Source organism: Amia ocellicauda, chromosome 15 (assembly GCF_036373705.1).
Source record: "Amia ocellicauda isolate fAmiCal2 chromosome 15, fAmiCal2.hap1, whole genome shotgun sequence".
In the NCBI taxonomy this organism is placed as follows: domain Eukaryota; kingdom Metazoa; phylum Chordata; class Actinopteri; order Amiiformes; family Amiidae; genus Amia; species Amia ocellicauda.
Window position 1 is genome coordinate 11,583,299 of NC_089864.1, and position 72,089 is coordinate 11,655,387.

Genomic DNA, 72,089 nt, shown 5'->3' on the forward strand with positions numbered 1-72,089 from the left:
GTACAGTCTTGAGCCCGTGTGACAAGATTCAGTCCAATTGTTAGCCAGGTGAGTCATACAAGCGCTTTTATTTATTTTTTCATAATGACAAACACATGCATACATGAATTATTTACACAGGGTGTGCCCCCTTTTATTCACAGCGGCAAGACTAGAGGTGCTTCAGACAGCATCAGAAGGAAGCCTGAAGCTTTAGAAATGACAGTCACATTCAGTAAAAGCTGCAGAGTTAATCCCCAGCAGCCTAATCATATGAGCATCATTGTTCTGTACTGATCATATTCAAAAATAATGAGATAGACTGTTCTGGGAGAGATTCATCTCCAAATACAAAATGTAATGGTAGGTTTTCTCAGCAAGACATACAAGTGGTTTTAACCAACTACTAAACTCTACAATGTACAGCTCACGCTCTGGATGCACACAGGGTTGTCATTTAACCAAATGCTTAGGAGGGAGAAAGTACATGATGTACTTTTACATGGAAGTCTTCCTGGGGAGGACATCTACACCTGACAACCCAGTATGTATTCTAGACGGGGCATATTTACACAGATACTGTATGTCACACTACAATTTTCACACAGTCTTGAGTGTTCATTCGCCTGTGATAAATCGATGGACATTCCCCATTCCCCCTGTCACTTATATAATCACAGGCCATCTGTGTTTAGGTTATGCTGACTTTCTTTTTTGTGGCATTTTGATACATTGGACCACTGAAGGAATCGTCTTCAGAACTGCAGTCTCTCATGAGTGTTGTCAGAGATAATGGCTGTGTAATTATACTCCACAGAGAGGAGACATTGAGACCAGTCAACAGAGAACAAGATCATTCCTATGCACTATATCACAAGGGAGCTTCAGTGAAAAGTTGATCAGAAAATAGTGGCTTCAATGGGATAAACACACTTTTCTTTCATGTCAAAGCAATGAGTGAATTCCAAACAAGAGGCTATATGTGAGGTTTTCATAAAGAACAATATAGAAATGCTAAACTATTTATCATTTATAAGTAGTAGAAACAAATTTGGTGTATTTTACTTTTCTACAAGTGACTGATCAGATTAAGTACTCAAATATTCATAGTGAACAATTTAACCAAAATTCCTTAACGTACACTTCTTACCTTTTGCCATTCCATTTTTTTAGTGGTTATTCTAGTCTGTAGCTCAGATCAAGGTTATTTTAATTAACCAATGAACTGAGATTGATTTTGAATATGCTGCAAATCTTCCTAATAAGTTTAAATAATTTATCCAGGAGAAACGTGGCATACAGTATGTACTTTATAACCTTTGAGAGATTGTGAAAACAGTAGTTTATTGATGTGAGGTTTAACCACATTACAGCTATATCCAGTGGTGCAAGTAGATTTTAATTCTTACTGGTATGCCAGTTTCCACCACCTGCTCAGAATTGACCCTTCTGTGTCTTTGGGGTTTATTTGGAACATTTAATTACACTGGGTGCACATTTGACTTCTGCTTTATTTTTTATAAAGGGTTGTTGCATAGTCATTTTTTTGGCCCTTTGCTAAACACTACCAATGTCTTTCCTGCAAAATAAAATAATGAAATTAAAATTATATACATTGTAACACTGTGGGGGGTTGGCACAGAGCTGAGCTCTAGTGATAGGTAGGGTGTAGAGAAACAGGGGATATGGTACAAAATAAGGGCAATTTACAGTGTAGGAGTGAAAACCAAACCACTGACCCTAGCTCCTGATGGAGACCACCTCACTGCTTTCAGGGCCCCCCTATAGTAACACACTAATACTAACATCCAAACAAAGACAGCAAACGGTCCAAATACCATGTTGCCATATTCCTTGTGCAGCACACACTTCTGGGATCTGCTCCCTGGCCCTGTTAACACAGTTTCTCTCCTTTCTTGCTCTCCTAAGTAAGCAACTCCTACTCCCCACCACTAAAGGTGTGCCTGCTTCCTGCTTTTATACAGGCACTGGACAATAATGTGAGTCCTGCAGGTCATGTGCTCCCACACACTGAGTCACCCTCCCGGGGCTTCTGGGAGGTGTAGTGCCAGCTCCTACCACTGTGCCACAACATACACCGATCAGCCATAACATTATGACCACCTGCCTAATATTGTGTAGGTCCCCCTTTTGCCGCCAAAACAGCATTGGCCCGTCGAGGCATGGACTCCACTAGACCTCTGAAGGTGTGCTGTGGTATCTGGCACCAAGACGTTAGCAGCAGATCCTTTAAGTCCTGTAAGTTGCGAGGTGGGGCCTCCATGGATCAGACTTGTGTGTCCAGTACATCCCACAGATGCTCGATTGGATTGAGATCTGGGGAATTTGGAGGCCAAGTCAACACCTTGAACTCGTGATTCATCAAACCAGGCCACCTTCTTCCATTGCTCCGTGGTCCAGTTCTGATGCTCACGTGCCCATTGTAGGCGCTTTCGGCAGTGGACAGGGGTCAGCATGGGCACCCTGACTGGTCTGCGGCTACGCAGCCCCATACGTAACAAACTGCGATGCACTGTGTGTTCTGACACCTTTCTATCAGAACCAGCATTCACTTTTTCAGCAGTTTGAGACACAGTAGCTCGTCTGTTGGATCGGACCACACGGGCCAGCCTTCGCTCCCCACGTGCATCAGTGAGTCTTGGCCGCCCATGACCCTGTCGCCGGTTCACCGCTTTTCCTTCCTTGGACCACTTTTGATAGATACTGACCACTGCAGACCGGGAACACCCCACAAGAGCTGCAGTTTTGGAGATGCTCTGACCCAGTCGTCTAGTCATCACAATCTGGCCCTTGTCAAAGTCGCTCAGATCCTTACGCTTGCCCATTTTTCCTGCTTCTAACACATCAACTTTGAGGACAAAATGTTCACTTGTTGCCTAATATATCCCACCGACAGGTGCCATGATAACGAGATTATCAGTGTTATTCACTTCACCTGTCAGTGGTCATAATGTTATGGCTGATCGGTATATATACCCAGTCACTAAACACAAACGTTACAGAAACTGCGGATGACTGCCGGACAGATCAAAGATCGACAAAGGAAGCTCTTTAATGGATCCCAAGAGATGAAAAAAGACCCAGAAGACTACCACATAAAAGATGGGAAGATTAAATCATAAACTGCAGACGTGACATGGAAAAAATAATCTATAGATCAAAACAAATCATACACACAAGCATAATTAATAATATAAAACAGAAACACATTTTTTATTTTTTATTGTGCATGTAACATAGTATTGAAATTGTTTCTCTTATACAAAAAAAGTTTTCTTTGTTCCAGCATATATACAAATTAGTTTTAGTTGTACCACAGGGAAGGAGAATAAAACTGGAACTTAACATTCACTCTGACCTTTTATAACAGCAGCAATCAGACTATAACATGCTTGTTCATTCTGAACCTTTGAAGAAATGTATTTTGTCTGACAGAACGACAAACTAAGACAAAGCAATATTGCATTTTAACATAGTCATGAACTGTAGAGAATAAAACAACATTTTTGTTTGAAAAAGGCACAACGTTGATATTGAAATACAGCATTACAAGTCTTCACTGTCTACAGTGCCATCGATACAGAACCTGCATCAGGCGTGTGCATGGGGTGGGCGACGGCTCCTGCCCCTTTGCCCTGCCACTCACAAAGTGCCCTCCTGTAGTGCCCCACAGTCAACAATTCGCCCCGGTCGAGACCCTGCCCTTTTACTGTTCACTGCATGGTACCGACCTAAAACTGGAGGCTTAAGGCATATGTTGGTTTTGAAACAGATAAACCAAATACACAATGTCACATAAATATTTATATTGCCTCTGTGTTTTTCCCATTGTTGTAGGGAAAACCTATTACCTTTGAGAAAATAGTTTCCGTTTACTGTCCCAAAAAAGCAGTAAAACAGAAACATTCTATTCACAGTATTGTGGGAATTGTAGTTATTTTGATCTTCAGTTAAAATTATAATTCTATTAATGTTTTTCTGATGATGCGAGGTTTACATGGAAACACAAAGAACATGAATGATCTTTGTCTTCCATGCTGTGATACGATTTGCAAAAGTTCTACATGGGCAGGATGTCAATATATTTTTCCACACAGGCTATGTAGTATCTGAAAAGTATTTTGTGTAGTTTATGCCTGGTCATAGGTTACTAGTATATAAACATCTGATGTGTCCATAGTAGACTTAGTAGGCAATCTGGATGCATAACAAGAACTAAAAAACTGCTGTTAAACAAGACTACCAACATTAGTCCAATTGACAAATGAAATATTCAGTACAAGTACCTCATACTGTGTGTAACAGCTGAAATTTGTATTTTTAATGTTTTTGCTGCTAATATGAAATTAAAGTAACTAAGAGCTTTAAAAAGGAACAAAAAAAAAAAAGAAACAATTCCGATGAACAACAAACTGTTGGTTTGTGGCACAATCCCTTATAACCTCCACAAATTCATACAAAATGTGTACCATACAACAGATTATTTACAGTACATATACAATCGTCAAAAAAGACCATGTATGTAATCTAAAACATGCACAAAATATTAAGCTATTTCATTTGAAATATCCACTTGTTTCCCGTAGATGGAGATCTACAAAAGATCTATAAATATTGGCTTCCAAGATTTCACATAAACTTGTGTTCAGTTTAGTTTGAACATGCTCTAAACTAGAGGTGGATTTCCATTTTAAAGGTAAACTACAAGTATGTTGACATTGATTTACACAAGGCAATAATGGTAGACCATCAATATTATGGTACAATCATTAAAGAAATTTAGTTGATATATTTATGGTACCAGTTTCTAATTTTTAAATTATGTTTTCCCTTTTGTATTAACATTTTTGAAGCCTTTGAATTATTTTCTCTGTCCATAAAGATGGGATTATCAGAGTCTGTTTATGCGCAAACATGATACAAAATGAGGTAAAATTAAGGTACATTTTAACATAGAAAATATTTACAAGTAAAACTGGATTATATTAGAACAGTTAAATACAGAATATGCAAGAAGAAACAGTTATTTGAATTGCTAGGTCACAATTTTTGTGAGTGATAATTTTATTAAATAAAATTACCTTCAATTAGGGGATTAATTATTATTATTACTTTTGCTGTTTTATTTGATTGCTCTTTATTTAATTATACTAAAATGCTTTCTATGTATGGTATCAAATTTACAATAATATGTCTTAAAGAAAACATAAGAGTTTAAGGGCCAGATAAAATCTACAATTTGACCCACCCGCTAAAAGAAAACTACAGAACTATACTCAGTTGCGGCTTCATTTTTAGTAAGATGCCACTTTCTTCTAATCAGAAATGTAACCGCTATGATGTACAGGTTTGTAGTTTGCTAATAGCAGGTGGGTTAAAGTCTAAGCCCTAAGTCTGGAAACTGGTTGGATTGGACAGGAAATGATTCTTAGTTTAGGCACTGATACCTTAAATGTTACAAAACAAAATATATGTTTTCTTGTATCTTTTAAACTGTAAATTGAGCATACATACAGAAAGTTAATGTTAGCTTTGATGAATAGTTTACATTGTTAAAGTGAACACATCCATGAATAGTTACGTTTTAACAGTACATTGTATTCTACATAAATTTTGTATCTTACAAATGGTGTTATATGTATTGTTGGCACTTTACACTGCAACCCCTGTTCAATTTCTCGAGAGGTTACTGATCCTGACTATAGACACTTCTTGGCATTCACATTCCAATATTGTACAGAATAACAGCTTACAAAAGCATGGACACTACTGTCTGCCTACTTAAAACAAGACCTTAGCAACCCTTAGGGAATTATATAAACATGAATGAATAATAAAACACAAAAGAAAACTTTAAACAGAAGTATTAAAAACACAAACTCACAGTGTCCTGTACTGAAACATAGATGTGGGAGGTCATTGACAATTTGTTTGTTTCCTTCTTTAGAATGAATTAAATACTCAGTCAATACTTGTTCACTGACTTTGGTGAAATTAATGAATTCCACTCATCTGTACTAAACAGAAAAAAACACACATACAACTAATGTGGGGGAAGAGTGTATGTGTGTGTATACATAAATATAAATACATTTATATATAGACACATTAGGGAGCTAAAAGTGCTATTTCTTCCATGCTGAAAATTCCCCTCATGGCGAGTGTGTGAACATTATGGCCTTTGAACACATGATGGCCACTGCCACAGACATCCAAAACAGCTCAATATAAGCACCTGTAACTCAGCTACTCAGTTGTAATACAAAGATTCATCAGGCCACTGTTGGCTATGACCTGCAAATATCCAGGCCACAAAAAGGCTGTACACACACGGCGATGGCAGAGAAAGGCACATGCGCAACAAACTTTCTCCAATCTTCTCCAGTAAATGACAGTCAGATACACTTGATATCTTTGAATGAGTTTCTTGGCGTCCGTATTCAGCACCTGCACCATCACTGCTCTTGCAATGATCATTATTGATCAACAAAGTAACTAGCAAAACATTACACAGCAAACTCATATGAACGAGTCCATAATCTTAAAAACATAAATAGAAACACTCCCTTATTCAAATGTACAGGTATTGTTTTTTAAACAACCCTTGTAATACTCTAATACTCAGTCTTTGGATTCTTGCTTTTAACGTCGGCGTGGAATGGCATCTCCTCACAGGAACACGCACTTTCAAGTAGGTGTGTTCTCTCAGGAGAATGACACCCGAGCTTCCAGTCTTCAGTGTGTACGCCTCGGCCCGAGCACCACTAGTGGCCACCAGAGCCAGGTGGGTTGTGAATCCAGTCCATAACAATGAGTGACATACTTCCAATCATGAATATAACCCCAACGATGAGGAACACGGTCGCCTAAAGGTGGAAGAAAGGACAGTGAGTTATATTCTCCTGGATAAAAAAGTAACGAGAGATGCTAAGATGAGTTCAGGCAGTGATGGCCAATCCAGTCTCTAAATCATCACTTGTTGAATAGCTTGAACAAATACTAATTTTGACTAATTATAAGGCCATCCTCATATATACCTACCCCGATTTTCTGTGGTGACCGGTAAGGAATGGATTTCACTAGTCTAAGGTAGAACGCAGCTGGAAGAATGAAGATAAGCATGGTGGCAGCAGATGATCCTGAAATTATATGAAAAAAAAAATATGTAGAAATGTGATTTTTCAAAAATACACTTTGAAGATTTTCTGATCACCTTAAAACGATAGGTTGTGAATTATCATTCATGTTCCACCCGCAGAACACAGGAACAGTTGACGCCTGCTGATTAGACCAGCTAACGCAGGGCAACATTAGCTCTACTGTGCTGACAAATGAACTATGTACACAGCGCAACACAAGAGCCTGCTCACGTGCTCACCACTGAGGACAGCAGCAGCAGTCTCCTGCTCTATGGCACACAGTCTACCACGAGCTGTCGTGGGCTGCCGGGGACCAGGGCAGTGAGCCTGGGGGGGTGCCTGCCTGCCAGTGACACAGGGGGGGCTATATGTCTTTTTAGCATAAAAGCATGAATGTTCTTTTTTAGGATATTGTATGTATTGGGGATGTTTAAAGAGATAAAAATGCCTGTGTTGAAGCTTACCAATGAAACCAAAGATGTCTCTGATGGTCGGTACAAATATGACCAGCAGATTGTTGAAGACAAGCAAGGCGGCTGCAATAAGCATGTGTCGAATCCAGCTGAACTCCCTCCCAGCAAATAACAGAGTTGTAATTGAAGATCTTATCTGCAATGATAAAAATGATTATTCGTAAAAAACAAAGACTAAAAGCAATGCAAAAAGGCAGTGAACACTCCCACCGTTTTGGTTTGCAGTGACACTTATTTTTGTATGTAATGATCATCTTGGTTTGAGCACTTCACAAGAATAGACAATATTCCACTAAAGCCAATAGTCATGAATGATTTGTACTCAGGTCGGGTATTTACAACTCAGAGGATTTAATTTAGATTTGATTTTTAAGTAAGTTTAAAGTCTACAGCACTCTCCCAAGCCTCCATCTCATTCAGACTGAACTATAGTTACCTTGTGGGTTTTGCTCAGTATTTAAACTTGCCTGGAGCCCGTTATACTGAATATAACTCTGAACCTGAATTGAGTTGTTCAAATTATGGTAATTTCCATAATCACCACAGTTAAAGCATGGGGTCAGTTACTTCCTACACAGTTGGCTGTTTGGCTCTTAGATTTATGACGGGATCACCGAGATAAATACTTTTTTTTTCAGGTAAGGGCAGGTTTCACTGCAGTATACATCTAAAAGGGAAGGATAATCTGCAGTGACAATGTAATACTGAAAATTATAGTTAGCGCAACATAATAGTTAAAACAATCTTGTAAAACTTCAAGTACATTTAACAGTTTATAATAACAATGAGCGACATCACTCTCCTCTGTTTGCCTACATTTTTACTGCAGTATAGTACATGCAAACATAATCCACTATTGCCTTGAGAGTTTAAGTAGGTGAAAGTTCATAGGCTTGAATCATAGTTCACCACTAGGCAAGCTTTGGTGTACCGATTGGCTAGGAAAATATGGGTGGAGTCGAAAAGTCGTTAAGTGTTAACAAAGCACTGGTGAGCAACTTAAAGGGAAGTTTGCATCAGCCAAGAAGTGTGGTTTCTATAACGCCTTCTCCCCTCAAAACGAACCAATGGCAATTTAAAACATCATAATTTATGGCAAACAATTGATTCATAATAATAATAATAATAATAATAATAATAATAATAATAATAATAATACTTTTATTTTAATAAGATTTGGAAAACACAACAGAAACAACCAAAAAAACCTGCTGAATGCTTACAGACAGTGTTTTATAGTGCAAAATATGTACACATTTGAAACACTTGCACCATGGTAGGGAAGTGGAAAGTAATGGATTCAAATATTTGGCCATAAACATGTCAAGGTTCATTGTGTAGTTCTTATTTATATACTTAAATAGAAAGAAAATATGATTGACCATTGGATTAACAGTGGAGACCTATGACTACAATAGTGTGTGTGTGTGTGTTTGAGAGATACACAATTGTAGTACTGTGCTGAGCTAACATGATGTCTTGTTTAAAAAGAGAGAACACTTTCAAGTACTCTGTCAATTGAAGTGTTTTATTTTGGACTGCAAAATCATCCTTCAATGCCATATCTCACATGCCCCTCCAGAAAATCTCACTTCTGGTTCACATTTTTCCCATATTGTACAGACTGCAATTCCAAACTATTTAGCATACAAGAGAGAGATCCAATATAACCTTTGAAAGAGTGAAAAGCATGCTGGTTTTGTTCTAGTCACCGCTGCACTCTTGTCTTCTTGATCTCAAACAAACGACGGCTCTGGAGGAAAGCCACAGAGAGCGAAAATGGGCAAGCTGTTGATACACCTGTTCTATATTGAATCATTGCGGAGTCTTAAGCATTATACCATCTGCAATCAACGCATCTGATGAGTCAGACGGTTGCAGACAGGGTTTCAGCAAGTTTAGGAAATTTAATAAAGCATATTAGTTTGGCTTGAATCCTGATTTCTATGAGTTTGGCTTCCTTGGAAGTTGTGGTGGCTAAAGTAAATGGCTGCTTATTTCATAGAACATTGAACAGCAACATCTAAACTTTTCTTCCTGTATATTACTTTCAGGTGATTCATTATTAAAAGGAAGGTGTTAACTGTAGGCCTTGAATTATTTGAATGAAATCAACTAGGTCTGGTAATGACTGACCTATAGTAAATAAAAACACCACTATCCAATACTCTGTAGGAATCACTATGGGCAGATATTGCTTCCTATCCCTATTCATTCTCATTGCATTGTAGCAGACGAAGGAAGCTGGAGACGAGTCAAGTTTTTAAAACCCCATTACACTGAGCCTATAATATGTTTCAAAACACAACCACAGTCAAGGACAAGTGTGGAATGGAAACACAACAGACTTTATCTAACTTCTTGAGGTCTTCACTATCTTTGAACTATAGACAGAACACATCTAGATGCACCAGAGGGATATTATTTTAGAACAACAGAATCAGTGTCACTTTAGAAGTAGCACATCCCAGCTATGGTTTGAAGAAATGTGATGAGTGATCATGTGTAATTAAGGTGCATGTGTGATTCACTTGTTTTTACTTTGACTAGAGTTTGGCAGTTTTTCCGCTTCTAGCAGCCTTTTCGTCTATTTATTTTGTATCTGCATTCTTATATGAGAAAGGAACAGCGTCTTTATTTGTTCAGAGTGACAGCTGGGAAAGTGCAATAACACTCCCATATTCTGCACAATAAATGATGACTGATCTCAGACTGGCTACACAGCATCACTACTGGGGGATGTGCTCCGCCTGCTGGCCATTGTGAAACATGTCCCTTAATCGTAGAAAGGAGAGAACTGAAACTGAAATTTTGACCTTCCGTGGCATAAATGAATATTTTTGAAACCACAACAGCTCCACCTCTTGATTATTTTATGTCCAGATCCTTAGCCACTGACTTTAAAATTCTAGATATAAAATCAATAATTAATGCTGGGTCAATATTCTGTTAGAATAGATAAACAAAAGTCACAAGCTAGCGTTGTCCACAGCTGTCTACAGCTTTCTCTTGTCAGTCTTTTGCAGGTTTCCAAATATAGATCAGACCCAAATATGGCAAACAGGTACAGTCTAAAACACAGGATGTCCAGTGTTAGACAAAAAGATTGTGTATATTTCAAACACATGTTTTTATGAGTGTCTGCTGCTCTTTAAATAAAGAGAGCTGAACATACAGTACAGCAAAGGCACATAAATCATGTTCATGACATATCTAATATTATGCAAGGCCATGGAGTCTTTCAAATATTCCTTACTATAGCAAATCAATAAATATTAATTTAAACAGCGCCACAATTCCTGGTCACGGAGTTAATTTAGTAACCTAGTTCTCTGAGTGAAATTGCTGGAGCTCAACAGAGACAACAGACTAAGTAACACGATCCCATTATCTCTGTCCCACATTTTAACTTTCTATAATTCACATCACTCAGTCAGCAGGCTTTCACATAACTCTGCAAACGGCATTGCTCAAGGGGTGATTAAAGATATCTAAATATTTCCTATGAGGTGCTCACGTCATTTGCACGTTTGAAGTGCAGTTGCCTCAGTATTGGCCGTTTGTTTGCTGTGTCAACTGAGGGCGCCTGTGAAAGAGAGAGCCCTGCTGCCACTCAACTGCTCAGCTGATGAAAGCTCATGTATTTAAACGTCTGTCCTGAAGCCATGGCCTCACTAGCGTTCCATAAAATAATTTTAATAGAGCATGACTTATGTTTGGGTCATTTATGCATGCCAGTTTTTGTTTTTAAATACAATCTATAAAAATAGCCACAAGCATAGCCTATGCAAGCATGACACCTGTAAAGATTATTCAAGATTAATCTAAGCTTGACGGTCTTTTGCAAAGCTGCACATCAATATGTGCAGTCTTTTTTCTGTATTCTGACACCGATAGCACCTAAAAATGTGTAGCAAGCACGACTGAAATGCCACACGACCTATTAAATGCGTGAGTGGTTCGTGTACAGGTTAAAGTAGATTCTATCTTTTAATGATGCGTCTTTGTGGGGCTTGAGTGTGACGGTCTCTGGTGAAGTAAACAACCCAGTATCTGTGTTGAGATGCAGTCATTACTTACTGGAAAGAGCACAATAGGGACGGTGAGAGTGACAGCTGTCAGGACCGCCAAGCGCACCATTAGAAGCAGGGTGTCAAACTTGTACACTTTGGTGAATGTGTGAAGTAACTCGGCCTCGACATTATCTATAAGAAAAGGATAATCGATCAACAATGCATACATGTTTAATCTTTAAAACGAAGGCATACATTTCTAAGCTGTAGTAACAACTGTAGTCTTAATCCATGTCATAGAGAATAGTGCAAGGTCAATAAACACACAGAGTCATATCAGGGCCATAGCCATAGCTAACTTTTTACTGGAAGTTGATGAAGACGGAGGCTTACCGTAGAATGTGAGGTAACCAAACAGAGCTGACAACATGTACATTATCAGCATGGCGGCAATGGACAAGTTGGAAACATTCTGCATCTTTTTCCGAGAACGGCTGAGGAATATGAGAGACAGAGAGAGAGAGAGAGAGAGAGGGAGAGAGAGAGAGAGGGAGAGAGAGAGAGGGAGAGAACCAGCTGTCAGTAAATATACTGTGTATGGGGCCGTTATGCTTCTTTCTTTCATAGGAAATGCTATTACTTATCAACTGTTTAGTAATAAGTGCCCATTTTACATGAATAGCACAGTAGTCTTGGCTTCAACAGTGTGCCCAAAAAACAAACAGAACAACATTTGGAAGGTGCTTCTTAAGATCTTTGTATAATAAAACTGCATACTACATTTCTGTGAGGGGGTGTAATTAAACATGTTCCCATGGTACCTTAATAAATTGGTTTATCATTCAAATCATTACTACAGTGCTTATATAAACATTGATGATGCTGAGATATTGAAATCCATTCTACCCTTCATCTGGCTGATGCTTCTTTCAGCAAAATCTTTGTTTAACGTCTCTTGCAATTTTCAAGCTGTATACAAACATCCATGACATTTTATATTCTTAGAAAGATCATTTCCACTTTTCACTTATGTAATTTAGATATTTGATTGAGAAAAGACAAAACAGTGTGCCCAAATTAACCAGTTTGTGAAACATTGTATATGATTAGCAATACTTTGCTGTAATATGTAATTATGAGATATAGTATGAAATTAAAAATATTGCTGCTCATGTTGCAATGACTAAGACATAAATGAGACTAAAGAAAAGCTGGTTCTCACTCTTTCAGTTCGCTGTAGATCGGCAGGACCTCTGGGTGACACACAAATGCAAACGCCAAGATAGGTACTGTGTAAGCAGTCTGGTGAAAAAAACAAACAAAGCCAACATAATCTCAGAAATCAGGCACGCATCTAGGACCAGAGCAGCTAAGAATACATGTCCTTGGTGGTCAACATACCTGGGAATTGAACACAAAGTATTTTGGTTTGCACGTGTCATCATCGTGAGGTTGGTAGTGTACGCCATTGGTGTGGATCGCGCCATCGGAAAGCTGATCCCCGTGTGCAATGCCGTCCCCAAGGGAGAACTCTTTCACAGGACCGACTGTCTCATTGTGTAGCACCAAGGGGGACATAGGCACAGAGCCATTAAAGGATTGGTTAACAAAATGGTGGTCCAGCAGAGGCAGGGGGCAAGGAATCTGAGATTTTTTGTAGATCAACTAGAAAAAAAGGTTAAAAAAAAACACACATTAATATCTTGTTTACGATATTTGGTATGATTATGAAATCATATTACTTGCCACAATCATGGAAATGTTATCATTATTTGTCAGAGAGCTGCAAACCTTTGCTGCTAATCGACTGTACAATAAACTGAACAACTTACAACTGCCAGAAAGAACACCATACAGGTCAACGACAGGCCGCTGGTATAACCAAGGTAACCTGTTCAAGAGACATACAGATCCATTTAAAATACAATGAGATTGAACATTACTTAAGTAATGTGATTAGGTATAAGATAATTAAGTGAACATACCAAGGTTTTTGAGTAGAGAAAGAGGGAGGATGATTCCCAGTGAAACAAACACCACGAGGTAGTTTCCATCTAGGTACCATTCACTAGCAGGAGAGAACAAGATCCATGCAAATGTCACTTTCAGAATATCTGAGAAATGTATGTCTATACATATTAATAGATAATAGATAACAGAGATAGTTTTGAAAGTATCAATACGTTTAACAGATTTCCTGAACATTAGAAAACTGATCTAAAAACGTGCCTTGCTTCAGAAGGTCCTACTCTGAAAATTATATTCATTACAAGGCAACCTGAAATGCCTTTTAATCAACAATTTTGCCTTTCAGGTCTCAGTGAAGATTTCTGCCCCTTGATTACTCTAAGAAGTGACTGATTTAAACATGAAAGTATAGGTGACTGCTGGCAAATGCTGCAAGTAATTAAATCCAGGGTTATTTGTTTTAATTATTCAAAATTTCCACTAATTTCCCTGTATTTATAGTCTTAGAAGCCTGTATACAAAGTGAGTACACAGCTGGGCATAAATGTAACACATACCTCATCTGTTAAAGGTACCTGTGTGCATTTACACTGAGTATTTCTCTACCTACACTAGTCCCTTAGATCTTAATCTCCCAGGTGTGTCTACTGACAAATTTCCCTTTCCATAGAAGGAGACTTTAAGAAATATTTAATGTGTGTAATTCTAGTATATTAAGGACACACTTGATCCAGTAAATGTGACAAGAACAAACAGAGATAATTTTCCTCCAGCAGCTTGTATATATATAATATAATATTCCTTATTTTTTCAAAATTAAAAAAGAATGATTGCCATTCAGTCCTAGAAATGTGTTTGTTCTTCCTTGTACAAATATTGTTTTGCCCTTCTGCTTCACACACGATCATTTAGTCATTAGTAATGTATTAAAAAATAAAACCGTATAAACAGTATAAAAAAGAACTTTGTTGGAGTATTACACAACAATCAAAAGTGCAAGCAGTGTTCTTTCACAGGCATGATGTCATGTCTTTTGAACAGCTCAGTAAATCGCACCCTGCAGATATTTATGATTCTTAAAAAAAGAAATGTGCTGTAACACCTCTAGCAAACACTATAATAATAACCCTTCACTTTTCACCCCCTGGCACTCTGCACAACAAGCCTGTCACAAATTAAACTATCCTGCTCTTGTATGTAAACTGTCTACATTGTTTGAGTTCCTATATGTTGGAGTAAAGGTATAATAGCAGTTTTGTCAATAAATGTTTCAAAATGTATCAGTACAACTGTACGACTTTGCTTTTCTGAGCCTAATGAAGGGACAGTGATTTTCCCCTTTATAGACTCCAATAGACCAATCTGTTGTTTTTAATTTACCATAGGAACCACCGCATACTGTATGAACCTGCAGGATAGATGATTAATCTAAACATGCCTCTTTTCATACATTTTCTCTCTTTTGAGAAAGGCTTGACTACTAACATGTCTCTCTTTCAGCAAGTAGAGGCATGTATTATGGCCCCAGTCTGCTGAAAAGAAACAATTTAAAAACTTCTTTAGGGATTTGCAAAAAGACTTACCCAGAATTTTCCTCGAGTCCCATAAATGCCCGAATGACTTCAGGGAGTTCATATTTCACAATGAAGAGGTAACTCGACATAGCTGTGAAGCAGAAATATTACACTTATCTAATAAACAGAAGCATTTGAATCAATTAATTGTAAAACGTTTCTTCACCTAACTATATTAGGTTTGTGTCTCATACAATATCTGGTAACTTGAGGGACACAAACAACATCTGTTTTCATACCATAGCTCCTGCATTTTTAAAGTAAAATTTAAAAGAAAACTTGGATGACCAGAGGGCAACTGCAAAGGAATCTATCTGGGATGTGAAATGTGACACTTGTTTTAAAAATGAATTACAAAGCAGGTTTGCAAACATTTTTAAATGCTACCTGTGTCTGCTATTGTGAAGGTTTACCACATTGCACAGTATTTTATTGCATTTTTACGATGGTTTCTCTTTCCTTATACTATGCATTTGCCCTTCCTTATCAGCTTTTGCCATGCTATAGTACTGTAAGGTTTGACTAAGAAGTTTAATCTAAGAAATTTCAATTGTTTCAATGCAGGCGAATTCGATAAATTTATCAATAAATATCAACTTGTGAAAACAAAGTGAAAGAGAGTTATTATCTTTAACGGGGTCCCTTACCTCCTATATTCTGCATTGTTATAGATATAAATGCAGCCATTTTTCCTGGCCACCCAAATGCCTTTTCGCCGAGTTTCTCATATATTAAAGAGCCTGTAGAAATGAAGGCAGAAGAGTGTAAATTAATTTCAACACAATATATCCAAATTTGTAAAATAATTAAAAGGTTAGTGCGCTTCTCTAATGAAGATAGGAAACATACCCCCTTCCTTTGACGTCAGCAATAAAAGATGAACAGAGTACAATGATAATATGGCTACTGCTAACAGAAGGATCCTACAATAAGGGACAAAGGGATTATATTAAAAACAAATCACAAAACGATTGATACAAATATATATGGGCTGCTTTACAACACTAAGTAAGTAAGGAGCACATTTCATTTTTATGAGTATATGTGAATAATCTCAACATTTAGCTTACTGGGAAAAGTTAGCACAGTTTGGTGTGAAAATATGAAACGTTACATGGTGAAAAACCCCAAGACAAAACAGAAATGTTCATTCCTTTTGAATACCTGTTCTTGTTAATCTTGGATTTGTTGTAACTGATACTTTTAGGTTCAGTTAAGTTTTGTTAAGTAACCTACAATTTCCTTTTCTGTCAGAAACCTAATCTGCATTTAAGACACACGGCTCAACGGGAAGCAATTTGCAAGTCTATTCTTAGTATAGGACAGCTTTTCATATGCATCGTTAAACTGAAAATTGAGTGTTAAAGCTCTTATGAATAAATATCAAATTTAATATTACGACATAGGAAAACTTTACTAGAATGCTTTACAAACCTTTATAAATAAAACGCATCTTTAACATCTTATTCTTATTACATTTTTTACCTTGGAAAATTGCATTAAGGACAAATCACATCAACAAACGTGAACATGGTTCGAAAACATTAATGGTAAGTGTAAGACCAGTACAGTTCTCTGTAGTGTTTCTTGTTTTGTTTGGTTTGGCCTCTGAACAGCTGACGCCAGGGAAAGTTTGGATAATGGGAGTCTGGTGTTATGCCTTGATTATAAAAAGGCCATTCTGACCAGTGAAATTATATCTGGATGATGTTGCCAGAACTGGTAATTCTTGTTTAAAAGTTTAATAATTTAATTTCTAATTTCAGATTAAAATCCACCAATACCACTTTAGCTAAACTGAAATACAGAAATGTCTTTGCCAGACAGATCGCTGACATAACCACACCTGTTTCTAACCTCACTGACAAAGGATGCTTGTTTCTGATTTAAGTCTCAACTATTCAGCTGCCATTTAGAGGTAATATTTCTTATCTTCTTAATGAAACTGTGTTAAATAATCGTAGTGTATCACAGCAATTAACAGAGAACCTACAGACAACTCTGAAAGTCACTGCAATTAGAGAAAAAAACATGGAAGAAACCGCACAAGGTAAAAACACTCATATATATATATATATATATATATATACGTAAACTCTCATCTAAAACCCACTATAAAGTCTTTGAGCAGTTGTACCTCAGTTTACTAACAACTACAGACTTTTAAAAATTATATAAAGATGCATCTGTAGCAGAACATGACATGACCATATATATCCTGACATGTTTTTGAACTAGTGTACAGATCCTCAAAGCCTAAAACCAAGTGACAGACAATCAATCATAGTGGGTAACAGTATTACCTGAAAGAACGTCAAAGGCTACGTGACACTTCCCATGGGCAAGGACAGGACTTTAGTTCGGGGGGTCGAGTTCAGGGGGTCAGAGGGAATGAGTTTTCTGCATACCCCTAGGAATGCACCAACTAATGGGTGTTTTGGGAACATGGGGCCTGTCCAGTAATAAAATATCCAGTTTAGCTTGTAAGTGGCATATTTTCCCTTCTATCTCAATGTTTACCCATAGTGACCTACTCGTTCATATCACAACCTGAAGTTTATATGTCAAGCATAGATAAGCCGGGGCTCAACAACGTTAGCATTTGCAGCACAGTACTAGCCCTCACTGCGGACGGCAACTCTGTCAGCTGCTCCTTTCGGTCAGGGAAGTGTCTGTCGTGCCGGATGACACAGAATCACCCCCGGACGGTTCCAGTGGATCATTCAGCGCTACTAAACCACCTCAAGTATGCCATGGGTCTAAGCAGCAAGTGCTAATCTCTTACATTTTTAGAAGCACTGGCTGTACATAACTCTGCTGCATGCTCCATAAATTTCAAGTATAGCCCGCAGCCTCCTGTGATATACCGTTACAACATCCTCCTCAGCAGGCACACGGAGAAGCTGGTTGGCTACAGCTGAGTGGAAATGTACCAGACTCCATCTCCATGCTGCAGGGTTATTCCTGGCTGGTTTTAACACGTGATACACCGTATTTATCTCCCAATGGTGTACTTCCATTTACTCAGTGAAGCTTTATGTCTTTTTTGTACTTCTACACGCATGGAGTTTTCCTCTCTCCAGATAGAAACAAACTTCTGTGGGAAACAATCAAGGGCCCGAGATATATGTACTGCCTAGATAGCACTAGAAATAAATTATGCCACCAATATTGGTGCACAATGTCCAAGCACAATGTCTTTTATGCATTTTGAGACTCTACTCTTACTCACAAACCTCTTTAGATATGGATACACCTATCATAAAACGTGAAGGGAACTTACAGAAACAGAACAATCCCAGTGTTGGCCATGGCATACGAAAGCCCAAGGATGCCACTTCCCATGATGGCGTTGCTCAGGTTAAATACTGACATCCCGACAGAGGTGGTCCCTGGATGCTGTGAGTAAGAAGCAAAAGACAGAGGTTCATTGGGGTGTCCATCCCACAACCGGGTGTGTGTCACTGCATGGGAAATATAAACTCAGGTATCCTTACATATTCCTCATGATATTCTTCGAACTTCTTCTTCTTCAGCATGCCGTTAGTAAGGAACTTCTGACTCTCTGTATCGTCTTCATCACAAAATTGACTACAAAAGGAAAGGGGCGAAAAAGTGCAACTGATAAGTTTAAATGTAACCAACTACATTTCAAGACTGAGCAAACAAATAAAGGGATACATATATTAATACATTTTGATTTTCTACAATTCTTTATGGGAACCTCTTCTGTATTAAGAAATCTGCTTGTTTGTTTTGTTTTGCTGTCCAATACCCACAGACCAATGACAACTAATTTAGAGTTCATTCACTCCTCATTTTCTGGTCAGTGAAGCAACAAAGGACGTGTAATTAAAAGCATTACATCATCTTTACAGTGATATTTGACAGTTTATTAGCCAAAATTATTTGCAAGTTCCTCCATTTTACCAGGAACAAAACAGAATGCATGTATACTCATCATACCTAGGGTTTCTAAAAATGAAACAGAAAAGAAGTTGCGTAAGGCGTAAAGTTTACTTTATTTTGTGACTATTTAAAATGGCAAGAAGAGTAAGACTACCTTATTTTGTAAAATATGACACAGTAGGTAATTTACTGTCAATACAAAATAATGCGTACCTACGAGTCCGAGTGACTAACCTGCTTATCGTCACCTTCTCTGAATCAATGGGTTCATTGTAGCGGTCATCAAGGCTGTCCCCGCTGTCGTCGTCGGGCTCGGTGCTGACTCTCTTGAGTTCCATTCGGTCCATGTCAACAACAACAACGTGGGATGGATACGGTGTGTCTGGAACTACAGACAACTGCTGTTCCCCTGCGTTGTTGTTTTTCAGGTCTTAGTTTCAATCTCTGGACACAATGTTCTGTAAACAAAGCACAGCAAATATTGTCAGGGGCTTTTCCCAGCACAGAAACAAATGGGCAGATTCTGATTGACCAACGATGCTAACTAAAAGGAAGTCGTAACCATCAGGACTCAGCCCTGCATAAAACTAGATACAATAGACTATTGTGAAGATAATGTGTCAGCTTTCTCCAAACAATGGCTGTCAGTTCTTCAGCACTACAAAGATTTCCCTTGGAGTCAGGCTCAAACAGCGTTTCATTAGTTTTGTTTGGCTGCAATGAAAGAGATTCATGACAACACTTTGTATCTGTAATTGTTTATTTCTTCCAATTTATGTAACTTAACAGTGAGAGGAGTGGATGCCCTTTTCAGCTCATGTAGAGCGTTTTTCATCATACAGAAACAATAACATAAGGTCATAAAACAGAGTAATAAAACACAAACAATTTATTACAAAGTAAAATTATAACATTTAAAAAATAACACGATAACACGACTGTTTTTTCTTTTGCCTTTGTCTTTGGCGACAGCTTACATAATTACTAAAGTAAAATTATTCATGATTTTATAGTCTTTAAACACAATACTGAACACTACTTTCCAACTATGATAGACAAAAGAAAAAAGTACAACTTTAGCTGACAGGACCTGTTTGTATCCATTGGCCGGACTGTAATTATATAGTGGATTATAACCATCATTAACCAATCAGAACACAGACATTTTCCAGTCCATGTAGTCAGTAATTCTGCTGATGCAGTGCATAGAGACCAGTGAAGTATGTCATTGCACTGTGTTGCCAGATGCACAGTAACTGACAGCCACTTTCCCAATCTACAGTCACACAAGAACCTTACGTATCGCTTGCCAAAGGGCTGAGTATTGTTAAAAATAGCCTCACTGAATTAACACCTTAAAACAACATTTTAAACATGATTATAATCAGACAGAGCTAGACTGCCAGCTTGAACAGGGGTTATACCAGGGACAGGTGATAGGGAATCACACACGTTTATTTATCAACACTAATTTCCAACATCTTTTACCTGAAGTTGGCTTTTACAGCTGACACTATCAGCATGATTTGAAACAGGGGTGAGATAAGGAGCTGGCAGCAGAGAGATTTCTAAAGCCTGATGTCTGTAACCAGAACATTTAATTTACATGTTTCATAGAAAGCATCTGAAAAGAGATTATTAAGTAACTCAAGTTGGGTTTTAAAAATGACTATGAAAACAGCCCCACCTTTATCTAACTCCTTTTGAAAACCTGTTCATATCCTAACCCTGTGCCCTTCTGTATCTCTAAAATTATTTAAGCCAGTTATTGTTATTAACACAAAAGTAATGCAAACAGTAAGTCATTATCTGATGTGGAGATATGCAAGGCTTACATGTAACAATAACAACAATCACACCTCAATCTTTCAATAGTTGCAAACTGCAGGCAGGTTGGCTGATAATATGTTGAGTGCACGATTCCATGTATTTGTTCCTACTTCGTCTAATCTACTCTGTCAACCCTATATTAGCCTACGAATCACATCAAGACACTTCGCATTACTCCCTAACCTCCTCTCAATGTTGGTCTTGATTTGCAGACTCCCCGTGTTCCCATGTGGAAACTAAGAAGATGCTCTGATACTGGCTTGCTCATCATTCCCGTTAGCGAAGGAAAATTCCTTCCAGTGATGTTTCACCCACAAGTTGACACTTATGTCATACTATCTGTAAGAGAGGCTGCTTCCCTTTCCGTTGTCAACTATAAACTGAAGACAAATGCACCTCCGATTATCCACCAACATGCTACGTTCCTCATAGGCTTCATGATATTTGCCCTCAAGCACTTTTAGCTGATCACTGCTGAGCTCTTGGTTTTTATTAGCTGCTTGAAACTGCATAAGATTCTAGTACAGTACACGGCCGATCGCTTTGAATAAGAGCCACTGTGGCATTGAGAATGATCTGAATGTACAGATAGACAGATAGCCTAACACTTAAAATGGAAATAAATATTATAAACATAAGAAAATTCAGTGCCGATTGACATTCAAACCAGGTAGAACAGCTATATAGGCATTTTTAACACAGCCACGTGACACAGCACTTCTCTTCAGCTACCTAAGATTTACACTGTGAAGCTTATATCATGAATGCTTGCAATCATTATTAAAATATACATGGTGTTGCAAACCAGACAGGAAGGCAGTATACAAGGAGTCCTTGGCCACCTCCAGATCAAATATTCATTGCCTCTGGAAACTAAATGTTTTTATGATTAGGATTTTTTGTATGTTGCGCTAAGGCTGTGCTAAAAAGGGTTCACCTGGATTCCCAGTGAGATGCATAATGCAATTTAATTTAGAATCAAGAAGTTGGTTGTAACCACTGATGCTAATGCTTTTCCACTCAGTACAAAAGAACATATATAAAAGCATGCAATGTTTGCCAATGAGGAAAAAAATACCTTCTATTAGTGGTGCTAAATAAACAGAAGGTATGCCATATTAACTTGCAATATTATGTTTTAATACACTGACACTATCTGGATATATAGATAACAGTAGTAACATGTTGATAACTTCAGACTAGATATAAAATTAAAATTAAAACTTTTCATACCTCACTGAACATTTTACTGTTGTGTGACACTTGAAAATGTGTTGCAGTTTTTCAACTCAGAACATTTTTCAAAAGTGTATAAATTAATACTCAACATTGCTTATCTCTAGCTAAAGTGCTTAATGTCATTCTATTTATTTTATTACACTTAATTACACTACAAATACATTTACTTTAACTGTTTAAATGGAACCACAGTTACATTTTAGATACAGGTTCCATCAAAACACCAGGAATCAACATCAGTTACTGCACTTTTATTGCTGTAGGTTATCAATATTATCAACCTTGCAATCTAAATAATAAAAACAATACAAATACAAAGAGCCGGTTACTTAATATTTAACTGGAACCACAATAAAATGTAAAATTTTGTACAAAAGTTAGCAAAACTGTACCAAATAAATGCCATAACATTCTGAAATGAAATCGTTTGAATGAAATATGCTGTTACCTCGTGAAGGAAGGAGTCTTCACTGACTAGGATCCCAGCGCTCTTGTAATTACTTTCAAATGTGAACTTGGAACTACTGGCACCTCTTGGTTCACAAGGAAGGAATGTGACTTCATTTAGCCCAGGCAGGTGAAGGGACACTTTTTAAAGACAAGAGGGAGGGCGCCATATGGACCAATCACAGATACAACCAAACTCCTAGCCCCTCACTTGCGTCATCAGAGCAGAAAACACATAAACCTCCAAACTTTAGCAAAGATTAACTTCAGGATTGCACTGCTTGTTATTTGCTTTGGGGCTTACATGTGCCAATAACACGTAATTGTGCTTCTTCAGTGCTTTCTTACAATCAGTGCCACTGGCAGATACGATATTTCACAGAAAATTCAATAACAAACATATTTAGTGTTAATCCTCTCATGTGCAAATGCTGGGTGTCTCTGTGGGATCTGCCAAAGTCTCCAATCAGGGGCTACTACTGTATTTGTGACATATTTCGATATGGTAACATAATTATTATAATTCCTAATAACCTATTTGATTAAATAATGTTACATTATCAGCCTTATAGTGTTTAATACAAGTGAGACATATGCAACATAACAATAGTAAAATGTGGTGCTAACTACTACGTGGGAATAAATTAATATTTTCTTCCTATATATATATATATATATATATATTTGTAAGTGAGACTATTCATAAGTCATATAAAGGTAATTGAATAGTTAGAAAAGTATCAAAACAAATAATAATATATTTAAAAAAAAGTGTAAATAGTTTTGTAGATCTGTAAAATATGTCAGTGATACTTAAATAGAAGCAAACAAATTCCCAATTAATAATAACAAGACACAAACTGGCAATGCATAAAAAAGAAAGCATCGGTTTTGTTTTCATAAGTCATATAAGTTAATCAGTGTTTCTTTCCCAACTTATTGTAAAGAAACAAAATCTTAGGGTTTTTAATCTAGATGTCCCCTGAACAAATTTAGTAGCATAATCAAATACATTTGAATTGTTGAGCAACACAGAACACTGCTGATGTGGAAATATTAAGCTTTCTCCCTTCAAAACACAAATCAAGCACCATCGGCTTAAAGTATGAATAAGTGCCTATCAAACAACACTGAGCAGTAAATCAGTTAATCAAATTATAAAAACAATCCAATGAAATCACATAGCACTGACCATGAGAAAAGTGATCGTGTTCTGTCCTTTATCCAGTACAGCACATCCAAATAATTGAGCAGATGCCGGTCTTCAATTTATTCACTGTTCACAAGTGCAAAGGGTTCATCCCATGCACTGCTTATATTTCAGACTTGCTAACATCCTTAGACCAATCATCAGTAGCCCCCCAAGTGTATTACAAATACCCAACCTTTGGACTGTTAGAATCCTCTGTAGTAGTTAGAGTTTGTAGCACACGTTATCGGATGAGATATCTTTCATTAGCCTATCAGATCTAAACACTTATTTTTTAACACAGGAAGTTCACTGTGCATACAGAGTTAATAAGGATGGTTTCATCCTTTTTTTGGTGGGGTGGTCAAACAAATTATAATTTTTTATTTGTAGGAAATAAAGCAAACGATAAAAAAACAAAACACTGCATACATATCTGTACACTTACAAATACGTAACAAGTGATAATCAAAAAACATAAGATCAACAAACATATGAAACAATTCCAAAAAGCTTATTTAAGTCCACAGCTTCTTTGACCATTAAACTGAATGATGTAATACCACTTTTAAAAATATAACCACCAATGTTGATATTGGCCTCCATTTCTCAAATTTCTCTTCACAACTTAGGGATAAAGGAATTTACATCAGTGGGCTGTCAGTGAATCCAGTGAATCCTTTTTCTTATACAGATTTTTTTATAGAAGTAATAGATTATTTACTGATTGTTATTGCCACTTAAACCTTCCTCAGCAAATGTGTACTTCCAGAAGAAGGAAGATTTTTCGTTCTGAAAAACAAATTACTTTTAAAACTCCATTAGCTAAAAGACGTTCTCCCTGCAATACTTTTTCTAAGATGACTACGTGGATATGTTCCTGTGTATTTCCTTTATTATCTTTCACTCCTTCCTAGTTTAAAAAACAAGAATTGAATGTGTAAAATGAATACATTAGTACAAAGTGATTTACTGAGGACAGTATTATAGTTCTTGTCAATCGTGATCTCTGTGGCAAGCAGGCAAACTTCCATGTGTAAAACAAATACATGTATTAGATACTTTTATTTAAAGTTTAAGATTATACTATTTGGGGGCATGTTGTTTTCTAAACTAGATTGCATGGCGTGGTACTACTAACTATAAATAAGTGTTCTTCGTCAAGACCTCAGTAGTGGCCTTACAGTGCATAAATACTATACCTACAGCATGTGCTGTGTTTCCATTTTACGCTAAATTCAACACTAAGTTACTGAGATAACTTGGCATGTTCAGTGACTACGATGTAGAAAGACACGCAAATGATGCCAGTACAGCCGCATGTTATCAGCTGGAAGGAGTGACAGTAAATAATGCGCCTTACATCACTCAAACTTCTTGGGCTAAAAATTAACAGTTGCTTCAGTTGCGAATGTCAGGGCAATGTTTGCTGTTCTGTGATTCTGAGAGTGATTGGGCAATAGGTGCATTTTAGCAAAACAATTAGATGTCAAACACGATGGGTTATATGGCACCGATCTTTATCGGTTTCTTTGCACTGATCTGCTCATCTGTGCAGTAGGGATTGATTCTACAAAGAATCTATTTATTGTACACCTCAATCACTAGCAAAATACTTACTAACAAAAAATTGAAACTGATTTCTGTCAATTCTACTAATATACAAATACACTTACATTAATAAAAGAGAGTTAAATGCAATCAAAAGCCCAGAGGTTTAACTAAGGTACACAAAAACAGCTTGTGTTGTTGGAGTAGCACACAAACTCCAGCTTCACAAAATGCATAGAAAATGTATGTAATCTAACGTGTTTTACATTAAACAATTTGGGACTAAGTGGACTAATTGCAAAACTAGACAGTTTGACCGCAAGAGATGTATGTGCAAATATGTTGTGTTTTCTTTAAAATATAAAAAGCGGAATCCATACTTTTAATTGAATTGATCTGATCTGCTATATTAATTGATCAGAATTCCTGGGTTTGTTCAAATCAAAACATAAACCCACATGCCAAAGGCAACTTTCTAAAATGTCACTTGGTGATGGATTTGCTTGCCAGAGACATTTTTGGTGTGGAATGTGTGAGTGGAGGGTGGGGTTGTTGCTGGCGTTGGTCATTTAATCTGGGCCTAAATCATGTAAACACAGAAAAGAGTCATTAAACAAAAAAATTGCCTCAGTCAAAACTATCATAATGCAGAAAAAACATTTGTAGTTACAAATGTCACCTGATATATAGGACTTTCCAAAACGAAATGGAAAACAATTAAAAACATACAATTAAACAAGCTATACTTTATAAGAAGTTCACTGAAAATAAATATTTCAACCCGCAGTCAAGGAAAAAAAAAGGTCCTGGCCGTGAACTGTACTGCACATCAAAGCAGCCGTCAGTGAATGGAGAAACACCGCACAGATGTTACCTTATTTTTGTGAACCTGGCAATGTCAGGCTGTGAACTTTTACCAACCGTCTTGTGATTATATTGTTTGATGAGTACAAATGTTTAACTGGAGCACATACAGCATATAGTGGAAATGGAAATGACTGAAAAATACATTGGAGAAAATATTAGGCATATTTTTTTAATAGTACAGGATACTTTGCCTTGAGATTGTGGTTTTAAATAGGTAATTGGGGGAGTTTGTATAGTTATATCCAACTTTATGCATGAAATTGTATAATTGTCATATATCGAACTCTGCTGAATTCATTACAGGCCATTTACATAATGGATCAAACAGTGAAGCACTGAAGACATGCATATCTATACCTGATTTATTTAATGAAATAACTCTATGGCATTTTTTTATTGTATACTGGATTGCAGTTCGAGAGAATGCTGCAGTTGTGTGTCACAATATTTCAATCTATCACAATGCAACGTTTGAAAGAGAAAATATGGATAACATAAATATTTTAATTAGTGGAATAGATTGATTGATGGAGGCAAAGCACTTAACTGAATATACAAATGAAATAGTTTGTGTTCCCTTTGAGCTTCCAGACAAGCATTCAATCCCAGCCGCCAGCACCATAAACACGCACATAAAAATGTCTGACCCCTAAAAAGGTATTTGTGACTTTGGCCCAAGATTTGACATGCATGCACCTCTACTTCTTCTTATCAAAGGCACACTTCTTCAACTTTGAAGGGGGAAAACTGAAGAGAACAGAAGTACTCAAGTGTGTGTAGAATATATCACTCCATCAATTAGAATCTAATTCAATAAAGGCTGAGCATAAAAAATGTGAAATAAACTGTGGTGCTCCATACATACTACGATTATAAGTCCCGCCACATGCATATCTTAGAGTAATCTGTGAAATATTTAAACAAGTGCAGTTTGTGCTATGAATACATTGAATATGCCTTGCATGTAGCCCACATTAACACTAAAGATCTCCAAGACCTTTTTATTAGCAGTGCACAAAGCTTGCTGAACAGAGATTTGATACTGCAGTAAAATCTTAGACCAGGATTTTCCCTTTTACCTAAAGATAATTTGCCCAAAGGTAGCATACATTTCAAAGTGAGTTGTGCAGCCAGAAATCTAAGTAATACCTGAAGCTTGAATATAAGATTAATACCAAAGGAAAATAAGTAACTTTGCCTACAGAAGCATATTGTAATATTTGATATAAAAGGTCATCCGTTTTGTCCACCAGCATAGCTGGAAAAAAAACACAATCTTTTAACAAATCTTTTACGTATTATAATTCTTTTTTAACATATGTTTATGATAAGGAAATCCTTGCCAACACAAATTCAGATCACCATGAACATATTAATATCTGTACTTGAATGTCCAAGATACACACTTCAGTTATGCAGTTTCAATCACTAAAGTATTTTAATTGCTCCCCACTGTAATAAAGGATGCAGATGTTTTTCTTTTGTGATTAGGAACAATACAGCATTGTCTTACACTTTCATCTTCAGTGAAAATGACCACACCTTCCTTTCTCAGTGGTGCGCTCCCAATGAACACTAAACATCATCAATTCCGTGGAATGTACTTGAAAATTGCCTGTGACATCTTATGCTTCCTGTCCTTGGAAATGTTCATATTGTTTTTCACTCATAACAATATCGGCAAGGGAATAGTAAAGTATTAATTACTTTGGGGAATCAACAATGACGGTTTTCCATGGAAAGATATGTATCTCTTCTATAGACAGTCTTCATGTTTGAAAAAGAGATATGTTGTTCATAGTTTTTGCATTCAATTTTAAATAAAAAACAATCAATCAAGAAATAATGGAATGATTCCGGGTATTAAAATTCCCATTCTTAATTCACTATACTGCTGTTCTGTAAATTAAGCATAAACAATTTGTATAGATTTATGTTGATGCTACCTTTGAGACTGCAGTCTCAGAAACTAAATAATATATAATTTATTGTATTGATTGACAGAACCCCAGATCCTGCTTTCTCAACAAAATATTAGAGTGGATAATAAAATTAACAGAGTTGTAAGAGCATGAATGCAATTATCTATTCAAATACATCCAGATAAACACTTAAAAAGGCTAATAAGTAATTAAAGAAACACACAAAATATGGAGATTACACTTCAGGCTGTATGTTCTTAATAAATAATACATAAGGTGTACATGACAATGTCACATTTTAACTCTAATTGTCATGCAGCACAGATGATGTCTGCAGGTGTAAAGAAAGACAGCTCCACCCACAGCAGCTGTTTCACTGAGTCAGAAATAGACAGAAATGGGAGATAACTGCAGATGAGGGCTTCTAAAATAAGCCACTTAAAAATAAAAGAAAGTTGGAGATGGCCTACTGCAACTTATTTTTAGAAAGCAGAGGAAGAAAATATTACATCTTCAAATAAATGTGTTCTTTAAGTTTACATTTTGAATTCTACTTTACATTTTGTACTTACAAACGTTTTCACATTTTCAAAAACAAGTTCTAATTAATTGTCAGATTTCTTTGAACACATTTTTAGTGTTTATACATTTATAACACGTCAATGTGTGTCGCATGGCAGACTGTGTAGCGGTGTCTGAGAATAAATAAATGTGATGGCCGCAGTGAGCATTCATGGTTATGTGAACTGGCCGAGCTGTTGTGATGGATGATTCAGACTGTATTTTTCCTGAGTTAGATCCCCCGAAGAAGTAACGAGACACGCACAGCACTGCCGGGCTTTGGGGAAGGGAGGAAGGGAGAGAGGTGCAATAGGGGCCAGCGCTGCACCGTGGGAAGCACTGTCAAGAGAAGGGAGGAGGCAGGAGGAGGAGGAAGAGGAGGTGGACACCCGTTGCCAGGGCCTCAGGGCAGGAAACCTTGTCCAATTCCGCTTGGCAAGCGCTTTGGACAGAGGGGACGGAGGAAAGCCGGTAGTCTAGTAGATTGGAGTAAAGATGTGGGAGAAAGAAAGCAATGGAGAAATGGAGGACGAATGGGTGCAGGCGAGGTGGGCAGGACGTGGGAAGAAACGCCAAGTGGAGGGACAGGAGTGGAGGGACAGTGAGATGGATGGATGTGGTGGATGAGAAAAGCAGGATTTTGAGGGAGCTGTGAACTAGGATCTAGAGTAAAATGAAGGAGCACATTGGGGTGCTACGATAAAGGGAGTGAGTGCAGAGTCTGAGGGTTAGATAGGTGGGCATTAAATAGTTGGGCGCCTGGATCGGGCGAGATGTCCGTGACCGCAGTAGGAACTGTGGCCATTGGGGCGGCAAGGTGTCTGGACGGAAGCTGGAGGTGTGCAACACGGAAGAGAGCTGGAAGTGCACTGATATAGGCAACTGCCGCAAACTAGGTGGGCGTGAGCTCTATGCCAATGCGAAACAACGAATGCAAGGCGTGTGCGTTAGAAGCAGGTATTTATAGCTTGTCGAGTGAAGTGGACAGGATGAAAGAGACGTATGCAGCCACAAGACCGTATAGATTCCCAGCCACAGTTCGCTGGAGGCACACTCTGAATCTGAACATGATATCACGAAGACGTAGGACATGTCCTGCTTAAACCATATGAACCGCTGTGACGTCTGCTGCCTTTTTTAGCACTGCTACTCCTATATGGTCCTGGCGAGACACAGCCAAGCAGGTCATGCAGACCCACTGTATTAATTTAGCCCAGTTACTTCAATAACCGATACAAGAAGATGTCAGGTAGAAGACAGTAAGAAGACTGTGGCTCATTAGAATCAAGAATGACCGACCCTGCTTTACACATTTCATTCAGTACAAGTGGCTTTAGTTTTTTTATGTCTAAGGATTATGAGGATTTTATGAATAACTTTATTACGTTGTTGTCAAGCCTGTTTCAATTATGAACTAGTTTCTATTGTTTCACTTAGTACCACCCCCATAGCAGTGGCTGCTGCATGGTGCAGGGTTATTTTAAAATTGGCCATCCTGTGAAACTTCATCGGTGGGTTCATTTTGAATTGATCGAATTGAGAATACAATGTAACCTTGACTTCAGAAGACACTAAATCAACTTTCAGGAGTTATATGATGTGAAGGTCTTTATGTCATTATGATGTTTTGGAATGTGGCTACCATAAATATTTATTTTAAAGTACTAGCTGGGGCTGGAAATAAACAATCATGCTATCAATCAATCAATCTCTCCTGCAAATTCTTAGAGTAGCAAAACAAAAACACACAGAGCTATGCAAGGAAGGAGGGAAAAAAACACTTTGTTCAACCAGTTTTACAATACCCGACCATCAGAAGGGAAATTTTACTTTGATTCGAGCAACAGAGAAACGTACATTGTAAATGTAAGTAAGTTTTGAGACAAATACACATTATTATGCCTTATTCTTAATATATTCACTATGCTAGATAATTAGATAATCCTAACAAATTACAATTACCTTTAAGCTTTCTATTCAACTGTGACACACTTCTAATTTAATGTCACAGAAAATACTGTGGTGCTCAGTGTTTTGAAGGTTTCACCCACAGCACAATATTATGGTTGATCACAGACATAAAATGTAATTTTTTCCAGTAAACATTGGCATATGACACAAGGTAGAGGTAGAGATGATTCATGTTTCCAGCAAGAGCAACATGGAGGGGTTAGCTCCACAAGCTCACATAGGACCTCCAAATCCTGTTTAACGAGAAACTAAATTACTTTACTGAAATGCCTAATTTTCCTCCCTCCTAACATTTAGTTAAATTACTGAGCACACACCATGTGATTGAGTGGATCTCAGTTTGACTAGTTTCTTAAGAAAAAACTGGACAATTTAATGTGTTATATCATGTGTGTGTGTGTGTGTGTGTGTGTGTGTGTGTGTAATTGGTTCAAATTAGCCAACCCTATTATTGGTATTGTTTTTATTGTTGTTGTTACCGTGGAGCATTTATTAACTTAAAACGTCATTCATTATAGTTTCCAAGTATTTCCACAATGTCCTTCTTCATTTTAACGTTTAAATAGAAATGCCACATTTTAATAGAATTAGAAATAGAAATTTGCACACTACATTGCATATGCTACTACTGTCAATACATGCTTTCTTTTGACAAATGGTATGGTTTTTGTTTGTTTTAATTTGGTGCAGTTTTCATTACACTCCATAAATACCCAACCCACTCAAGCAGATGCTGTAAAAATAATGTATTCAAGAAATATAACCACCATTATAGTAGACCTTTACTTTTCAGATAGGTAAGCATGCCAAAGCATCCCATTAAAATGCTGACAATGACAACAAGTAATACATTTTCTGTCGTGTCTCAAACCATCATAATCCATCATAATTTAGCTAAACCAGCACAACCCCAGCTCGAAATGCAATGACTTAATCCTGAAGGAATCTTCCAGAATATTAAACCCCTCCAGCCAAAGCACAAGGCTGGGCGGAGCTTGTGGTTGGATTCGGCACAGTAGTAGTGCTGATAAAGAGCCTTCATTAATAAAAACACTCAGTGACAACAAACAAACATCAATGAAACATTTCCAAATGTATGACTGCAAGGGGAAGGCACAAACATCTTCACTCACTCACAAACTAAACGTGATAAATGCTGCACCATACAATTAAAACATGCCTTAATCAAATCTGATACTGCAGCATTACAATACAATAGTTTGTTCAGATTTTGTTCATGCACATCTGTCAAATCTTGTTCCGTCTAATCTAAAAAGTATACATTTTTGGAAGTTGTAACTTCCCGCTTTAGTTTTGCATTCCTTTCTTTCTTGTGTAACAACCTCTTCAGTGCAACAGCAGGTTCCTTTTTTTTTTTTTTTTTTAATGCACGCACAAATCTTATTGTAGAGATTTGCACAATTGCACGCATGGAGTTACTTTGCTATACTTATTGTATTTCAGTACAGAATGGCCATCACACAGACGTGTATGTTTAATTTTTTAATAAATACAAATACCCACTCAGTATCAATGGTCGCCACCAAGTAGCGGTTTAAATGCTTTAAGTATAATTACCATTATATCAAATAAATACAACTTTCTCACATTATACTGTACATTATCTCCCCTTGTAATATACACATATATAAACCATAAATAGCTGTTAATCGCAACCCATGTAATATTATTGGCAATGAAACAATCACGTTTTGAACTATTCCTAAACATCAGATGTCATAAACTCCATTTGAGCACAGGGGTACAAGGTAACTCTTAAAGCATAATGCGCTTTAATGTCAGACTTTAGTTAAGAAGCTTATATTTAAACCCACCTTATTACTTTAATTCAACAGGACTCACAGTGGAAGCAGGGCGAATAGGAGGATTTGCGGACAGCAGAAACAGACCCTTCCCATTTAACAGCCCTGAGATAGAGTGGAAATTTCCACCATGTGAAAACCCTCCTCCATAGCGTCGAGTTTCACCCCAAAGCAAGCCGGGGTCTGACGCAGCCAATCGCAGTGGGCGTTTCATTTCCAGCAACGTGGTCGTGTGAATGCAACCGCACAACCACTGCACATGTGCGTTATTTAATGCGTCAACCACTGCACATGTGCGTTATTTAATGCGTCGCTTAAACCTCAGATCGTAGTCCTGGAGTGCAGCAGTAACTGAACTGCTTCACTGGTCATGCATTTATAGCATTATGGCTTTTGAAGTCACGGTGTCCTCATTGATCGTCTGCCTGCTTTGTTGACACTCTGCTAATGCAGCATGGCAGGACTGGTGCCCGGTCTCTGCAAAGTGTGTGCATAGTTAACCAAACGATACTATGTTTATCCTTAAAAATGCGTATGTTGCATTTAACTCCTTTAAACAGAATTGAGGAATATTGGACACGTAACCACAATGTCAAGTGAAGGACAGTGCGTTCTCAAGGACGTATAGAGCCAGCTGGCCCACACAACTATGATCTGTTTAGTAGCTCCAGTGTTAATAAAGCGACGATTAAGATGTTCCCGCCTTTGCTTAGTGACTCAGTAAAGCTGGGTCTTCATTTTAAGTCAACTGGGAATCTGTGGTTTTGTTTTGTAGTTGTCCCCCACCCCCCAATCCGGGTGACAATTATCATTCGGGGGGCTTCTTTGGTAGTATGATCAAATAAAATAAAATGTCTTTTCCCACAGTATTTCCCGAGAAATATTAGTGGGGAAACTGGTTTTGCACGAATCCGGAATCAGACCATGCAAGGAAGTTGCTGTCAAACTAATTCCGCTTGTCGCATTAGAATTGGGAGACCTTTTAATACTGATTGATGGGGCTCTACTACTTATAAGTACAAATACGTCTATCCACCGTGGATAGTGTCCAGGTCCCGGCAAGGTCCCCCACCTGTTCAGGCTTATCTGGTAACGCCATTTTCATTTCTGTTATCGTGCGACGCAGGTAGTCACATGACTCTTTTCACGCCTTTGATTGGTTTAATCATTGAAGCAGAATGTAGAATCTACAACAAAGAAAACGCCCTCTGTTCATGTTTCTAGTAACATATAGACTGCTGTCTCCACATGTCACATTATATAGATATTGCATTTGTATAGAAGTTGAGGGCACGTTATTTTGTTGGTCAGTTTTGATTAAATCAGGCCAAGGTTATGATGTGTCGATTTAGTATTGTAGTGGGACAATTTACATTTATTATTTTCTTTATGCTCTTTATATTATTAATGGTTTCATGTTGTTGATTCAGTTGTGTATATAAAGCAATCATTTGTATGTATTTACCTCTTTCTGGGAGCTACTTTATTTATTAGTTTGTTAAAGCATTTTGGGCTGTTTCCGAAATCTACCAAAGTCACGTTACCCTGTCCCTGCCTTAGGTTTATTGTTTTTTTAATTGTATACCACTACTATCGGAGAGGGCACTTTAACTAACCATTGTCTTCTGTATATTCAGTCAACCATTGTCTTTCGGATACTTAATCAACTATTGTATTATTAGGCATTTGGTAAACTGAACTTGTTCAACTGGATTTTAATGAGATGCAGTCACTTCCAACAAATAAGATTGCAATCTATTGTCCATCTGACAATACAAAAGGCTTCTTCCAACTAACTTCCTTTCCTCACTTTGTGTGAGAGGAGGGCTCCAGATTAACCTGTATTTATGTTTTCTCTAATAAACTTACTTCTTCATTGGTGTATCCTGGGAATTTACAAACCACTACAGTATATGTTGTACATATTCCTAATTTGATGTATTGCTTTGCCATTGTGGTTGTACAGCTGCAAGAACAGTTTGCTGTATTAATATTTTTTCAGTCCAGCTGAAGGAGCTGTTTATTAACATTCCAGACAACCTACTGTTAAACAAGGACCACCAGAAAATGAACACAATGCATTCATCTAAATGAAGCAATGAGTTTTTGGAAGTCAATTTTACACTTCAGCATTAAATACTGTCATCAGCTAATGCCTAACATACAAATCAGTCCCATCTTAAATCAGAAAAACTGTCTGCTTTCAAGGGATACTAACAGCGAATTGAAGAGATATGGATGGTCATTGTTGGCAGTGCTTTCAATGTTTTGGTACACAATTTTTATATGCAAGTTTTTCTGCATAGTTACCATAGTTACACATGTTACACATGTCTTTGGCAGAAGGACAAATTCTGCTCACATTTTGCTTGATATGTGACCTGAAATTTATCTTCAGATGACATCTAAGTACTGGCAGAGATATTTAAGTATTTTGGAAATCAGAGATTTCATGCCAATGCACATATGTTAACATTTCTTACACAGTGGGATATACAGCTCTGGAAAAAATTAAGAGACCACGTAACATTGATTTCTGAACTTGGAGTGGTCTCTTAATTTTTTCCAGAGCTGTATAAGCTTTTAAAGGTGTGTCAAAGACCTCAGCTGACAGGCCTAGACTAATGGAAAGCTTTAGAACAGTTGCTGAGTGATATCTGTCTGGTTTTGAAAAAAAAACACCCAAAAAATATAATACAACAAGCATGAAGTGTTGACGGATTTATTCCACTGTACAGAAGTGTAACTTTGTCCTTGCAATATACCAATACTTATGTATCTATTGAAGAACATTTTTAAATACAGTGAATATTTCTGTCATTACTCTGTTGGCCTTTGCATTTTTTAGAAGGTGAAACAACAGCAGCTTCTAATGAAAATACATCAAGCTCCATCATTTGTAAATTGAAGAGTGTTATCCAAATTACAGCAACACATAGAATTGACTGAATGAAACTCTGTTCACAGCAGCAAAGACCATTAAACATCATACAGAGATTTATATTTTGTTTTTTTCTGTTTTAACTGAGGTGTAACACAAATTGCCATCAGGCAGCTGATAATGAAGAAACAGCAAGGTACTTTAAAAAAAAAAAAAAAAACAAGACTGCACAGTATAATCCTTTTCCCCTTCAGATCAACACAATTAGTGAGCAAAATTGGAGTGGATTATGTGTGTGTGGGGAGGGGGGATTGAGAAAACAAGGGGGCCTCTTTACCAAACTAAGATGTAGAGTTAAGTATTCGTTAATAACTTCTAAATATAACATAATGCAGTTGACACATGTTGACATTTGAGCGTTTATAATCATTACAATTCTAATTCTCTCTTTAACAACTCGGTCCTTCCCTGGCTCCTGCTGTCCAAACTCACTTCACTGTGCATATTACATATATTAATTTGACGGAGAGGAATAATATGCAACAGAGTGAAAATCAAGTGTGCAGAGGACACAAATACAGTACGAATTTAGAATCTGTACATACTTTTATCACTGCATGGCATCAGAAATTGCAATTTAGCATTAAAAAATATTTTATTGCTGAACTTCTTTTACTTTTAATATACGCATCTGATTGACCTTGATTAATGTAAATGTAATGCATACTCAGCTTATTCTTTTCACATTGGCACTTTCTCCAATGCCTTTTATTGAATACTTGCAGGATTCAAATAACTTAATATAATCTTTGCTTTAATTTGAATTTGCAATAAATATATCTACAATCCTCATATATACTACTAACCCAGTAGCTCCATTTATATGTGCTTAAAGTTACATTTTGGGGGAAGGAATGCAGTAATGTTTAATAGAGACAACATTTTTTAGTTGGGTTTGCCTCCATGTCACTGTCCCTAACAAGTAGATTTGAGAATTTGAGCTTAATCCTATATATTTTGGGTTGACACCTCTGTTAAGAGAGTTGCAATGTTGACAGCAAAATGAGATTTTTAAAAATGTACTGTACTGTTATATTTACTGTACCGTGGAGATTAGAGTTTTGCAAAGGCATATTTGTAGTTCTTCTTGAGTTATTAGTCAGTCACTTGTCAGTCAATGTATTGTATACTAAAATGTAATGCACTGTAACTTGTACTTTTTATGTTTGTGACAGAAGTTAACAGGGACGTTAATGGGACTTGTGTGATCTTGATACCAACACCTTTAAAAGTAAAACTATGAAAATACAACCTGGCAGATTTTGTGACGTGAATAACTGAATATACAGTAGTACATATACATAGTAGTATAGGTTGCTTTCAGCTGTTAACCATCTTTAAATTCCTTTTATCCAACACATCTCAGTTTCCTTTGAGCCAGAGGAGAGCAGGTGTGTTTATTTATTTCATATTAACCTTGATTTCCTGCTTATTCGGGCTGTTCAGTGTACAACACTCATCACTGACACACATGGTCAGCCGAGCCGAGTGAAAATCAACTCTTTCTCACTGTGGCGCTGACTTTTCAGATATCAACAATATAGAATTTCCTCTATCTGCCATGTGCAGATCATTTTCTTAATGCGTTTAATTTCTGAGAGTTAAAAATGTACAGGTGTGGACAAATGTTTTAATGTATTTAGAAAATCACAGGGTCATCAAACAAAATCAAACAATGATTTTTATTTTTTCTCTTTCTTTTTAAATCAGCATCAATCTATTTCTGAATTTCTATATCTCTATCTATATTTTGTCTGAATATGAATGTTTTGTCAAATCTGCATAATATTATATATATATATATATATAATATTATACTATGTTCTAACTGTTTAAATTGTCATCACAGAACCTCTTGCAGTAATGTAATTTCAGCGTTTTAAGTTTAACAGTTTTGTCTTTAGTATATACTAACTTTTAAAGGTACATAAAATGAATGTAAATATTATCATGAATACCTTGTTAATAATAGTAATAATAATAATAAACTCTCTCAGGATCATAAATTCAGGCATGTGTTCATTCAAGCCAGTATGAAAATTACAATAAGTAATCAGTAAAGTCATATGAAGTAGATCTTGAGATTTGCTTTGATTATTTGATTGTGCCTTTTAATAGTATAATGCGTTCAAACTAGCACCATTTCATTAAGGTACCCCTGGATTACTTTTTGCATTCATCTAGTGGTGTTGAGGCCCATACAGTATAATTTGGAGATGTAATAATGGAGTAATAATATGTCAAGTTACATTCTACTTTCTGTCAATCATTCAAAATGATCAACACCTGTTTTACTACTTTACTTTGCTTTCCTCTGTTAAGTGGACTGCTGTGGGCACTGAGTTTATTGACACGTGAAAGTTTTTAGTTCAGAAGATTACTGTTGTCCAATACTTTAAATAAAAGAAAATGTATTTTACTTGGAGACTCAGATCTGAGGTGGGAATTTCCTGTGGGAATGAGGGGGGAAATACTGGTACATAGTAAACAGGAAATAGTATATCTGACAGGGACTTAAGCTTTTCTTATTTATTTAATGAATTACAAGTTATTTACTGTGTTGACACTGTTTTTGTTGCTGATATCAAAGCAGACACCATCAGACACAAATGTAATTGTTCCAGTTTTAATTGTGTGTGTGTGGGGGGGGGGCAGGTTGGGGGGGGTTACAGTCTTATTACAGTAACATGTCTGCCCAGGATCTTGTGTAGGAGGTGCAATATTTGAGAGTAAGAGAAAGAAGTCAGATAAATAATTATGGGCCATGTAAAGGTGTAAAGCCATTTGCTGCGAACTAGTGTGGAAAATTACAGCCAGATGAGGCAAGGAGATGTAGTCGAAGGGGTTTTTATTTAGTTGCAAAAATAGGTAAAATAAAGGTATACAGGTATATCAGTCTGAAGAAAAGAAAATTATTTTAAAGAACCATACCAATTTATATAATTTAATTCCCTCACTTGATAAATCATGTTTACATTATGTTTGCTTTAATAATAATGGTGCCAGTGGGCAATACATATTCATTTTTTTTTTATCAAGTGAGATGATAAAGATGAGGTAAATGACACCATAGATTACGTAAATGCCCCTTAAATAAATTTGTCTAGACAACAGCAATGCTCCTGCGTCTTTTGCTTTCCTTTTCTTTTTTTACTTTTTAATAATTAACTGTTCTCACATAAAAAAAACGATTCTGCATTTCACACAGGACATTTTGGTCAAAACAAACAAAACAATGTCCTTGGGAAACAGATGATAAATGTGACCTATCTGTTAACAAACATCCAAAATCTGACTGGAGACTGTGCCGTAAATAATTCACCTTTACCAAATAGATTTTAAACATTAAGGTAATGTCTGCAAATTCACTTCACATTGGTCACATGCACAATACGAAACACTTACCTTTATACACTCACCTAAAGGATTATTAGGAACACCTGTTCAATTTCTCATTAATGCAATTATCTAACCAACCAATCACATGACAGTTGCTTCAATGCATTTAGGGGTGTGGTCCTGGTCAAGACAATCTCCTGAACTCCAAACTGAATGTCTGAATGGGAAAGAAAGGTGATTTAAGCAATTTTGAGCGTGGCATGGTTGTTGGTGCCAGACGGGCCGGTCTGAGTATTTCACAATCTGCTCAGTTACTGGGATTTTCACGCACAACCATTTCTAGGGTTTACAAAGAATGGTGTGAAAAGGGAAAAACATCCAGTATGCGGCAGTCCTGTGGGCGAAAATGCCTTGTTGATGCTAGAGGTCAGAGGAGAATGGGCCGACTGATTCAAGCTGATAGAAGAGCAACTTTGACTGAAATAACCACTCGTTACAACCGAGGTATGCAGCAAAGCATTTGTGAAGCCACAACACATACAACCTTGAGGCGGATGGGCTAAAACAGCAGAAGACCCCACCGGGTACCACTCATCTCCACTACAAATAGGAAAAAGAGGCTACAATTTGCACAAGCTCACCAAAATTGGACAGTTGAAGACTGGAAAAATGTTGCCTGGTCTGATGAGTCTCGATTTCTGTTGAGACATTCAGATGGTAGAGTCAGAATTTGGCGTAAACAGAATGAGAACATGGATCCATCCCTGACCCTCCTGCTCCCTCTCTCTCCTCTTTCTGCTCCATCTCTTCCTTGCCCTCTGCATCTCCCCTGCTGTTCGGGTGCATTGGGGGGGTGCAGGGAGACCCCTCCCTGGGGTCCAAGTGAGACCAATCTGCCCCATAGGCCAGAGAGTTGTGCAGGATGTAGGAGGCCAGGACTGGACACTGCTGGACACTGCCCCCCTCTGCAAAGACAGACAGGGAGGGAGAGGGTTATACAGAGCAACAGAGAGCAGACAGACATGACAGAGAACACGGACAGATAGAGAGACATGTACATACAGATGCATACACACTTGCTCACACACACACATGCCTCAGTCATACATGCTAAAAGTCTTACCTAGTGCAGAGTGGCAGTCCAGGATGTGGAAGTTGTTGTGCATGCAGGCCGCCAGCAGGAGGTGCTGTTGCGTTGGGTGCCACTTTAGCCGCCATACGCCCCCCCCGACCGCCTGCTCCGCCAGCGGCTCCCGCAGGCTCCGCCCATCCCACAGCAGCACAGTCTCGTCATAGCTACATCACCCAGGGGTGGGCATGATAGAAAAATAGAAATTGGGATGGAGGGAAGTAGGTGTAAAAGGGGAGAGAAATCAAACCGGAGGAAAGAGGGGATGGAGGTGGAGAGGAGAGGTTGTGCTCAGGTATGTCAGTGCTCGGGTGTAGCGGTGCTTTACCTGCCCGTGGAAAGGGAATGTCATGTTTTTTTATGTACACACATGCCTTTGTATGTGTACTTAAAAAGACAGACAGTTCAGATTATTGTTGCTTTAGTAAATGAATCTTTGAATGAAATTTTGAATCTCCAAACTGTTTGCCTTTGCATCTACAGATTGTTCATACATTGTGTGTGTGTGTATACAAAACATATTCATGTGCTTGGCACTTGTGCTTTTATCTCAGAGAATTAGGTACAAATATAGATGCTTTGCCTTTTTTATATACACTTCCATTTACATGGCTTAAAAACAGTTATCTTTCAAGTCAGAAGCACTGCCCAAGGGGGAGGGGTTTCTGCGCACTTCTATAGGAACCCGATTGAAAACGTTACTCTATCAAAGCTGTCATTGGCCCCTGCGCTCGTCACTCAGAACAGGTCCCTTCCACTTCCTGTTCTATAAAACGTGATATCAGCGCAGGTTCGTCTTCTTTTGCCATTTCGCCTGGACCTGAGAACCTTGAGCTCTCTGTGTCTGTGTTGCATTAGACCTTAAAAACTTTGTATTTCGGCTGGCTGGCTTCACTAATAGTGTTGTTCACCACCGTTTCGCTACATCTCTGTCTCTATTGTGTGTCTTATTAGTGATATTTATAGCTAATTTCGATCCTGTCCGTCCATGCACTGGAGCTCCGGCTGCGCTTTCGGTTTCAGTTTCGGTTAACAAATAGAGCATTTAAAAATAATAATCGTGTTAATATAGTGCCATATATTATCCGATTCCTTGCAGGGCTTTTTCCTCCACAGCAGGAGTGCTAGCAGCGGCAGTAAAATCCGATGCCTGGCCCGGTAAGAGATCTCGCCCGCGAGAGGTGCTCCTCCACCATCCTGCACCCTCGCTCTCTCAGCTTGCTGTGCTCCACCATCTGTGGGTGCAGCCTCGGTTCTAGGCCCCGCTTCAGCTGGTGGCCTAATACCCTTAACCCCCCACGGAAGAGTGGTGGAGCCCCATCCCCCTCTTCTGAGCCTTCACTAACCCCTATGGACAAGGGCAGCAGACAGGTAATCTGGGAAGAGGCCCGCTTATTACTAAGCCCGCATGCGGGTTTGTCAGAGGCGGAGCTCATGGAGGGGGAACTGGCCTCGCTCCCCCACCACTCCAGGCTGGGTGGGGGAGGCCTATGTCAGAACCCAGGGTGCGGCTGAAGTGGGCCTGATGGACTTCCCCCGAGTGAACTCCACCATTGCCACGCTGGTCTCCTCAACCCCGCTGTCCGCGGATTCACGTGACTTGGCCTGTCCACTGGGACCAGTCTGACACCGAGTGGTGATGATAACAGACATCTCCAAACAAAGTTGGGGAGCAGTCTACGATGTACGTACTGTCTGAGGCAGGTGGACGGAGCCTGCACAGGCCTTCCATATCAATGTTCTGGAGTTACAAGCAGTGCTCCTCGGACTATGTCATTTCCTGTCAGTCCTATGGGACAGACATGTGCTGGTTCGAACAGACAACACAGAGGTGGTTGCTTCAACAGGCAAGGAGGTCTCCGTGCATGCAGACTACTGTACTGTTTAGCATACCGTCTGCTTCTGTGGGCGCAGCCACGGTTCCGCTCCATCAGAGCAGTTCACCTCCCCGGCCTATCCAACATTGTGGCGGACCTCCTTTCTTGGGGAAGCCCCCTGGTTTTGGAGTGGCGCCTCCACACGCTTGTGATACAACAACTGTGGAACCGGTTTGGCAGGGCGGACGTGGATCTCTTTCCCTCGGCAGAGTCCACACTGCCCACTGGTTCTCCGTCCAAGACCACTCAGGAACCCTAGGAATTGACGTGCTAGCCCAAGCGTGGCCGTCTCCTTTACACGTTCCCACCATACCCCCTTCTCCCGGTGGTCCTGAAGAAGGTTAGGAGAGAACGAGTGACAGTTCTGCTGATAGCCCCACGGTGGCCTCGTAGATTCTGGTTTGCAGACCTGATCGCCCTCCTCAACAGAGAGCCTTGGCAACTCTCAGTGAGAATGGACTTGTTGTCCCAGGTGCAGGGCACGCTTTGGCACCCCAATCCGGGCCTCCTCCAGCTCTGGGCCTGGCCCCTGAACGGGAGCGTTTGATTGCCTGGGGTTTGTCAAACGCGGTAGTAGCCTCTATTCAGTCGGTGAGAGCTCCCTCTACGAGGTCGCAGTATGCCTACCACTGGAGGATGTTTAACATCTGTTCCCAAGATGGCGGTCAAGACCCAATTAATTGTCCCATTGGGGTCATATTACAATTTTTATTACAAGATTACATATTACAAGAGCTGTTGGACCAAGGTAAGTCCCAGTCCACGCTCAAAGTGTATCTGGCAGCTATCTACACATGTCATGTCCAGATTGATATCAAGCCCCCTGGGTCTCATTTCCTGTCTGTTTGTGAAGGGAGCTCAACGGCTATGGCCCTGTTCTGAGTGACGAGCGCAGGGGCCAATGGCAGCTTTGATAGAGTGACGTTTCAATCAGGTTCCTACGGAAGTGTGCAGTAACCCCTCACCCTTGGGCAGTGCTTCCTTTTTCAGATAACCGTTCTACAGTTGTGCTTGTCTTACATAACGGCACTAAGTTGGAGAGCGAATTCATTATTTTTCCTTATTATCTTTGTCTGTAAAATAATTGGACAGTGAATAAGTTGTGTAATGACAAGGACCAGAAGTGCCTGTTCATAATTGTATAAAACAATGTGAACTATTATATATAATAACCTTATAGCCTTACGGGCTAGGAAAACAGACACAAGACTGTTAACCCTTCAAGTGAATGTGAAAATGCTGGCCTGTTTCGCTGTATGTATTTTGATTGTAATTTCTTATATTTGTATATAGACAAATACAATGTAAAAGTCTATACACTGCTAATATCGATGACAAATGCATCTTACTACGGTGGCCCTGAAGTGCAAAACACAAATGCAAAAAGCAGAACGCAATTGCAAAAAGAAAAACGCAATTGCAAAAGAAAAACCCAAATGCAAAAAGCAAAACACAAATGCAAAAACAAAAACACAAAAACAAAACGAGAAACACAAATACAAAGATTTGTTTTAATTATGGAATTGCGTCATCTACAGTCCTACCAATAGAAAACGTGCCCCGCCTTCTTTGTTTCTGTGTTTCTCGTTTTGTTTCTGCAATAGGTTTTTGTTTTATCAGGAAAATAAAAACATTTTTTGAGGGTTTATAAGGACTGGGATTGCAAATAAATAAATAAAATGTTCTAATACAGATGATAGATTACTCAAATTAACCAATAAAAGGAAACATAGATTAAGAGATAGGATTATTTGTGAAGTCTTGTATTCAACATTACTTTAAGGACTAACAATAGAGATTAACAATACATGTAAATAGTTATCTCCTGTCTGCTCAACAACATCTGTCCTGTACATTTCTGTGGACATTTCTAACAAATTCAGAACTGTTCCCAGAAATGAATGGGTGATGGCCTGGACCTCCTGGCAACCAGACAGATGTTTACCCAGCTGTGCCATTGTGACCCAAGTCCCTCTTATTTAATTTTGTTCTCTGATAACTACATTGTGCATCTGTTCTGTAATTGTTGTTGTTGCGAGAGGAATGAGACATGCATTCCCCTCACACCATTGCCTGCTGATCCATGAAATCTGTACTGTAACTCAAAACAACTTGCACATATTTCAAGCTCAATCCAGAGATTCACTCATTTATGTAGACAAGGTGTAGACAACCTGCTCTTCTGACACCTGCTTGGATGTGAGTTGCTAGTGAGTCTCCTGCTGCCAGTGCCTTGCAGCTTGATCTGATATAACCTGTGCACAGGATTACAGCCAGCACTTTTTTATCTTTAACAATCATCCCGTGGAGCAGGCCTGTTATGTAACAGCCTGGCGTGTTTTCTGAGGTGATCCCGCAGAACTGGAGGGATTGTGAGGATAGGCACAAAATCAACTTTAATCCATATACATGTGTATGAACCACAAAACCAAGTGCTGTGTTTGTTATTTTAAAAAAGCTATTTAATTTGTTGCTGGATATGCAAAGTACTGTACTATAGACAGCAAATGCAATCACCAGTTGCCTGGTTACTTTATATCTGTGGGTATGAATTATTTACTAAAAAAATAATTTAACCGGAATCTGACTATTTGAACCTGATAGTAATTTAAATAATCCCGTTGCTTAAGGTTTTATTCCAAAAATGTGGATTTACAACCAAGCATCCTGAGTCTTGTTTTAGTATTAGTGCCAGGGAAAATCGCTTCTGTGTCAGAGTTATTCTGAGGGTGCTGTGAAACTAAACAACTGGTGAGTGAAGATAAGATTTGGGTTGTATTTGGATAGCAAGTAACAAAGAAGCACCCACACACAACACAGCACCAACCAGAACACTCCCCCATTTTCTCTTTGTTTAGATTGACAAAAGTATGGCCAACTGGTAATATGTTACATTAAAAATTAACATAAGTGATTAGAATAAAACATGGTATTCTGGAAATCAGATTATTAAGAAACTTTAAAGAATCATCAAAGAAACTTGAATTGAATTAATTTAACTGGAAAAAAACTGACATTTTAAAGTGATTACAGGGAGATTGCATTTTCTATTACAGTGTGTGTGCTTTGAATGAAATACAACCCCCATTAAATGCCCCTGCAGACAGTGTAGTTACATCCCCAGCACAAGTCTAATCTGAGAATGATAACAGATAACAGCTAAACATTCAGCTAAACATGTATTAAGTCTGAGTGCCTCATATGTAGACTTGACAGATATTTGGTTTAAGAGCCAACAGATATCAAACTACACCGCTATATGTATTTATTTATTTTGCAGATTTTAAATAAACTGTGGGGTTTTATTTGAGATTAAAATATGCATGGAATGTTGTTCTGCCCTCGGTTTTCGGCCCTCAAGACGTTTAAGTAAGCACTTCTCTCAACAGCTGGACGGCAAAGAAATACATGTAAAAATGTCCAGAGAGTCAATAAAACATTGCACTGTTGGAAGGACATCCGTTTCGCTTGTTGTGCTCCGGTGAAGAACGGTGTAGAACGGAGTAGACAGTGAAACCTTTTTAGAAATTATACACATGGAAGAAGATGAAGTTTTGGTGACCTTTTATTTTTCTTTTTTTTTATTGATTGTAGTTGGTCTATTGATTCATTACCTATTCATAAACCCTTTATTCAGTATCACAGGTTAATCATTTTGAAATGTGGCTGGCTGACAATTCTGCAGCAGTATTTCTGGAACAAGAAGTGAGTGAAGATACACTTGCTCATGAAATGCTTTTGTAGAAAGATGTTTTGTACCAGTTCTGTTTCAATACAGTTCAGACACCTGTGTTGCTAATACAAGTACTAGAAAGCACTGGAAATCAAACTGGAGTGTAATCTGCAGAAAATATCAATACAGCTGCTTTTAAAAACAGTGGGAGTAACAAAGAAAAGTGTTGTTGAGATGCTGTGGTTTCTGCCAAGTGGATTTCATGACACATAGGCCTGATGGACATATGTTCATGCAGAGTACACATCAGTCTTCAGAGCCAGCTATGTGCATGTGAAGTGGGGAATTAGCAGATGTAATCAAGTCACTCTGTGGGAAGGGATGCCATGTCATAAGTCTTCAGCAGAAAGGAGAAAGACAATTTCAGTAGGGATGTGTTTCAAAGGCTTCATAGGTAGTAGAATGCATATGGAAAGATCATGTATCATACAGGTTTTGCCCACAGGGGATAGACTCTCTTAATTAGAGCACATACCAAACATACATGTCAGGCTGCGTGCCAAGTACCAGTTTCTTCAACAGCTGTCATGACTACTCTGCGGCCCACTTGGAAATCGGTGATTTATTAATTATCACTGAAATAGATACTAATTGAATTGAAATATATGCTTCAAAACAATAAATATATCCAGATCAATACCTTTGATGAATTGATTTGTTATATTTATGTAATATCACAACTAGTATAGATCCCTCTTCTACAAATTGAAAAGATTAGTTGCTCATGTTTCCCATTCTTTCTTTCTTTTAGTTAATGCAATTTCCCCTTTAATTGTTCAACATGTTATATAAGACATTACGTCATTTGTTTGTGTCCAGTTCCTTTTCTGTGCTCTGTTTTAATACCCTTCAGGACACTTGCACTTTAATAGGATGGAGTGCCAAAGGTCACATCCTTTTGTTGACGTTCACATGCACATGAAAAGAGGGCTTTCCACCTCCTGCTGGTGTGAGCAGCTACATTTCATTAGCGTTCAATGTGATTTTAATGACTCATCCAAAATAGGCAATAAAGACTGCAATCTCAGAGAAACTGTACAAGTCATGGACATACAGTGAGGGAAAAAAGTATTTGATCCCCTGCTGATTTTGTACGTTTACCCACTGACAACGAAATGATCAGTCTATAATGTTAATGGTAGGTGTATTTTAACAGTGACAGAAAGAATAACAAAAAAAAAATCCAGAAGAACGCATTTCAAAAAAGTTATGAATTCATTTGCATGTTAATGAGGGAAATAAGTATTTGACCCCTTCGACTTAGTACTTGGTGGCAAAACCCTTGTTGGCAATCACAGAGGTCAGACGTTTCTTGTAGTTGGCCACCAGGTTTGCACACATCTCAGGAAGGATTTTGTCCCACTCCTCTTTGCAGATCCTCTCCAAGTCATTAAGGTTTCGAGGCTGACGTTTGGCAACTCGAACCTTCAGCTCCCTCCACAGATTTTCTATGGGATTAAGGTCTGGAGACTGGCTAGGCCACTCCAGGACCTTAATGTGCTTCTTCTTGACCCACTCCTTTGTTGCCTTGGCTGTGTGTTTTGGGTCATTGTCATGCTGGAATACCCATCCACGACCCATTTTCAATGCCCTGGCTGAGGGAAGGAGGTTCTCACCCAAGATTTGACGGTACATGGCCCCGTCCATCGTCCCTTTGATGCGATGCAGTTGTCCAGTCCCCTTAGCAGAAAAACACCCCCAAAGCATAATGTTTCCACCTCCATGTTTGACGGTGGGGATGGTGTTCTTGGGGTCATTCCTCCTCCTCCAAACACGGCGAGTTGAGTTGATGCCAAAGAGCTTGATTTTGGTCTCATCTGACCACAACACTTCCACCCAGTTCTCCTCTGAATCATTCAGATGTTGGCAAACTTCAGACGGGCCTGTACATGTGCTTTCTTGAGCAGGGGGACCTTGCGGGCGCTGCAGGATTTCAATCCTTCACGGCGTAGTGTGTTACCAATTGTTTTCTTGGTGACTATGGTCCCAGCTGCCTTGAGATCATTAACAAGATCCTCCCGTGTAGTTCTGGGCTGATTCCTCACCATTCTCATGATCATTGAAACTCCACGAGGTGAGATCTTGCTTGGAGCCCCAGACCGAGGGAGACTGACAGTTATTTTGTGTTTCTTCCATTTGCGAATAATCGCACCAACTGTTGTCACCTTCTCACCAAGCTGCTTGGCGATGGTCTTGTAGCCCATTCCAGCCTTGTGTAGGTCTACAATCTTGTCCCTGACATCCTTGGACAGCTCTTTGGTCTTGGCCATTGTGGAGAGTTTGGAATCTGATTGATTGATTCCTTCTGTGGACAGGTGTCTTTTATACAGGTAACGAGCTGAGATTAGGAGCACTCCCTTTAAGAGAGTCTCAGCTCGTTACCTGTATAAAAGACACCTGGGAGCCGGAAATATTGTTGTTTGATAGGGGATCAAATACTTATTTCCCTCATTAACATGCAAATCAATTTATAACTTTTTTGAAATGTGTTTTTCTGGATTTCTTTGTTGTTATTCTGTCTCTCGTTGTTAAAATACACCTACCATTAAAATTATAGACTGATAATTTCTTTGTCAGTGGGCAAATGTACAAAATCAGCAGGGGATCAAATACTTTTTTCCCTCACTGTATAATAACTTTTATTCATAATTCGTGTTCATATATGTGTATTAAACTTTATTTTTTGAACTATGAATACAATACCATCATCACGATCAAGGACAACGATTTCTGGTCATCTTAAATTAAAATGCCTTTTCTGTATCTGTGTATTTGGTATATATTTGGAACACTGCAGACACTGACAGAACACTTCTTGACAAGGACTATAGTCCGTTGCATGCGATCATAAAAAGAGTGTCAGTCTGGATGTAAAATGAAAGAACAACTGAGCTGACAGGGTGATATCCACACCAGCAGAGTGGCTTCAGAGCTATCAGCCTGGTGATGACAGAGGTGTTTCCAGGTATTTTTCCAAGCAAATGTTGTCAATAATCAATCAAGCTAGAAATCCAAGCATGCCAGTAGGATCTTTTGCTAAGATCAAGGAAATTGTCAGATTGAATTAAAATGTAGATGTAATCCTGCCCTCTATCCAAATTACTTTAATCTGTATTAAAATGTAGCAGGAGTATGTGCACACTATCTGTAGAGTCAAACAAATAAAAATGAAATACAATCTCTTATTGTATATTCCCAAGGTAATCTTTTACCTGATCAGATTTTTTACACCCTTGATAGATGTTACAGCTGCAGTCTTTAAAACCCTTTCAATGACATTTCAGTTTTAATACATTTTTTGTATATTAAAGTCTATAAACTGAAACTTAGAAGTCAATAAAATGCATTAAACTAGTTTATTCAGACTCCCTGATCTTACATGACAATCTACTATGCACTATAAATTGATTATGACTGTCTTTCAAGGTCACTTAAAAACATTATCCTAATAGGAAGTACAATACAAGAAATATATTTGATGCCTTCTGACTAGATTATTGACTTTTTCCAGACTGCATTGTCAGTGTGTATGCAAGGAGTCTGATCATCTCATTATTGTACCAAGATGCAAAGAATCTGACCTTCCAGTTATTATGATAGAAAGTCTTTCTCACCACTTTTGATCCTGTTACAATGAAAGACCTTGTTCTAAACATCATGTGATTATAATGGTGCAACTGTGATGAATTTTCATTATGATTTGATCAAGACTGGGCTTTGATAGTTTTCCACAGACAACTGTTAAGATCGTGGTATATATTGATGGTCTCTATAAATACCTTCTGAACAGAATTGGAATTCCAACTGGTTTTGGAAGCTTTTGTCGTGTCTGTCTGTTTCTAACAAATTGCTGTTTTTAAGTAGTGGGAAGTGTCAATTTAGCTAGAACTGATCTAATTATGGGATTTGATGTGTCAAATTCAGGCATTGTAGTTTGATTTTATATTTTAGGGTCTTTTTCATTTCCACTTTTTTTATTTGACCTGTTATCCCCATTTTGTAATTTCTATTTAAATTATTTTCATTATTTTCATGCTAAACACAATTCCAGCAAGAATAGCCTGTTCCTAGCTGCAAATCAATAAAGTTAAAAAATCAGAGTGAACACACATATTTTACTCATTATTTCATCACAGTGAGGTTTCTAATATATTTGATCTCTATACCATTTCAGACATGCTGATTATCTTACCAAATAAATGTAATACAATATATATATATATATATATATATATATATATATATATATATATACACTCACCTAAAGGATTATTAGGAACACCATACTAATACTGTGTTTGACCCCCTTTCGCCTTCAGAACTGCCTTAATTCTACGTGGCATTGATTCAACAAGGTGCTGAAAGCATTCTTTAGAAATGTTGGCCCATATTGATAGGATAGCATCTTGCAGTTGATGGAGATTTGTGGGATGCACATCCAGGGCACGAAGCTCCCGTTCCAGCACATCCCAAAGATGCTCTATTGGGTTGAGATCTGGTGACTGTGGGGGCCAGTTTAGTACAGTGAACTCATTGTCATGTTCAAGAAACCAATTTGAAATGATTCGACCTTTGTGACATGGTGCATTATCCTGCTGGAAGTAGCCATCAGAGGATGGGTACATGGTGGTCATAAAGGGATGGACATGGTCAGAAACAATGCTCAGGTAGGCCGTGGCATTTAAACAATGCCCAATTGGCACTAAGGGGCCTAAAGTGTGCCAAGAAAACATCCCCCACACCATTACACCACCACCACCAGCCTGCACAGTGGTAACAAGGCACGATGGATCCATGTTCTCATTCTGTTTACGCCAAATTCTGACTCTACCATCTGAATGTCTCAACAGAAATCGAGACTCATCAGACCAGGCAACATTTTTCCAGTCTTCAACTGTCCAATTTTGGTGAGCTTGTGCAAATTGTAGCCTCTTTTTCCTATTTTTAGTGGAGATGAGTGGTACCCGGTGGGGTCTTCTGCTGTTGTAGCCCATCCACCTCAAGGTTGTACGTTTTGTGGCTTCACAAATGCTTTGCTGCGTACCTCGGTTGTAACGAGTGGTTATTTCAGTCAAAGTTGCTCTTCTATCAGCTTGAATCAGTCGGCCCATTCTCCTCTGACCTCTAGCATCAACAAGGCATTTTTGCCCACAGGACTGCCGCATACTGGATGTTTTTCCCTTTTCACACCATTCTTTGTAAACCCTAGAAATGGTTGTGCGTGAAAATCCCAGTAACTGAGCAGATTGTGAAATACTCAGACCGGCCCGTCTGGCACCAACAACCATGCCACGCTCAAAATTGCTTAAATCACCTTTCTTTCCCATTCAGACATTCAGTTTGGAGTTCAGGAGATTGTCTTGACCAGGACCACACCCCTAAATGCATTGAAGCAACTGCCATGTGATTGGTTGGTTAGATAATTGCATTAATGAGAAATTGAACAGGTGTTCCTAATAATCCTTTAGGTGAGTATATATATATATATATATATATATATATATATATATATATATATATATATCCATTCAAATTTAAAATAGATATTTGGGAGAAAAAAAAGTGGAAGTGTGATAGGCTTGACAGCTACATGTTGCTTGGTGAACAGTTTATTTTAGTGACCTCTACTGGAGATGATGGGAGTTCATACTGATTTGCTGACAGCATTGGGAAACAGCTACTGCCTTATGAGAAGCACATTTTCACTCCTATATTTCTATATGACAGTTTTCTTAGTGAATATCCTCTTATGCCACTCTGCGAAATCTCTATTTTTTCACTGATTGCTTTGGTTGTCATTCACCAAACTGAGGTCTTAGTTAAGCATGCCAATGTCAATGTCTGAATGCATTAATGAAATATTTTGCGAATTGGCTGCTATTGTTATTTCCTTTACCTTTAAATATATAGATTTGAAGTTGATATACTTTAGTCTGCATGATAATGATTGGAAATAATTCCATACAATACCTGGTTACAAATGTAGGTTTAAGCTATAATTATATTCAGGGTCTGAATAATTATTTGTGGCATTCTCTCAATATTTCTCTAAAGTGGCCACATTTATCTGACACAGCTAACTGTCCTGTAGCTGATTTGCTAATTTCTCTCCAGTGTGGAAACATTTTGTGCTATAAATTTACCACCTTCTACAAGTTGCCTTACATGCAGTATTATAATTCTTGCTTTTAAAATAATATGACTATATGTCACTTTTATGTTTCTACCTGTAGCTGTTTTAATATTCTTCACAATATGATAAAGCATAAAACCACCCAAATACTTTTCAGCTTTTCAGTTGTTAAAAGATTATTTGAGCCAATGAGGTTCTAGAACATTACTTTGACAACAATGTCAGAACTCACTAGGGGGAGCCCCTGTCCAGTAGATACATAGCTTCTTTGTATTTCAGTAAGAATCAGCACACACCTCATTATCTATGTACTAGAAGTATCCATACATATGGGAAATACAGTCCTTAGTGGTATAGCTTGCAAAGTGTCTGTGGAGATTGCCTCTGTTACACTGTTGCGTCTTTCACACAATCCAATCTCTGAAGGCTAATAATAATAATAATAATAATAATAATAATAATAATAAAACAAAACTTGTTAAATTGTAATTATTATATTTCAACCATATTTCATATGCAGTAATTTAATGGTTATTTGTGCATAGTAACAGAAGTTTCCACAGAAATGCTGTCTATGTCTTTAACAGCACGATCATCTAACACAACAGGAATTCAATTAATGTAATTAGCTGTCTTTGAACTGGACTTAGCATTGCTTTTAACATCAGTAATGTGACAATGCAGCATCAACAGATTTACTGTAATCTGTCTGAATCAAGGCAGAGGTTTATCCTTACACTGGGTTCAGCCAAATGTATCATATTTTCATTACTTATTAATTTTGCCCCCATTAGCAGATAAGAACTTCTATTCTCACATTGCTGACAGAGGGAAAATAAGTCACTGGAGAGAGCACTGTACACGATAAAAATAAACCAGTGCCTCTAAATGAGTTTTTAGGCTGCTTGACTGTAGTAGACCCATGGGATATACAGGTGTATTTACAGCTATGAATATATGTAAACTGTAATATATATATACAGAGAGGGAGAGTGAGAGCGAGAGAGAGAGAGAGAGAGAGAGAGAGAGAGAGAGATAGAGAGAGAGAATGATATATAAACCTTTGATGAACTTTTTGTTTATTTATATTTTTATTAAACTTAATTTTAGAACTGTTTGTAAAATGGTAAGGCTACTAATCAAGCATTTGTATTTTATTTAGTTTAACTCTACATTTAAATGTTACAACACAAATCTTATACAACTGCAGATGCTAAGAATTTTCTTTTTTTTCCTTGCAACATTCCCATTCCAAACAAAAATCAAAATATAAAATCTACCTTCTATTCAGATATATTATTATTTATTTCAGGAGCTTGATATTACCACTCATTAGTGTATGATCCCAAGGTAAAGCACAAATGGTTTCACTGCACACAGTTGCATGAAGATGACCCGGTTAAAACTGTGACAGCTGACATCGACATGTCTATTGAAGTCAGAGCTATAACAACAGACATTTCAATCTTGGGAGCAGAAATTAAATTCACAGTAAACAGCTGCTCTCCCGACATGGAATGCTGATATATGATTAAGGTAACAGATCTGCTAGATATGCACTTCAATGTTGTTTTTCTTAGTTTGGTGTCAGCGTGACAATAGCTGTTTTCTTTGGGTTTTGATATATATATATATATATATATATATATATATATATATATATATATATATATATATATCATCACCATGTCATTCCATATGTATATATATATATATATTTCTTTATGGCTGTGAAACCTGGTTACTTGTATGCCAAAAATGATACAGAAACTGCAGACAAAGAAGCATGGAAAGATGCCTGCTTGGAATGACAAGAAGAGATACAGAGGGAAACCAAAATATGATCAAAGATGGACAAAGGAAGCTATTGAATGGATCCCTAGAGATGAAAAAAGAGAATCCAACACATAAATAATAGAAGGGAAGGTGAAATCATAAACTTTGCAGGTGTATAAATGAAATAAACTGTTTCAGCCTTTGCTTCCTTTGTTCCTATGACTATTTAGAAATATACCTAATGGGGCAAGTTCACACCACATATATTGTCAGCAACAGTTTCTATAGTAGATTTACCAGTTTGCATTTTACTTTTTCCCAGAACACATAGTTACTTATCCTGCTAAGATGCTGCTTTTTCTTTTGTTTTCAGTTTCAAAACGGCTTGCTATGTTGCCTGTAGTAGAGTTTCTGACAGAATGAAGACGAATGCCTCAGGCAATGCGTTGCTTTTGGTTTCGCATCACCCTTCCAAGTCTCAGATCCCCTGTGCAGCGGTGATGTCTGTACTGAAGCAAACTGTGCCTCGAAACCTGACACCGATCAGCTCATACTGCAGGGAGAGGGACCGGAGCTCAGTTAATTGGCTTCAAATCACGCCGCTTGTAGCAAGGCAGGATGTAACAATAACTGGCAAAGTGACAACCAGCTTTTCACCATAGTATGCATGCTGGTTTATGTAGGCCAGAATGTGTCTGTTATTAGGAAACTGCCAGACCCTGCTGGCTGAAGTCCTCCTGAGTAATTGGGACCCTTTATTTCCCAAAGTGTAGCAGGTCTGTCACTTTTTATGAGTCACAACTTTTTGTTTCAAAGACAGATTTGCCAACTTCAATTATTAATATAATTAGTTATTTACTACTTTTACATTGAAGGGAACAGCATTAACAAATCAAACAGATGTGGTTTAACTAAAAGAAAAGCTGTTAACCTCTGTCTCTTATTTCCCTGGTAATTTCTCTGATTAAGTATTTAATAGCTTTAGTATAAAATTTTAATCGCTGCAGCCTTTTCACTAATTATACCTTGTCACACCAAAGCTGGGGTTATATACCTAGTGGTGGTTCTTCCTTTGTGGTTAATAATGGCAGCGCGGAGAAGCTTTTGGATTCACTGTAGAGACGGCCATGCCTGCTGTATAAATGAAAATGAATTAATCCCTCAATTCATTAATCTTTCTGCTGCCTTGATTTTCAGAAAGTATTCTTAGTGCTCTTGAGACTGCAGCTGGAGTGGTCCTTACTATTTTACATGCTAATAAGCCATCAGTGTGCATTTGGAAAATCAACTGCCGTGGTTTGCATAAGGTTTGCTTCTGTCTTGATTATGGTACAGGTTACACATTAACTGATGATAGCATACATTCACAGAGAAACCACTGATAGTATGAGTGCAGATGGTCAGACTGTGACAGAACGAGTGAGATGTTGTTGTTATTATTATTATTATTATTATTATTATTTTCTTCCAGCTTCATCCTTCACCGCCATTTTCCACATTTTGAACTTCATCTGCTTCATACAAGAACAGAATGCCAATAAGGCACAGATATCTGAAGGTGAATTAGTTTAAATGACCATTGGGCACAGAGAATTCTCTACAGTACTGGTGCTCCTAGTTAATCTCCACCGTGGTCCACCTCAGCATTAAGATTGACAACAGCATTTCAACAGCTCTCCGTAATGACTTATATTATATTATTCCACTATTCCAGGATCATTAGGGAAAAATAATCTATACCCTCGCTCTCATGATTACAAAACCCATTTATTTTCCAAGCCAGGAGGTGAGGTTAAATGTGTGACTGTACCAGTGTCAAGTATTACTTTTATATGTCGTTATTGATGATAAATAAGTCAATCAACCAGTATTCAAAGATTGAAAGAAACCTCATCATGCATAATGGTGTATTATTGTGTCATAATTATAAGTCTGATGCTAGATGGAGCACCACAGTCAGACAGCTAATCAATTCTTCAAACTCCACATTTTTGTGGCTGTATTATTATTTGTTTTTAATGTCACTAGCATTTTCCACTCAATTGGTAGCAGAATGGTTGTTTTTGCACATTATACAATACATTAAAAAAAAAAAACAACATAATCAGCAATGACTTGATCAATGATGTATTTAAACCCACTTTGCACTTTCAGTGTGTTTACATTAGCACTGTATCCTTCTGGAAAGAATGAAGAGAGAAGTAGTTTATTTTAAGGAGTAGTTCTATGACACCTTGAGTTGGTTCTGGAAGCATTCCAGGGGATTCCCCACTGCGGCTATAAAAGGTTTTGCTGGACTTTTTGTTATTCCATTGCCAATGAAACAATCCTCTGAGGACATGTTGTTCATGTTACAGTTACAGATTAATGAGGGTTTTACATTTTTTATTGATTAGGTAAAGATTTCTAGCAGAAGCGGGAGTAATTCGATGTTGTGAAAAGTTTTTGCACACATCTTTTTAACCCCATCTGTAACAAACAAACAAGCATCTTAAAGTGAAGCGATTTGTACTTGTTTATGTCATTCTGTTGGCAAACCTGTGATACAAAAAATGATGCATTTTTTATACATCAATATTTGTGACTTTAACATCTGTTTAGACTGCACCTGTAATACCACATCCTAATCTCCTGGACAGATCAACACTCTCACTTTTATACACACTTAATTATTAAATGATGCTCCCTCATGCTCCTGATGACTTATGTATTTTAAGAACTTTTCATTGTTTTACTATAACGACTCCTGTTGTTATGCCTACCCCAGCCCTTAGCACATACTAGGGACTGAACTCTATTATGTTTGCATTTGTTAGCTCATTTGTACTAGGATATGCTTATTGTATTTTGCATTGATTGAATTTACTGCACTTTGTAATATTGCCCTGGGTAAGGATGTCTGCTGAGAAAGAAATAATAGTAATAACTGTATACTTATACTGTATATATATATATATATATAGACCAAATATTTGCAAAAGCTTTGCCTTGTTGGGGTTTGTGTGTGTTTTATCTAACAGTTAACAGTAAAAGTATAATTCACCAAAATTTGATTATACCAGTCTGATACAACATAGATGTTCATACTCCTGTTATGAAGTACAAAACTTAATCCACATCTGTTCTAATTAAAGTCTCATACAACGAGTTTTAGGAGAGATAATGGTTCTTACATTACTTTACATTAAATTAAAATAACTGTCGTTCTCTACTTCATTTAGTAAAAATTATTATAATTTATTCACACAATAAGTTCAACTGTCCGGTCATAATGCCACAAAATCGCTCCCAAGAGATATGCTGAGAATGTTATTAGGACGATGAATTACTATGGTAATCTACCAGTGCCGTCCAAACGTGACATGGGGAAGAGCAGTTTTATAACAGAAGCCACAATAAAATGTCACACTGCGTATCTTTCATGATCACTTTCTCTAATATGCCCTTGTTGCAAAAGTTAATCTGTGAGAGTTCTCTGTAGAAAAAGCTTATGCAGTTTCTTCAATATTGCAGTTTACTATTATTGATGCCTCATATGAAAGGCAATGTTATATATATCGCAGTTATGATTTGTCATTATCTATTAATCATTTAAAGAGGTTTGCAAATGTTATAATACCTTATGCATGTAGTGTGGTAAAATAAAGAGTTAATATCTTGCTGCTGATTCATGTTACCCCCGAATAGGGTCAATTTATTCATTAATCTAAGACTGGATTAAATAAAAACTTTGAATTTCCTGTGAATTACAAGATCTATAACCAAAGCATACATGAAGCAAACAGAAAAGCCACTCAGTCATGGGGATGCTAGGCCTATTCATCAGAACTTGTCACTTAAATAACAACAATGTTTTGTTTGCCGAATGTAATGACCTTATATTACTCGTATTACTTCAACATCATGGGATTGTTTACCTCAGAACTCTCAGATGCAAGCTGTGCCCGGCATAAAGATTTTTATTAAATGTAAATAACCCTCCTTAATGTAGTGGAAATAGACCTACTCTCTTCTAACAATGGTGATTGTTGGTTGTACAGTAGCCCATCTGGCATAATGCAAAAAATAATTGCATGCTTTCCAATGCTGGTGAGAATCATATAGTTCCAATATTTGTGGGAGCAACAGAAAATATCTATGGTCTGCAGGAGCATATAATAATCCAAAATTGTCATGATGAAAATAATTATCGTATTTAAGAATCACAAACTGGAGCACTTGGTTCACATAATGGCTTATTACAAGTCCTCAGTCGTACTCAGAAATGCATTAGATGACCGTTGCTGTGAGAAGAGGTCTAAGGACAGCATGAAAATAGATTTTTAATAGTGCTGATAGAATACAACCTAGTAGGAAGGATAGTGTAGAACAGGCCCAATGGTCTCTATGTTCAAAGTTTGTTCCCCACAAAAATACACAGGGATGTTTTGCATTTTAAATATGGGTAGTATTGATTTTGTGTAATGTCTTACAGACTTTAGTCCTTACATTAAACATTTACTTCAAAAAGACTGTAAATAACATCTCTCTCTCAATTATTGTTCATGATTATTATTATTTATACCATTATTTTTAATTGACTTCTATGAAATAAAAAGAGAAGAGATTCAATCAAATATAAAAAGGCTGTAGCAGCCTGAGCTGGATAAAACGTTCAGTACTGATGTAAGTTTCATCTAAAATTGGCTCTCAGACAGATATAAAATGTATTTTTAAACAAGAACACTTGTAATAATAGGTACTAACAATTAAAAAGATGTGGAATAATAGACACTTATGTGTTACATTTTAACAAATTAAACGTTCTCTGAATGGACACTTTTGGTTCCAATAATAACCAAAAAGACTCTTTAGGTGTTTTAATGTAAAGTATTTTGCCCCCCAAAGTGAGTTTGTGTTTGTTTGTGTCTTTTACACTGGCCACTAGCACAGGACTGACCTACCATATTGTCATGTGGACTTTATGGTGGTTAAATGACAATGCTTGGGGAGCATCGGGACTTGACATTAGTACATTAAAGACAAGTTCAAGGGCTCTTAGGGAACCTCACCAGCGAAACAGATTTGACACACTAGGGCTGTGGCATTATGAAACATCTGTACATGTTAAGACAATGAATGGAAGACTTACCACAAATCAATAGACTGAAGCTGTTTTATATCAATAAATCTGTACCATCCAAACACAGACACACCATCATGTTTATGTATATGTATATTTATATTTATATGTATGTCACTTTAAAGACAGAACAACATATACATGAAGGTGGTATCACTGTGCCCGGCACAACAATATTTTGTCAGCATTGTGTCACGTCTACATACATCAAGATTCACATCCAAATGACAACATCCATCTCTCTGTGTACCTGTGACTACTGACCACCTTCATAGACAGACCTTACCTTGGTCATCAGTTTACCTGGACCTGCCACCCACAGATGAGGTTTGGGACAGCATTAGACATTAGATTTTACTGCTATATACAGAACGCAGCATTTTCTGTTCTCCACAGTGCTAGTGTTGTGTAATGTTTTGTAGCACTATAAACGACAAAACACAATAAAAATAAAGTAATTACTCGAACAACTAGCAGTAAAATGTTCTCCATAATGTGGGATTTAGTGTTCTGCTGTTGTTGTTTTATTTTTAACATTTTCCTTCACATTTGTAAGGCAGCTGAAGAACAATCTGCAATCCATATAATACCGGGAAGGATTGTAAGACCCCCTGCCATGGATTGTAAATGAGTGCTTTAGCTGAGCACTTCCACTTGTTGCTGTTGTTGATCATATTATCTCTTAATATATGTTTTTCCATGCTGGACTTTTTAGTATTTTGTATTTTGAGTTAAGTGGTGGTTATCTTGGAAACGATAATGACATTCACTATAATGAATACCAGAACACATATCTCATACTTATTCCTGATGGTGTGTTTGTTATTTTTAGTTTAAAATTGAATCTATTGATTTCATTGTTTGAGTTTTGATATGCCTAACATGTTATTCTGTAAAAACGGACTAAATGAATTACAGAAAAACGAACCTGCTCTTATCAAAGTCTAGTACATTCTTCTTTTCAAAAACCAATATCATTTTTAGGATTCTTTTATTTTTTAATAATAGCATAATATCTATACAAAATGACATTGATAAGAAGACCTACTGCACATTCAATTACATTCAGTCTTGCCCATTTCCATCATCCTTGGCCCTCTCTGGAAAACAAGGAACAGAAGAGCTGAACAGAGAGATGATTTCAATAAAACAGTGTTTTGGTGAGCTGTATAATCAGCTATTTACTATTGAATCAACAGAACAAGGTTATGTTTAAAAACACATTTTAATTAACTTACAAGGACAGACTGTGATTTATGTAGGGCAGCGATGCTCTGGTCTGACCACCTGATTCACACAGTATGTATCGCTCCTCGGCTACCCAGGGGATGAAGCAAACACTCTGTAGCACAGCAACCAGTGTATGAACCCATCTCCCAGGTTACACTTGTCTTCCTTCCAATCCTAGTCTTTAAATAGCGTGCATGTTATTCACATATCATATGTAGATGCATCAAAATTACTTGTATGGCTGGAACTACTGTGAAGCTCAGCCATGTTAATCATCATAAAGCGTTACTTATTAAATGAGATGCTTATATTAAATGCATTTCCTCTGCCTCAATTATTTATTTTAGTATCTGGACAATAAGGCTGTAAATAAGGAGGCGTTGGGAGTTCAGGCCAAACTGACAGTAAATGTTGTGTACCCTGGCAGTTAGCTTCACATGGATGCTGTACATCAGGAATAATCATTGTACAATTTTTAAGAAGAATGCTAGGAATCAACACTTCATAGGTGTTCATCTAGAAAATAATCTTGACATTCACAGTGTGTAAACAAATACGTTCTCTCAAGTTTGTTTAAGCATTTCTGTCTGTATCTGAATAGTCTTTCTCCATAACAATGTTTCGCACAGTTTCTGGAAAATAATACATCATATTACATTATATCATAATGGAAGATGATTACATTTAACATCCATCACATTCAGTCAGTGGGTGACAGTCTTTAAACACAGGTGCTCTGGAGAGGACAGTTTTTGAGAGACATTTGGATAGTGATGAAACGGTCACATAGCACAAAGTCTTCCAAAATTAATAACAAAATGGCAAAACAAAACAAACGAACATAAAAACAGATGACTACAAGTATTAACTGTTTACATATGGTTCTTAAAGAACTATCCTTTAAACATAAAAATAAAAAAACAATATAAATCGGGAGTTACATCTTACTAGATTTTTTTCTCATTTGGGGAAAAATGCAAATTAGATAAAGCTTTAAAATTGATAAAATCCCCTCATAAGTGTAAAACTATCATATAAAATCAATTATGATTTTACTATACTGTATTATAGGTATATATGATTACCATACCCCATTTCCTTTAAATACTATAACCTAGGTTTAAACATAAATGTTATTGTCAAAACACAGGTCAGGAATGGATTTGCCCTCTATTTAAGCTGTTTATTCCTATTTATAACCATCATTTTGTATGGAAATTACAAAAGAACACATACATACTGGTTCTTTTGTGGTTATAGAATACCTGGGAGTCCTTCGCTGGCATCAGTCTGCAATGCAGCATTAGGTCAATGCGTGACACAAACACACTACTGACAAAACAACTAAGGGCTCAGTAAAACCAAAACTTTGACGCACCCATGAATCACAAACTTGCACCCTATGGCATTTTGATTTATAAACAGCATGTGTTGCTTTTAAACCACAAAAGGGTACAGATTTGTACTTTGCAATCCGTGAGTAGCTCAAAGTTTTGATTTGGTCCAGCCCTAAGTTTGGTTACGGCACTGTTAAAAAAGGATACTAAATTGGTAACAGTGTGCATAGTTTGCTTTGATATGCATAAGATTAATATGTAATGATAGGCTTTGTATAATGCTAAGTGAGTCATTTATAATATAACCACTGTACAGTATATCAGCTAATCCTCAGCTCAGTAAAATAAAGGAAGGAGGTATGGCAATGGTGATATAAATGGGCATTTTTCATTCAACAGCATTATAAACACAACCACAGATGATATATTCCTGTTGATATATTCTCTCCCGTCATATATGGTATGCCCTGTTGATAGTTGATTCTCAATGTAGGTGGCTTTGCAAGAAGATAAGCTTAAGATCATGACCAATCAGGATCTTTTAAAGGGTTACTTTCCATTTGTCCTACTTTCTAAACTATATGGGATCTTATTTTCATTCATATTAAACCTACAGATTTAAAGTTATTAGCTAGCTAACAGTACAAATCCGAGTATAGAATAAGACAAAACGCAGTCTCGTCACAAAGACTAAGCGATAAAAGGTGTGTCTGAAAACAATGAGGTAACTGAGTCTGAATCCAGCTTCATTTTGCTGTTCTTTAAGATGCTTTCCGTCATGACCTGCTCTGATGAGAGCAGTTTAGTTTTGCCGTTCTGACTTTCCTGAAGTTCGGTTCCTGGTTCCAAGAACACGACTCTTTTACCGGTGCTCGCTTTTCTATCTGGCTGGGCTTCGTTGCTGGGAGTGCCACTCAGAATGGAGGATCGGGCGCTACCTAGATTTGGTTTTCTGGGGTTTTTCCTTGTCTTACAGCAGCAATGACAAGGGGTCAGGTACAGGTAGATCAGTACCAGGACAATACTGGTGACACAGGCGGCGAGCGTCGTGAAGGCTGTGTTAAAGGTTTCGTGAGGCCGGGTCTTGTCACTTGTGGAGTTGCTAACCTTGACTGTGACTTCAATGGTTTCGTTCAGATTTCTCCTGTGGTTAATTACTATGCAAGTGTAAATCCCAGAGTTCCCTGTTTGAGCATCGTTGAGCTCCAGGCTTCCGTTTGGAAACACTTTGAGATTTTCAATGCGGTCTCCAGACTTCAGCAGCTCCTGGCTGGGATTTAACCAAAAGACATTTGAGTTTGCATCTGGTATTTTGCTGTCACAGTGTACCACAAGACGGTGTCCAATACGAACCTCATAAATCACCCCTGAAGAATAGAAAGAGCCATTAACAGTGCTGTTGGAGCAGTTCATGAAGTCGTCTGACTGAGACAACAGATTCAGGGGCACATCCAGCTGAGGTGGAAGGAAACATTTATAATCATCTTTGAAATCAGTAACAGGACGGAACTTCCTCTTGGACCAGTACGTTAGCATTGTGTACAACGAGCAGTCACACGTAAATGGGTTTTCGTGAAGGTACAACCCGCACTGCTGTCTTGCTGGCAGTAATATTATCCTCTGAACAGGCACTTCTTGAAATGAGTTGAAAGACAGATCTAGAAATTCGAGCTGGGAAAGTCGGAGCTTCCCAATAAAAAGTTCAATGGGGAAATGGGTGAGCAAGTTCTGGCTCAAGTACAACCTTTGCAGTTTTTCCAAACCTCCAAAGGCACCGGGATGTACCTGAGTGATTCGGTTATTAAAAAGCAGCAGAACCTCCACCTCCGTCAGGTCTTGAAAAGCCAAAGAAGGCAGTGCAGTCAGTTTGTTGGATGACAAGTCTAGGTATTTTACATTAGGGACCTTGCGGAAAGCATCACTTGAGATGTGAGTGATGACATTGTGATTGATAATCAACGTGTTAAGCTTCTGAAGAAGACTCAGAGTCCAGTCAGAACTCAAAACTGTGAGCCTGTTATAGCTTAAGTCCAACCTTGATACAAATTTGAAATAATTACCAGGCACAGTAGAGAGGTTCTTGTTGCTGCAGGATATAATGTCACTGGCACAAATACAAGCTGTTGGACAGCTCCCAATTGCACTGCTGAGCAGAGCTGCACAAAGAACTAGAGCCACAGCAGCCCTTTTGCATGTAATTGTGAAACCTCTGTGTGCAGACAAATTAACATGGACATTTGAAAACATTTTGCTTTCTCTCTCTCCCTTTTTTATCCGTCTTCGGGCAGTTTAAAGCATGTAGGTGATGTTGTGGTCTCCAATGTTAAAAGTGGACCAAACAGCATGGATATAACCATTTCACATGTAGGTGTAACTTTCCTCCCTTACAGTAAGGACTAGAAAGAAGGAAAACATGGTGTAAATGTACAGAACTTTCTATAAGGACAAATGTACAGCCATAAAACACACATTACTGTATGGGATAATCCTGAAATAAATAGTATTCATATATACCAATCAAGAATCTGTGCAGCAGGTATCATACATAAACAAAATTGCGAAAAGTGGTTTGCAAAATGCATTCAAAAAGAACTACATTTATAAACAAGGTTTCCCTTAATAACATCTGCCAATAAAGAACCTGCATTGATAATGAGATATGCTTTCACAATTATATATACTCAATCACAATATAAATAGATCTACTGAGCATTTATTTTAAGAATTTTCATTTCAAGATTCATGTCCACACTCTTTGTGTATAGAGTTTATTTTACATATCCAAAGAACACAAGTAGAACCTAAATGTAACAATAAACTTACCCTAGACTTCCGGGAAATGCATTCAAATCGGACATCCAAAGACAATATATATATTTAAAAAAAAATCTTCCAATGCAAAAACTCAATAGATCCCAGTGTCAGAAATGGAGAATTATTCTCTCAAAAGAAAGTTTCCTCCATGCAAGGTGTCTGATCAGCAGGACGCAGCTGGAAAGGCAGGAGTCCGATCTTGAGCCTCGCAGTTTCCAGTGCTGGAGCACATCCTCACTCGCTGACCCCGTTTTAAATCCATTCAACACGAGGGTGGGGTTTGCAACACTGGATACAACTTGATGCGAATGATTTGCACAGGGCCAGATGATGGTTAGCTTCTGGTCATTTCAGTTTTTATTTTTTTATTTTTTCCATGTATCTAATCGCTTTCTCTACTCCGTTTCCAGCGCTCAGCCCAGGTCTGGTCTAATGCACGGCGCTCATTGGACTGGGCTGTGTGATGGGGAAGGGTACCAGCCACACGTTGTGTGTGTTTATGGGAGGTCTCTTACAAATAAATAAATAAATGAAGACATCATAAATAAGGAAGAGGGACTAATTAACATGCGATGTGCTGCTCCGAGGCCTCGACAACCAGCCCCGTTGCTAAGATGCTAAGCTGTCATCGGAAGAGAGAGAGAGAGAGAGAGAGAGAGAGAGAGAGAGAGATGGGTTTCATCGCGCCGGAGAAAACAGCAGCGCATGTTTGTGGGAGTTAATGGGTACTAGACTGACTTCTCTCTCATTAGGCAACCAAAAAACAAATCACGGAAAAAGGTACCGTGAATGCACAACACATATCGCAGCTGCTGCACCGTGCCCCCGTCCGCTCTCTAATATGTACACATGCAAAGGGCATCGATACAGAAAGAAATGCAACCAACCCCAGATTATGAAAGAATGCATTGGGCGAAACAAAAGGTGCCGCTCTGCTTCTAGAAAACACACTAGCAAACGTCTACGACAATTTACTATCAATAAACTAGACAATAATTCAATACATGAACAACACACACACGAGAGAGAGAGAGAGAGGGAGAGAGGGACCTAGTAGCACAATGTTTCTGCAACATTTAACAACGTCGCTGCAACGTTCAATTGTTACCTGCGGAGGGAGTTTATATTAACATATATTTTATGTTAATACTATAGCTTAACTATATATTTAGCATATACGCGTATTTTAATAGAATCCATTTTGTTGACGAATGGCATGTTTCATGGATTTAAATGGGAAGGAAAGGTAGTTTCTGGAGAAGTACGCTGTTTATTTACAATTCAACGATGAACCACTGAAGGCTGCAGGTGGCAACATGCCCAGTCCGCCTCAGAGGATAATCATGTCCAAACATGAGATACTTTGTCAACATGTGACAGTACTTTGTGTTTGGTATATTATTGGATATGTATTATTTTATGGTAATAGTAGAATTTAGGTTAGGAGGATGCAATACTACTAACAATGTAAAAGTAGCTTAGTATCTATTATTATTATTATTATTATTATTATTATTATTATTATTATTATTATTATTATTATTATTAATAATAATAATAATAATAATAATATTATAACTGATCATACAGTGGAACCCCCAAGACTAATTAAGCCGTTTCTATATCATAATTCCTACTATGCAAATAACACGAACATTTAAAGACCACAAAGTATGATAGACAGCCCAAACGTGCTGTAATTAACTACTGGACAATCGTGCGCATGTGCATAAGGAACGCTGTTCCAATTGGATGGACTAATTGGACTAATTGATTGTAACATGGATTGTATTGTGCTTCTTTTATTCCTTGGTGGAATTTGGTTATATACCTTTTCTTAGGTACACAGAGTTAATTGAGTGATTTCTTATTTGTAATTATTTTGTATTAGGTTTGATGTGTTAATAATCCTTGTTGTCTGGATTTTAACTTTGGTCCAAATATTATTATTATTAATATTACGGTCCATACAGGACAAAGACTGCACTCATACGACCCATTGGACATGCCCCTGTCCCCTATGACACGCTTTTGCCCCAACAACACTTTAGTGAATAACTGACTGATACACACTAATGACTGATACACTAATACATTGTAGCATACATACACTACTATTACTAAACTAGTGAAATGTAACCATTTCTGAGGTACATACATAATTTACATAATTAGTAGCACAGACACTAACCTACCTGCTATATTCTCTATATTGTTTTTTTGTTTTTCTTCTCAGCAAAAACTGAAAATAATATAAGTAATGTAATATGTGCATTTTTGTTTCCTGATTTAATTATTGAAGGCAATGTGCAAGGGGAAATGCTGTGTCCTGTTATAAATCCTTATTTACTTTGAACAGTAGATGGCTCTGCTCTGTGTGTGTGTGCACATATATACACACACACGCATATGCCTACTGATTGTATACAGAGAAGAGTTGAATTAAGATGTAGTAATAAAGAGGTTCAAATTTACAACTACTTGCTTCCTACTTGTGTTTGGTTCTCTTATCAAACACCACAGTAGGGTTTTCTTAACAGTAATAACAGGTTCAATAAAGAAAAAGAAACTGCCATGGGACAAGTGACAGGGTCCCCAACCTGAGTTCAAGGTTTCTGTTGACAGCACCTCCCTATAGTATGTCCCATGCTCAACCCCCTGCAACAAAATTAAGTCCCTTCTCTTATCCTACAGCAGGTGTAGTGCTAGTGTGAATTAGATCAGGTCTGTAGAGGCCAAGGAGGAGGGAGAGCCAATGGGAAAACCTGTGAGGCACACAGCTAACACATTTATGACACATCAACTCACTCACTCTGCTTCGCAATCTTCACAGGGGGAGGGAGGCAACATACACAGAACCTGGAAGAGGCTGTGCTTTTACTGCGTTGACACACAGGAAACTATAGGCAGCCTTGTTAGAAGTCTCAACGAGTTACCATGGGTCTAATAGCATAACCCACATTGCTGGCTATTTTCAAACTGAAAGAAAACACATCAACTTGCCACAATCCTCTGGAACAAGGCGCCCTGATATAAATTGTGGCTTTGAATGTGTGGAGAAAATCCAAGGCAATCCTTCACTGATTGCCAACACAGATGGCTTTTTTGGTGGTTCTTGTACAGCACACTTGGCCGTACTATGTTGAATATCTATAACATTCCCTTTAGTTGCAGACAACATGAGGGCGTTATGTTCACAGCGGATGAAGGAATCTAAAGTGTGCATGGAGAGAGTGGGCTGCAAATCTGTTTAAGCCTTGAAAACCAAATGAAACACCTCCTTACATCTTTGGAATAAGGCCACAAACGGAATGCACAGGTTACTTCTTAATTTATTTGCACGAGTGACCAAATACAGAAAATACCTCTTCTCAGTTTCTGCTCTCAATCACTTTTAATACTTCTGTGAGCTGTAGAGGATACATGTGTGGGGTTTAGTTATTTAGAAAACATAGAGCTATTTGACTTTGGAGTTTTGGAAAACCATTGGAATGACCTTAATATACATATAGAGTGAGGTGACTGCATTACTGCCAGATCTGCTCCAACACAGCGCATTGTTCTTGCATTTTGTCTTCATATCCTGAATCATATATCAGCTGGGGTGTAAATGTGCAACTAAAGATGAATCATAACAGCACTTCTTTTACATGATATGCAAGATGTATCATGAAGCATGACAAAGTCATGTGTAGTCACATGTCCCACTAAATGGTTCTTATACAATGAATATTTATGATTCACAGTGTGTATGATTTAAATAGATTGTGCAGAAATATTTCATCTTAACAATGTTTACCATCATGACAGAGCAAGTAAATAGTAGCACATTACCTACTTTGTAACCATTTGTAATTACACTGTAAATATGCAATTTAGTTCTCAGTACTTACTCTAAACAATTGAATACTTAGTGTACAGTGTTATCCATCTTCATATGCAGTGGAAATGGAACTGAATATTACATTTTCACCTTGGTGTGTCTGCTCACAATTCCACCCCCATGTTGCATATGGTGATATCAATTGTTTAAAGCAAATATTTTAAATGTTTTCTGAAAAACAATGCCTCTAAAATTGATTGACATACAAAATCATGTTAATATGCATATTGTTTGTGCATTATACCATTAGTATCCACATTAGCGCTGTGTCACTTCTTTATCCAGCTTGATGTCAACATCATATATAAATGTCTCTCATTCCATCTGGTTCTTTTTCATGCTCTTTTGTAGCTCACAAAATATTGCATTTTCTGACAGGTATATTACAGTGTGTCAAATTCCTGCATATATATATAGATTTAGTTATTTTCCCCCTTCATTCAACCACTAAAAAAACTCTTAAACCTCTTCCCTCAAGATTGAATGTGTCTGGCCTGCATCATCTTTACACTTAGTTAGCCCGTAGCTTTCATTTATTTTTAATGCTTTATAATTATGAATGCAATTAGAGCTGGCTGAGGCATCATAACATTCCTGAGAAACATGTTGAGAACCAGATAGACTTAATGACAACCCACATTTTATGTACATTTACAGCTACAGTTCAGTGAGCTTTGACTGTTACTGCAAACAACTAGCTATAGTGCAATGGCACATGCTAAGAATTTGTACCAGAAGTATTTATTTTCAATGTTAATAGAACATAACTCTGAGGTGGGAAGTCTAAAGACATATAATACCCCTCTTGGTAAAATTAAATTAATTTATGAGATGAAAAATATTTTTTTGCTATTTTAAATGCATTCAAGTTGGCGGGTTTCCTGGCAGGCACTGTAAGTTTATAGTTCCCCATGTAGCACTTTGATCATTGTATATCTTTTGAAACATTTTCTGACTTGGCTTTTCTGCAGTTATCAAGGATCTTGTTATACTTGCAGGAATATAAATAAATAATAATGTGTACAATTTTCCTTCTTTGTGTAAACTTTTTTACTTGGCAAAGCTTTATACCTTTGTATGATTTTTAATCTTGTCCATTGTAGAAATAATTAGAAAGCTGTTCAAATAATATATTTGGCTTTGAAATAAACTATGATAGTGTGCCACTATTTACCAATTGGATGAGTAGTGCTTTTGGGTTTGTATATATACTTATCTGTTCATTATTTACACATACATTACTAGTTTTTGGTATTCATTTTTTGATGTATTACTGAATATTTATTTATGTTTTATATCCCCTTTTTGGCCCTTTTCTTAATGTAACTAGTACTCCTTAGGTGAGTGTGGATAATGTAATTAATTGACTGTAACGGTTATAAATGGTTATCTTTAAAGTCAGAAGCACTGCCCAAGGGGGAGGGGTTTCTGCGCACTTCCGTAGGTACCTGCATGAAAACGTCACTCTATCAAAGCTGCCATTGGCCCCTGCGCTCGTCACTCAGAACAGGTCCCTTCCACTTCCTGTTCTATAAAACATGACGTCAGCGCAGGTTCGTCCTCTTTTGCCATTTCACTGGAACCGAGAATGCGAGCTTTGTGCGTCTCTATGTTGCATAAACTGCGTATTTCGGCTGGCTGGCTTCACTAATAGTGTTGTTCACCACCTTTTTGCTACATCTCTGTCTCTATCATGTGTCTTAGTTACATTTATAGCTAATTTTGATCCTGTCCGTCTGCACACCGGAGCTCCAGCTGCGCTTTTGGTTTCAATTTTGGTTCGCAAATAGAGTATTTAAAAATAATAATTGTGTTAATATAGTGCCATATATTAACTGATTGCTTGCTGTGTTGGTTTTTTGTCCACAGGGCTTTTCCCTGCACAGCAGGAGCGCCAGCAGCGGCAGTGAAATCGTGAGTGTTGTGAGAGATCTCGGCCGCAAGAGGTGCTCCTCCGCCGGCTTGTGCCTGCACTACAGCCCGCGGCTGCAGCTGTAGATCCCGCTCTCTGCTTGCTGGGATCGAGCTCTGCTGTGCTCCACCATCCGTGGGTGTGGCCTCAGTTCTTGGCCCCACTTCGGCTGGTGGCCTACTACCCTCGGCCCCCCGGACCCTGCGTCACCCTTAGCGCTTTTCCACCGACAAGGAGCCGGTGCTCGGCCTGGGAACCAGCTGATGTTTTTGCGAACCGGCCCGCCTTTCCACCAGTTTTGGGACTGAACGCTGACGTCACTGGATGTGGGCATTCCCAAGCACGGAGTAGCAGTAGATAAACACACCGCAATAATGATCAGCACTGAGGTGACTGCGTCTTTAAACCCTATTTAACCATCACAATCAAACTCATTCAGCGTCTATACAGCACAGATACACTGTAAAAAACAAACAAAAAACGAGAGATCACACCTGTAGCAGAAACGAAAATACAACTATATGAATATGATAAGATAACAGCCTTTTATTTTTATTTATTTTTATTGATGCATTAAGTGATTTACACTGATTCGCTATTTCAGACACTTTTACTGTATTGAAAAAAAGTTCGTTAACATGCATACTAGCCAGCTATGTGTTATTCAGTGGGTCTGTGGCCCTGCGCCTGCAGGATCAGGGGTTCACTGCCACGTTAATGCATGGAGGGCGCACAAGTTGCTTGATGGCCTGCTCCATATATTGTGCAAGTAGATATAAGGCCTCGCTCCTAGATGCACTAGTAGAGCAGCCGGCCTTGCTATTGTAAGCGGAAGGTGTAAAAGTTGATCTCTGTAGCCCCGCTTTGTATACAGTTCCTGGTAGAGCATGACTGCAGTCCTCACTCCTGGGCAGCCCAGGTGTGGCCCCTGTCTGGAGTTGTGTTGCCGAGGCCTGCTAGCGGTCACCTCGGGGCGGCACCCTTATCAGCTCGCTGCCTCCTCCCTTGCGATGGGTTTGTTATACAGTAACTCCTCCCCCTTGGCCGTGCTTCCGACTTGAAAGACTTGTTTTGAGTGGCGTACGCAGGAGCCAATGGCAGCTTTGATTGCCCTCCTACGGAAGTGCGCAGAAACCCCTCCCCCTTGGGCCATGCTTCCTTTTTCAGATAACCGGGGTTGCATTTGCAACCTATCAATATATTTTATTACTAAGTCTGTAGGAAAATTAGTAAAATATAAAAAACACACATTCATTTCACATGTCATTAGGAGTTAAATACAGTCATGGTTTCTGAGAAGTTCATGTTTATGAGGTTCTTCTTGCATTAATTGCATGTCTGTTCTACAGCTTATCAAATTTTGTTACTTTATGTTCTGCATTGCCCTTTCAGCACATGGAGTTGTCTGTCTGTGTTGTGCCTTTAGACCAAGGAAAGCCTGTGTAGGGTATTAGTGTAATTAGTGCATCAGTGGCAGTAAATTGGAAACAGGCCTTCAGGTCAAAATAAGATATAATGCCCCTTACACACTAAACAGCAGTAAAAGACCAGAATTAGTGGGTGGTATGGGGAATCATGTTGAACTATAATTCATATCCATTCCTTTTCATTACAAGCTAATATGCATAATTAATTAGTGATGATTAGTCTTATTTACATGAGGTGAAGAGCACGGTATGCCGGTAACCAAACACTGAGCCATGCTGAAGGTGTAAAACTGTTTCAAGGCATTATCTGAAAGTGAATAGTAAATATGGTGTTATGGCATTTATGTATCTTTAAAAGAACAAACATGAATGACAATGATTGCTTCAGAATGCTTATAGAGCTATTTAAGGAAAACAAACCAAAACATGTATTGCAAATGTCACTCATGTGTGTTGACAAACATTTTTATACTTATTCTGAAAATAATATAAATTAAAATATTACTTTCTGTTGTTAACGTATCCTTATAATCATATTGTCTTTTACAGCCTCATTTAAACTGAAACATCTTAATTAGTTGTCAATTAGTGTCAAGTTTACATGCAGTTTATTTGAAATATGGTACACTCTTATTTATTGTTACCAATCTAAGAATACAGAGATGAATATTGAGAATGCCCCAAAGAGCAATTATTATGGAATCAGACAAAGACAGATGTAGTTTTCTTTTAATTGGGATCATGTATAATCACCAATTGACCTATTACTGACTTTAATAGGATTATATTTGTTAGGATGTCAAAAGGGTCAATGATTTTCAGGACAACCATATAAGAACTATATTTGTGTTTCGATCTTTATTCAGTCAGTCCTTCCTTTAAAGCTGCAATTATGGTTGTTAATGCATGTCTTTTCTTAATTAAATCAACAGAGATCTGATCATAATAGAAGAGGTGTCT

General features: G+C 37.9%; 3 protein-coding genes across 5 annotated transcripts; all 3 read right to left on the bottom strand.

Moving 5' to 3' along the window:
* Positions 1–3,185: 3,185 nt before the first annotated feature.
* Positions 3,186–32,618, bottom strand: slc38a4 (solute carrier family 38 member 4). Of its 3 annotated transcripts, XM_066687193.1 has the most exons (17): positions 23,785–23,846; positions 22,594–22,733; positions 19,311–19,534; positions 18,665–18,758; positions 18,451–18,566; positions 16,017–16,090; positions 15,815–15,907; positions 15,177–15,258; positions 13,611–13,693; positions 13,458–13,516; positions 13,027–13,290; positions 12,848–12,927; positions 12,019–12,119; positions 11,693–11,817; positions 7,604–7,748; positions 7,042–7,139; positions 3,186–6,866 (listed from the first exon to the last, which is right to left on the bottom strand). In XM_066687193.1, exons 3-17 carry the CDS (start codon positions 19,421–19,423, stop codon positions 6,765–6,767), a joined length of 1,629 nt encoding a protein of 542 aa, XP_066543290.1. In that variant the 5' UTR covers positions 19,424–19,534; positions 22,594–22,733; positions 23,785–23,846; the 3' UTR covers positions 3,186–6,764. The 3 variants fall into 3 exon arrangements, with proteins under 3 accessions (XP_066543290.1, XP_066543289.1, XP_066543291.1); XM_066687192.1 differs by lacking the exons at positions 22,594–22,733; positions 23,785–23,846 and adding an exon at positions 32,489–32,618; XM_066687194.1 differs by lacking the exon at positions 22,594–22,733 and having other exon boundaries at positions 23,785–23,855.
* A 5,227-nt stretch (positions 32,619–37,845) lies between these two features.
* LOC136711109 (diphthine methyltransferase-like) lies at positions 37,846–40,106 on the bottom strand. The gene is made up of 3 exons (XM_066687109.1): positions 39,880–40,106; positions 39,526–39,721; positions 37,846–37,867 (listed from the first exon to the last, which is right to left on the bottom strand). The coding sequence occupies exons 1-3, from the start codon at positions 39,920–39,922 to the stop codon at positions 37,846–37,848; spliced, it is 261 nt and encodes an 86-aa protein (XP_066543206.1). The 5' UTR covers positions 39,923–40,106.
* Positions 40,107–59,500: 19,394 nt separating this feature from the next.
* On the bottom strand, positions 59,501–64,339 carry LOC136771887 (amphoterin-induced protein 2-like). Its single transcript, XM_066724440.1, has 2 exons — positions 63,917–64,339; positions 59,501–63,489 (listed from the first exon to the last, which is right to left on the bottom strand). The coding sequence occupies exon 2, from the start codon at positions 63,338–63,340 to the stop codon at positions 61,784–61,786; it is 1,557 nt and encodes a 518-aa protein (XP_066580537.1). The 5' UTR covers positions 63,341–63,489; positions 63,917–64,339; the 3' UTR covers positions 59,501–61,783.
* Positions 64,340–72,089: the final 7,750 nt, after the last annotated feature.

Coding starts and splice junctions, on each gene's coding strand:
- slc38a4 (XM_066687192.1), bottom strand. CDS start 19,423: ATGGACCGAATGGAACTCAAGAGAGTCAGCACCGAGCCCGACGACGAC. Junction 13,517..13,610: donor TTCTCTACTCAAAAACCTTG/GTATGTTCACTT, acceptor TCTCTTGAACAG/GTTACCTTGGTTATACCAGC. Junction 11,818..12,018: donor TGGTTACCTCACATTCTACG/GTAAGCCTCCGT, acceptor CTTTTCTTATAG/ATAATGTCGAGGCCGAGTTA.
- LOC136711109 (XM_066687109.1), bottom strand. CDS start 39,922: ATGCACAACAACTTCCACATCCTGGACTGCCACTCTGCACTAG. Junction 39,722..39,879: donor GGACTGCCACTCTGCACTAG/GTAAGACTTTTA, acceptor CTGTCTTTGCAG/AGGGGGGCAGTGTCCAGCAG. Junction 37,868..39,525: donor GAGAGAGAGGGAGCAGGAGG/GTCAGGGATGGA, acceptor TCATTCCCACAG/GAAATTCCCACCTCAGATCT.
- LOC136771887 (XM_066724440.1), bottom strand. CDS start 63,340: ATGTTTTCAAATGTCCATGTTAATTTGTCTGCACACAGAGGTTTCACA.